General features: G+C 52.2%; 1 protein-coding gene across 1 annotated transcript; it reads left to right on the forward strand.

Moving 5' to 3' along the window:
- The first annotated feature begins 16,046 nt into the window (after positions 1–16,046).
- LOC144933697 (glutathione S-transferase A-like) lies at positions 16,047–45,303 on the forward strand. Its single transcript, XM_078858767.1, has 6 exons — positions 16,047–16,257; positions 23,609–23,674; positions 25,897–26,002; positions 27,968–28,086; positions 44,399–44,487; positions 45,068–45,303. Exons 1-6 carry the CDS (start codon positions 16,090–16,092, stop codon positions 45,198–45,200), a joined length of 681 nt encoding a protein of 226 aa, XP_078714893.1. The 5' UTR covers positions 16,047–16,089; the 3' UTR covers positions 45,201–45,303.
- Positions 45,304–70,679: the final 25,376 nt, after the last annotated feature.

A 70,679-nucleotide genomic window follows, 5' to 3' on the forward strand; every position in this document is an offset into this window, starting at 1 on the left:
GCTCGCTCAGAGGAGGAGGACCACAGCGGAAGTAGGTGACAGGCGTCGAGCCCTGCGGGCGAGGAGGTCCCGCCCACCATCGTTGCTCCGGCCAGCGACCTCCGGCACCCCTCCCACGGTGGTCGGGCATCGCCAGGGCTGCGAGGCTGTCCTCCCCCTGAGAGGCGACCACCCTCAAGGGCGCTGGGACCCCCGCGCACTCCGCCACCCCGGGCGACTAGCACAGAGCGAGGTGTGCTTGTATGTTCTGGGCCACCTTCCAGGATGTTATCTGGCCCTCCTCGGTTATCGATAAGGCGATCCCGAGCTCCCACGCAAGGGAGAGCAGTCGCTCCAGGGCCAGCGAGTCCAAAGCTTTGCCCTCAAGATCGGGATATGCAGCCTGTGCCAGCGCCAGCGCCAGCAAGGAGCAGCGGAACGCAAGCGGTGGCTCCCCCTCCTCTCACTGCTCACAACAACAAGCAGAGCGCCGGGTGGATAAAGCACAGCACGTTGGCACAGTAGGGGGCACAGGTGGTGTATTGGCCATGCATCTCAGTCATTCGAGCTGTGGCACCTGGATCTGCCCGTGACCTCCTGCCAGCGGGCGTTCGACACTTCACGTGGCCTTAAGGTGCACATAGCCTGGCACAAGCGCCGTGGTGACATCACCGTTACTTAGTGGCGAATGGCGGTTGTTCTTCGGCATGTTCCCATGTGTGTGCGTGGGGAGCAGCTGTGTAGCGGTTAGCGCGCTGCGCTACAAACCCGGCGAACCAAGTTTGATTCCCGTTCATGGCCAACACCAGTGAGGATTATCTGAACTGGTCATTAGTCTCAAATGAGTATGTCGCATGTAAACATCACCACTGTTGAGAAAAAGGAGGCCGGGTGTGGTGCTGGCCACCCAGCTCCTCGTGTGCCATGCTTGCTAACAGCGCTTGCCCTTGCAGTCTGCTGAAGGCTAGATGGGGAATCTGCGTCTTTGTGTGTGAAAGTGATTTGTGTGGCTCGGCTGGGGAAGGGGAGGGGATTGAGCAGCGTTGTGTTTTGTGGCATTGTAAGGCTGATGTGGCTGTCTCTTGGTCACTGTTGCACAAAAACACAAAAGTTACCCAAAAGGACATTTAAAAAAATATATAATAAAGTATTGCCATCACATAAATCATCGTGTGCCCACTTCACCAAGTTGTCCAGTCATCTCAACTACCTGTGTGATACCGAAGGAGGCAAGGACACAACGCAACGTACCGACGACAGTCGTCCCCAAATGCCCTTTAAAGCCTCACAGTATGAATCCTTGCAGTCACGAAAGCTTCAAATCTAGAATTAGAGAAAATCTTTAAATGTGGAGTAAGGGTTTGAGACGGCACATGTTACTCGTTCCACTGCTGTTTGCAACCTCAAAACATTCCCATCACAGTGAAGAGGTTTTGTGATAACCAAATATGCCCCACTGCGTCGCCGTCTTCTGCAATTAGAGGTTATGTTAATTATTTTGCAGAGTGAATGCTACCCCACCCACATTCTTAAGTTAAGATGCAGCAATTACACGCTAATGATTCATGGGTACAATAGCGGCGTGCCAGAATTAATCCATGAGGGTGCATACGGATAAAGATTCAAAGGTATGTCCAACAGCTTGACATTTGGTTTAGGTTTGTGACTACAGGAGAATCCCTACAGGTAGGAACAATGTTCCACACTACCCACCAGGGATTTTTTGTCTGTCTGTCTGTGGTGCATAAATAAATATATAATACAAACAGCTCTTTGATTGGTGGAGACCTACTGCCGGGTACGGAGAGGGGAGGGACCTAAGGGAAGGGTGGTCAGGGGAGGGGCCTAAGGGTGGGGGGGGGGGTCAGCGGAGGGGCCTGAGGGAGGGGGGTAAGGGGAGGTGCCTAAGCAAGGGGGAGGGGCCGATAGTTAAGGGGGTTGAGGATCTTCTTGGCTATTTCAGTAAAGTCACCTTCTACGTGACTTTACCGAAAGAACCAAGAAGATGAATCCCTGCAGTCACGAAAGCTTTAAATCGGGGTTGAGGATGTCGGGGAGGGTGGGGGGAAGGTAAACACGCCCACTCATCCAACTGCCCCCCCCCGAACGCTGCGCTGAGTGTGTGTGAGTCTGAGAGTGTGTGCGTGTCTGAAAGTGTGATGGTGAGTGTGTGTGAGAGTGGGTGCATGTGTGTGTGAGTCTGAGAGTGTGAGAGTGAGTGTATGTGTGTGTGAGTCTGAGAGTGTGAGGGTGAGAGGGTGAGAGTGTGTGTGTGAGTCTGAGAGTGTGAGGGTGAGTGTGTGTGTGAGTCTGAGAGTGTGAGATTGAGTGTATGTGTGTGTGAGAGTGAGTGGCCTGGCACAAGCGTTGTGGTGACGTCACCGCCACTTAGTGGCGAATGGCGGTTGTTGTTGTGTGTGTGAGTCTGAGAAAGTGTGAGTCTGAGAGTGTGATATGTGAGTGTGTGTGTGAGTCTGAGAGTGTGAGAGGTGAGTGTGTGTGTGAGTCTGAGAGTGTGAGTATGTGTGTGAGTGAGAGTGTGGGCGTGAGTGTGTGTGTGTCTGAGAGTGTGAGAGTGTGTGTGTGTGAGTGTGAAAGTGAGTGTGTGTGTGAGTCTGAGAGTGTGAGATGTGAGTGTGTGTGTCAGTCTTAGAGAGTGTGAGCGTGAGTGTGTGTGTGTGAGTCTGAGAGCGTGAGAGTGTGTGTGAGTGTGAGTCTGAGGGTGTGAGAGTGTGTGAGTCTGAGAGTGTGAGCGTGAGTGTGTGTGTGTGAGTCTGAGAGCGTGAGAGTGTGTGTGAGTGTGAGTCTGAGAGTGTGAGAGTGTGTGTGAATCTGATAGTGTGAGAGTGAGTGTATGTGTGTGCGTGTCTGAGAGTATGAGTGTGTTTGAGTCTGAACGTGTGTGTGTGAGCGTGAGTGTGTGTGTGCGAGTCTGAGAGTGTGAGGGTGAGTGTGTGTGTGAGTCTGAGAGTGTGAGAATGTGTATGTGTGAGTTTGAGAGTGAGTGTGTGAGTCTGTGAGTTTGAGAGTGAGTGTGTGTGTGAGTCTGAGAGTGTGAGATGTGAGTGTGTGTGTGTCAGTCTTAGAGTGTGAGATGTGAGTCTGTGTGTGAGTCTGAGAGTGAGTGTGTGTGTGAGTCTGAGACTGTGAGCGTGAGTGAGTGTGTGTGAGTCTGAGAGCGTGAGAGTGTGTGTGAGTGTGAGTCTGAGCGTGTGAAAGTGTGTGTGTGAGTCTGAGAGTGTGAGAGTGAGTGTATGTGTGTGCGAGTCTGAGAGTATGAGAGTGTGTGTGTGTGAGTCTGAAAGTGTGTGTGTGAGGGTGTGTGTGTGCGAGTCTGAGAGTGAGTGTGTGTGTGTGAGTCTGAGAGTGTGAGAGTGAGTCTGAGAGTGAATGTGTGTGAGTGTGAGAGTGAGTGTGTGTGAGTCTGAGAGTGAGTGTGTGTGTGTGTGAGTCTGAGAGTGTGTGTGTGTGAATCTGAGAGTGTGAGCGTGATTGTATGTGTGTGTGAGTCTGTGTGTGAGTCTGAGAGTGTGAGAGTGAGTGTGTGGGCGTGAGTGTGTGTGTGTGTCTGAGAGTGTGAGAATGAGTGTGTGAGTCTGAGAGTGTGAGAGTGTGTGTGTGTGAGTCTGAGAGTGTGACAGTGTGTGTGTGTGAGTCTGAGAGTGTGTTTGTGAGTCTGAAAGTGTGAGAGTGTGTGTGTGAGAGAGTGAGTGTGTGTGTGCGAGTCTGAGAGTGTGAGGGTGAGTGTGCGTGTGAGTCTGAGAGTGTGAGAGTGAGTGTGTGTGTGTGAGTCTGAGAGTGTGTTTGTGAGTCTGAAAGTGTGAGAGTGTGTGTGTGTGAGAGTGAGTGTGTGTGAGTCTGAGAGTGTGAGAGTGAGTGTGTGTGAGTCTGAGAGTGTGAGTGTGTGTGAGTCTGAGAGTGTGTGTGTGTGAGTCTGAGAGTGTGAGCGTGAGTGTATGTGTGTGTGAGTCTGTGTGTGAGTCTGAGAGTGTGAGAGGTGAGTGTGTATGAGTCTGAGAGTGTGAGAGTGAGTGTATGTATGAGAGTGAGTGTGTGTGTGTGAGAGTGAGTGTGTGTGTGTGCGAGTCTGAGAGTGTGAGGGTGAGTTTGTGTGTGAGTCTGAGAGTGTGAGAGTGAGTGTGTGAGTGTGAGAGTGAGTGTGTGTGTGAGTCTGAGAGTGTGTGTGTGAGTCTGAGAGTGTGAGATGTGAGTGTGTGTTTCAGTCTGAGAGTGTGAGATGTGAGTGTGTGTGCGAGTCTGAGAGTGTGAGAGTGTGTGTGAGTGTGAGTCTGAGAGTGTGTGTGTGTGTGAGTCTGTGAGTCTATTTTTATTTTTATTTTTGTTTTGTTTTATTTTATTTTCATTACTTTTAATGTTTTACCTACGTGACTTTACCGAAAAAACCTGAGAATATGAGTCTGAGAGTGTAAGAGTGAGTGTATGTGTGTGCGAGTCTGAGAGTATGAGAGTGTGTGTGTGAGTCTGAAAGTGTGTGTGTGAGCGTGAGTGTGTGTGTGCGAGTCTGAGAGTGAGTGTGTGTGTGTGAGTCTGAGAGTGTGAGAGTGAGTGTGTGTGAGTCTGAGAGTGTGAGTGTGTGCGAGTCTGAGAGTGTGAGAGTGTGTGTGTGTGAGTATAAAAGTGTGAGGGTGTGTGCGTGAGTCTGACAGTGAGTGCATGTGTGTGTGAGTCTGAAAGTGTGAGAGTGTGTGTGAGTGTGTGCGATTGAGTGTGTGTGTGAGTCTGAGAGTGTGAGAGTGAGTCTGAGAGTTAATGTGTGTGAGTGTGAGAGTGAGTGTGTGTGAGTCTGGAGTGTGAGAGTGAGTGTGTGGGCGTGAGTGTGTGTGTATGTCTGAGAGTGTGAGAGTGAGTGTGTGGGTGTGAGTCTCAGAGTGTGAGAGTGAGTGTGTGAGTCTGAGAGTGTGTGTGTGTGAGTCTGAGAGTGTGACAGTGTGTGTGTGTGAGTCTGAGAGTGTGTTTGTGAGTCTGAAAGTGTGAGAGTGTGTGTGTGTGTGAGAGAGTGAGTGTGTGTGTGTGCGAGTCTGAGAGTGTGAGGGTGAGTGTGTGTGTGAGTCTGAGAGTGTGAGAGTGAGTGTGTGTGTGTGTGAGTCTGAGAGTGTGTTTGTGAGTCTGAAAGTGTGAGAGTGTGTGTGTGAGAGTGAGTGTGTGTGTGTGAGTCTGAGAGTGTGAGAGTGAGTGTGTGTGAGTCTGAGAGTGTGTGTGTGTGTGTGTGAGTCTGAGAGTGTGTGTGTGTGAGTCTGAGAGTGTGAGCGTGAGTGTATGTGTGTGTGAGTCTGTGTGTGAGTCTGAGAGTGTGAGAGGTGAGTGTGTGTATGAGTCTGAGAGTTTGAGAGTGAGTGTATGTGTAATGTAGTAACTCGGCGGGAGACGACTTCACGGGTAACACACTCTTTATTTTATCAAACTCGTTCACAGGTGACTAACACCTACTTTGTATCTCGGGTGACAAACACCCACTTAGTATCTCGGGTGACAAACACCCACTTAGTATCTCGGGTGACAAACACCCACTTAGCTACTTGGCGACTAACGCCCACTGAGCTACTCGGATGACCAACATCCACTTAGTATCTCGGGTGACAAACACCCACTTAGCTACTCGGCGACTAACGCCACTGAGCTACTCGGATGACCAACATCCACTTAGCTACTCGGCGACTAACGCCCCTGAGCTACTCGGGACACTCCCTGCCCGGGGTATCCGTCTCGACTGTGGGTCCCCAGCCCGACCCACGGGGGCGTCGGACCCCGGGTCCCACAGCCTCGCCTCCGAGCCACACAGGGCCCCGGTCCCCACAAGGACGGCGGGACTAGGGGTCTCGTGGCACTAGGTCTTCAGCTCCGTCTTCGGGTCTTCAACTGGGTAACTCCCCCCGAGTGCTCTCGCGCGTCCCCCTTTATACCCCACCTGCGGACGTCGCTGCGAGCACCCACTTATTCGACCAATCGCCGGGCGCTGGCTACGATCCTCTTTTCCCACATCTCATCGTGCCTCACCACTCACGCCGCGCCGCCCCGTCATCTGTCACTCCCGGCGCGCGCGTCCACACCACGCCCACAACGCGTGCCCAACCCCGCACCCCGCGCCGCCCCGTGATCCATCACTGTCACAGTCGGCGCACGTCAATACCACCACTACATCACCCCCTACCACATAGCTCGCAGCCGCCCCGGCTGCTATAAAAATATACAAACCCCCCTGTGTGCCCCGTAACACAACACAACAACAAGAACAACAACTAACCTAACAACACAACACGACGCGAACACTACCATCCGCAACCCTCAACCAATGCCACCGCGACAATAGAACAATATATACAAACCGGCGAGTGACAATAGCAATGTGTATGCAAAAAGGAAAATAAATGGAAAATTTTTTTTTTCTTTCGACTCGTGCAGTGTCCCCTTTTTCTTCCGAGCGTCCCTACAACGGGACATTACCCCGGCAGAGGGGAACACCGGGCGAGCTCGGTGTAGAGAAAAAACGTCTTCATGAAAATTGTTGAGACCTAGCCCGAGTCCGCCTTGCCGGTCCGTCGTACGGCACCAGACGCGGTTGAACGTCCGGTGGTGCCGGCGGTTCAGGAAGACATCGGCCAGGCATCGAGGACTCGTGCGTGCCCCGGGGTTCAGGCTCTCGACGGTCAGCAGCCGTCAAGCCCGAGGCACCTGGAGGTGGGTCAGGTGGAGACACGTGAGGATCAGCCTGCGACACCTCCCTCCCCGAGTCGACGGTCACATCACACGCCCGGTCGTCACGGCACAGAACGGGGTCACACGGTGCCGCATAGGGCTTCAGTCGGGAGGGGTGCACGTACCAACGGCGTTTCCCCCATTTGATCTGTATACTCTGGGGTCGTGCAACCCGCACAATTTCCACCGGTCCCCTCCAAGGTCTCAACAACTTGGGGGACGTAGCCAACGGTGCATGTGGACAATGCAGCCAGGCCTTATCGCCTGGTTTCCAATCATGCGTATCGATAGGCCGCGAGTACCCCCGGCACCTGTAAGTCCCAATCAACCTGATCGTCGCAGACCTGTTGGCACAACATAGACGTAATCGTCCTGTTCAGACGCTCAACCATCCCGTCAGTCTGCGGGTGGTAGGGGGAAGTACGCACTTTCTTTGTACCCAACAGGTCGCACACCTCGCGCAACAAAACGCTCGAAAAATTCTTCCCTTGATCCGTCAGCAAGCGTTCGGGGGCGCCCTTGTCCAACACATAACCCTGGACAAAGGCGTCCGCCACCGCCGCAGCCGACTGGTTGGCGAGCGGCCATGCCATAGGCCATCGGGTGAAGTATTCCACGCCAACCAGCAGGAACCTATTTCCCCTTGGTGTAGCCGGAAAGGGCCCCAAGATGTCCAACGCTACCAATTCGTTTATACGCGAAACCTGAATGGATTGCAGCGGTGGATTAGCTGCCAATGGTGGCGGTTTCCTTTTGGCGCACCCTACGCATCCCTTAAGAATATTCGCCACGTCGTTACCCATCCCCGGACAATAATAGTCTTGCTGGATTAGGGCGAGCGTTTTGTGAAAACCCAGATGCATGAGCCGTTCATGAGCTGCCAGAACAACCCTACCCCGCATAGCAACAGGCACAACGAGCACGTGACGCCGGGACATGTTGTCCCACCTCATCAAAAGGCCCTGTCTGCACACCCAGGAACCGACCCGCGCCTCCCCTTCTTCGGGAGCGCCAACTTTCCGACGTAGCGTAAGTAGGGAGCTGTCGGACATCTGGAGGCGGCCCCACTCAATGAGGGGCAACGACAACAGCGAATCCCTCCCCGTGGGGGCGTCCTCTCCCGGGGTGTCAGTGGCGGCGAGCGCAACTCCCGGGGTGCCGGCGACCGGGGGTTTGCACCGCGCCGATCCCAACAAACATGTGCAGTCCGTGCACGGCGGCAACCGCGACAAGGCGTCCGCGTTTGAGTGTCGCAACCCCTTGCGGTAAATCGTCGTGAATTGGTAGTCTTGAAGGACCTCCAACCATCGGGACAATTGGCCCGATGGCTGTGCCACGCGCATAGCGTATTGTAGAGCCGCATGGTCCGTCCGGACCGTAAAATGACGGCCGTAAAGATACGGCCTGAATTGCTGTGTAAAAAACACAATGGCTAACAATTCACGACGAGTTACGCAATAGCGTTGTTCTGCGGGGGAAAGAACCCTACTACCGTAGGCGACCACCCGTTCAACCCCCCCGACCACCTGTGAGAGCACCCCCCCGATACCCGTATTGCTGGCGTCCGTGTCAAGCAAAAACGGTTGTGTGAAATCGGGGTAACACAAGGGGGGAGCCTGCACCAAGGCGTCACGGAGGGAGCAGAACGCAGCCTCCTCTTCCGCCCCCCAGTGAAACCTCACACCCTTAGCCGTCAAAGCGTGCAGGGGCTTGGCTATGGTGGCAAATTGCTTGACAAAACGACGGTAATAGGAGGCAAAACCAATGAAACTACGAACCTCCGTGACCGAGGTTGGCGTTGGCCATGAGCTGACGCAATGCGTCTTAGCAGGGTCCGTCGAGATCCCTGAACGACTCACGATATGGCCCAAATACCTGACCGATTCCCGAAGCAGAAAACATTTAGCCGGTTTAAATTTAAGCTTAGCGGAACGCATCCTGAGGAACACCGCTCTCAGTCGCTGGAGGTGCTCCTCGAAAGTCCGACTAAAGACGATGATATCGTCAAGATAAATCAAACAGGTATCCCATTGGAGGCCCGACAAAACCAATTCCATGAGTCTCTGGAACGTGGCGGGAGCGGAATGTAAGCCCATGGGCAAACGGTTGAATTCAAATAGGCCCCCAGGTGTCCGGAAAGCAGTTTTAGGTTTAGACTCGTTATCGAGTGGCAATTGCCAAAATCCAGAAAGCAGATCGAGTGTGGAAAAAAACTGCGCTCCCGCCAAGGCATCCAGCGACTCATCCATCCTGGGGAGCGGATACGCATCCGCCATCGAGATTTTGTTTAAGCGGCGGAAATCGACACAAAACCGCAAGGACCCGTCCTGTTTCTTTACTAGGACAATAGGAGCACCCCACGGACTAGAAGAGGGCGAAATGATATGGCCGCCAACATATCATTAACCGCCGATTGCACATGTTCCTTCTCGGCTGGGCTGAGCCGGAAGGGATTCTGACGAATAGGGGCCGCGTCCCCTGTAGCTATGTGGTGGCGCAACAGGTCAGTGCAGCCGATATCGTACTTATGTTTGCTGAACACGTCAGCAAACTCGATGAGCAAACCCCTCAATGCTCCCAATTGCACCCCGGACAAGTTAGCAGAACCCGCACACAGCGAGTCCAACCACTCAGTCCCCTCATCACTTTGAGGATGCGACTTGACAGTGAAATCTGCTTGAGCCACGAGCCGTTCCTCAACGGGTAGCGGCGCGGCGTGAGCCAGCACCGTTCCCTGCGCAATTACGGCCGGCCGCGACCCCGTATTCAGGACCATTACGAACGGCTCACTGTCCCCTCTCACCATGGTTTGAGCAACCGCTAAGTCGAGGCCCTTACTGGCTCTGTTTGACGGCCCCAACAGCACCCCCTGTGCCTCCGCACCCACCTCGAGTGGCTTCCTGAACCGAAGGGGTACTAACATTTGCGATCCCGGGGGCACCCGTACAGTGTGAGTCGCCAGCGCCTGCACCGTCGCACAAACCGTGCGCACTTTGGTAGGGCTCGACAAGAACGCAACCCGCCGACCTGACGGAAGCTCTATGCAGGCCTGATCTATAAGAATTTTGATGGGCATTTTGGACAAAAAGTCCGTACCTAGCAAACAGGGAACGGCCAGCGATGATGATACAAAAATAGGGCCCGCTAATTTAATGTCACCAATGCAAATAGTCGCCCGAATCTGGCCGATGATCCCCAGGGATCCCCCATTCGCCGCATAAAATGGCACGTCTACTGGCAGAAGGGGTCTACTTTGGACGGGAAGAATGTTATAAATAAGGTCCGAGATGATGGTGGCCGACGCACCCGTGTCAACAAGCACCCGGACCTCAACCCCGTCAATGAACCCCGTTACCACGGACGACCCGGCCGACGCAGCCACGATCCTGTGGGCCAATTCGGACCACTCGACTGCTTGCGGGCCGCGTACGGACCCCCCTCGCCGAATTGAACCCCCGGCACCCAGCCGCGAACCCCCCACCGCGAAGCGGCGACCCGAATTGTGGACCGAACGTGTGAGGTGCCGCGACTTGCCGGGTTTTGTTGGGATGACTTGTGGCCCTGGTCGTCGTCCCGACGTGGTCCTGTGGCGCGCTGACGCGGGGCCCGGCACCCGGCTGCGACGTGACCCCGAAGGCCGCAGTTGTAGCAGACGACGGACGTCGTAGGTTTCGGTTGCTCCAGCTTGCGGGGCGAACGTGTGGGCGAACGACCTCCCGTTCTCCACTCCCCCGGACGCGATGCAGCGAAGGCCTGCTCCTGCACCGCAGCTGGCTGAGGTCCGGCGATCGTGGCGGCCAGTGCCGCGTTCCCCGCCCATTTGCAGACGACCCCCGGCTTGCGTTTGAGGACCTCGTACGCGTGAATGCTCGTGGCGATCGCCAGGGAGCAGATATCCATCTCGTCTGCCACGTTGATGGGGACCCCCAACTCGTGGGCCAACACCAGCAGCTGCTCCGTCACCATGGCGTCCTTCCCCTCCTTATCCATGCGGGGAAAAGCTGCGTCCGCCAAGGCGAGTAGTGCCGTGCGGTAGGCTAGCGTCGTTTCCCCAGCCACCTTCCGCCGATCGTAGAACTGGTGGCGACACGTGGAGGGCGGCCCGAACACCTTCGCCATCAGGTGTAGTGCGGCCTGGAGCGTAGAGCGGGACGACCTTGCAGCAGATGTGAAGGCTGCAAGCGCGTCGTCGTCAAGCATCGCTGGCAACGCACGCAGGGCAGTGGTGTCGGACCACCCCGACATCTCCTGATGAGCGAGGAACCTTCGTTGGAAGGCTCCCCAGTCGCCCCCATCCGCCTTGAACGCCGACAGCGCGGGCAATCTTTGCTGGAGGACCCGATCGTCGTCGACGTCGGAGAGATTTTCCCGCGCTCCGCTGGAGTTGTGTAAAATGTCGGCTCGGTTGTCAGGCGCAAAATGGAGGGCTCCGGCGCGCGCTGATGACGTGGGCTGCGCTGCGCGGAGGTGTCCGGCCACGTGGCGTCCGTCTTTCCCGCCAATCGGTGGCGGCCCCCCAAAAACGGCGGCAACTTCCAGACTTTTGGCGCGAAGCGCCTTTTGGCGGGAATCCTCCAACGTCGCTTCCTCCACGACCCCCGCAGCCGTTTTTCCGCTCGCCGGAACGGAGATGTCGGCCAAGACAGCGGCGGCGGCGAGTAGCAACTCCGCCAACCGGGAGTGCGCGTCCTGGAGGCTGGTGTCGGAGGCAAGCGGAGCGTCGGCCATCACCGCGAAGTGCTGCATCGGCGGCAACTCCTCGTCCTCTACTCCCGAGGTCGGTGTCCCCGGTACGCCGTCGTCATCCCGACCTCGCTCGTGGGTACGGGTAGTCTTCCTTGTGTCCATACTTCTTGAAGACAGGTTTACTTCTGACGCCAGTTGTAATGTAGTAACTCGGCGGGAGACGACTTCACGGGTAACACACTCTTTATTTTATCAAACTCGTTCACAGGTGACTAACACCTACTTTGTATCTCGGGTGACAAACACCCACTTAGTATCTCGGGTGACAAACACCCACTTAGTATCTCGGGTGACAAACACCCACTTAGCTACTTGGCGACTAACGCCCACTGAGCTACTCGGATGACCAACATCCACTTAGTATCTCGGGTGACAAACACCCACTTAGCTACTCGGCGACTAACGCCACTGAGCTACTCGGATGACCAACATCCACTTAGCTACTCGGCGACTAACGCCCCTGAGCTACTCGGGACACTTCCTGCCCGGGGTATCCGTCTCGACTGTGGGTCCCCAGCCCGACCCACGGGGGCGTCGGACCCCGGGTCCCACAGCCTCGCCTCCGACCCACACAGGGCCCCGGTCCCCACAAGGACGGCGGGACTAGGGGTCTCGTGGCACTAGGTCTTCAGCTCCGTCTTCGGGTCTTCAACTGGGTAACTCCCCCCGAGTGCTCTCGCGCGTCCCCCTTTATACCCCACCTGCGGACGTCGCTGCGAGCACCCACTTATTCGACCAATCGCCGGGCGCTGGCTACGATCCTCTTTTCCCACATCTCATCGTGCCTCACCACTCACGCCGCGCCGCCCCGTCATCTGTCACTCCCGGCGCGCGCGTCCACACCACGCCCACAACGCGTGCCCAACCCCGCACCCCGCGCCGCCCCGTGATCCATCACTGTCACAGTCGGCGCACGTCAATACCACCACTACATATGTATGAGAGTGAGTGTGTGTGTGAGAGTGAGTGTGTGTGTGTGCGGGTCTGAGAGTGTGAGGGTGAGTTTGTGTGTGAGTCTGAGAGTGTGAGAGTGAGTGTGTGAGTGTGAGAGTGAGTGTGTGTGTGAGTCTGAGAGTTTGTGTGTGAGTCTGAGAGTGTGAAATGTGAGTGTGTGTGCGAGTCTGAGAGTGTGAGAGTGTGTGTGAGTGTGAGTCTGAGAGTGTGTGTGTGAGTCTGAGAGTGTAAGAGTGAGTGTATGTGTGTGCGAGTCTGAGAGTATGAGAGTGTGTGTGTGAGTCTGAAAGTGTGTGTGTGAGCGTGAGTGTGCGAGTCTGAGAGTGAGTGTGTGTGTGAGAGTCTGAGAGTGTGAGAGTGAGTGTGTGTGAGTCTGAGAGTGTGAGTGTGTGCGAGTCTGAGAGTGTGAGAGTGTGTGTGTGTGAGTATAAAAGTGTGAGGGTGAGTGTGTGTGCGTGAGTCTGACAGTGAGTGCATGTGTGTGTGAGTCTGAAAGTGTGAGAGTGTGTGTGAGTGTGTGCGAGTGAGTGTGTGTTTGAGTCTGAGAGTGTGAGATGTAAGTGTGTGTGTGAGTCTGAGAGTGGGAGATGTGAGTTTGTGTGTGAGTCTGAGAGTGTGAGTGTGTGTCTGAGAGTGTAAGAGTGAGTGTGTTTGTGTGAGTCTCAGAGTGTGAGCGCGAGTGTGTGTGAGTCTGAGAGTGTGAGAGTGTGTGTGAGTGTGAGTCTGAGAGTGTGAGAGTGAGTGTATGTGTGTACGAGTCTGAGAGTGTGTGTGTGTGTGAGTCTGAGAGTGTGAGGGTGAGTGTGAGAGTGAGTGTGTGTGAGTCTGACAGTGAGTGCATGTGTGTGTGAGTCTGAGAGTGTAAGAGGGAGTGTATGTGTGTGTGAGTCTGAGAGTGTGTGTGTGAGTCTGAAAGTGTGAGGGTGTGTGTGTGTGAGAGTGAGTGTATGTGCGAGTCTGAGAGTGTGAGAGTGAGTGTGAGTCTGAGAGTGTGAGAGTGTGTGTGTGTGAGTCTAAAAGTGTGAGGGTGAGTGTATGTGCGTGAGTCTGACAGTGAGTGCATGTGTGTGTGAGTCTGAAAGTGTGAGTGTGTGTAAGTGTGTGCGAGTGAGTGTGTGTGTGAGTCAGAGAGTGTGAGATGTAAGTGTGTGTGTGAGTCTGAGAGTGTGAGTGTGTGTCTGAGAGTGTAAGAGTGAGTGTGTTTGTGTGAGTCTCAGAGTGTGAGCGTGTGTGTGTGTGAGTCTGAGAGTGTGAGGGTGAGTGTGTGTGTGAGTCTGAGAGTGTGAGAGTGAGTGTATGTGTGTGTGAGTCTGAGATGTGAGTGTGTGTGAGTCTGAGAGTGAGTGTGTGAGTCTCAGAGTGTGAGAGAGAGAGTGTATGTGTGTGCGAGTCTTAGTTACCTAGAGTGTTATACAGGTAGGAACAACAGGTTCCACACTGCCCACCAGGGATTATGTGTCTCTCTGTCTGTCGTGCATATCCGGAATTCCGCCCACCCATGCACCTCCCCACCGAACACCAAGCTACGCCGCGATTGGTTGACGATGTCGGGGAGGGTGGGGGGGAAGGGTCAACATGCCCACTCATCCAACTGCCCCCCCCCCTGAACGCCGCGCTGTCCAACCAAGTTCCTACCTGCCCACTCCGAAGAAACGTGTTATTTGCGCCTTGAAGCACATATACATACAGTATGTTATAATTAAGTAATAGTTATAACAATGTCCGCTCCTTTGTCAATCCACTGCTGGATGAAAACCTCTCCGTGCTGTGTGGGGTGAAGGGTCGGTGAAGCAGCAGACCAGCACCCCTTCAGATAATTTCCTCTGACGTTAGCTGTGGCCAGGAATCAAACCTGGGTCGTTGGTTTTCAAGTGCATTGTTGCGAACTGCTGTGCTTCAGATCTACTCCAAACATTATAATTACCGGTGATCATTTATAAAAAAAAACAATACTTTTACTCCAAATGAAAACACGTTTTTTATGCGAACATACTGGATTTCTGGCCCCTGAATTAATACATTTCAATGTTACTTGCCATATTTAGTCAACTATTTACGGTGCTGTCATCATTTAGATCATAATACTTTTCTTTTAATACGTAAAAGTTCCACAACCATCATGTTATCATTTAAATGGATTTTTGTGTTTAGTTTGTTGTCCTTCCCTCGCACCTCTGATTCGTACGGTTGGCTACGTACGGCGCAGAATACGTTAAACATACATACATCAAGTTCCATAAGTTGTATTTTTGTACTAAAATGGGGGAAGGGGTTCGACCTTCAGAACATATCCTGATCGCTGCCGTGGCTTTGCAATAAGAATCTCGCTGTTATCGAATGCCTATCACTGTTCTTTGACTACAACTTTTTTCTGTGGTTGCATAACTTTGAACCCTAACAAATCTTTAAATCAGCAAGCCCTTGTTGAACCTGTTCCATTTCAGCATTCCTTGTTACACTCCATGGCAATTCGTGCATAAAGACTATTCATAATACTAGATAAAGAAAAAATCCCCCTTAAACCTCAACACCATTGTACTTACCCCTGCACTTAAGTATAAACCATTTCGATTTTTCTCGATTATCTTTTTACACACATGTGATATACTGGTTGGTGTGTACAACATTTTCATGGATTTTTTTTCCTCACAGTGAAGTGTGGCCTTAAAAAGTAACATACTATTTTATATACATGGTAAACTTAATGACATAAAACTTTTGTGACTGCAGGAATTCATATTATTTGGGTCTTTCGGTAAAGTCACGTAGACAGAAAAAACAATAAAATCAAAATCACGACGTTTCGCTCGCAACACAAGCAATCGTCTTCAGGTGGAAAAGAGAGGGGGGTGGGGTGGGGGGTGTTGTGATCGAAATGTCGTGATTTTTATTTTATAATTTTTTATATCTACGTGGCTTTACTGAAAGACCCAAAAAATATGGTAAACATAATGTTTTTCTGCATATATGGATGCCAAGTTTGTGGATCTGTTTGCGCAGTATTTTTTTACATATTTGTACCTAATTCAAGTTTGAGCGTTTAGAATTTGTGAAGCGGTCAGGATTTTCTGCAAAGCATCCAAATGCTACTGTCTCTCAAGATGCTATACTGGAGTGATGGGACACGTAGACCTGAAGTAGAAGGGTTCAACTATCAGGTGCTTTTTGTTGAATCGGGTGAGACCTCAAGAGACCAGGATAGTTCTACAAAGATGTGACATGGAGGCCCTGGAATCCGGACTTTGTCACGAAGGTCAATGCTAGAAACATGTTTAGTGAGGTGAATTTAGATTTATCATGGAATTGTAAATAAACCCTCCTTGCAGGTAAAAAGCAATATTAGCTGTATAAACCAAATCGAGAATTTAATTAAAATTATTAAAGTATTTTTTCGCAATCCTAGAAAAGTATTGCCATAATAGCTGTTGCCATTCCTCGCATTCCTTTGGCTCGTTTTAGACACATTCACCGCCTACAACAGGTATAGTGAAGTCACGCATAGCACCGTTTTTAAGCTGAGAAAGCATGAGTTTGCAGATACCTATCTGCCTTTTATTTTATTGGCTAAGCGGATGCCACAGGTGTGGCTTAAGGCTGGCTTGGCTGTGTACATATGTGTAAGGCTGCAAGTGCTGGAGCTCAAACACTCCTGCGCCCCTCCCCTGTGTGGTAGTCACTTTCCCTGGACTCACAAGAATGGCGAGCGACATGATCGTGTACTGGGGCTCGGGCAGCCCGCCGTGCTGGCGCATCTTGCTGTGCCTGGAGGAGAAGGCGCTGCAGGGCTACCAGCAGAAGCTGCTCTCCATGGAGAAGCAGGAGCACAAGAGTGCAGCTGTGATCGAGATCAACCCCAGAGGACAGGTGAGCCGCACGGTGCAGTAAAAACAGCCACGGTGACATGACCGATTGACAATAGATTTTGGGTGTTTTACCGCGAATGAGTCTGGCCAAATTTGGTTCCAAAAACCCTCCACCACCCGTCATATCCAAGTAAATTGTCATGCGGACAGTGCAAGCATTGAATTCTATGTAAGGTCTGCGAAAAACTATGAAGCTCATTTACTAACAACACAAACACTTTGCACGGGAAATAGTACAGCATTGCTCATGCGATGACCATATACTAAATATAACGTGCCACGAAGAAAAGTACTGTAGTTGCTTAAAAGATGTCCTTGAAAGGAAGTGTCACTGATGAATGTGTCGAGGTTATTTTGTTGTATCGTGCACCACTCCCAACAGCAGCAGCACTGTTTAATATTCTAAGTTTCATATTCTAAGTAGAAGGATTATGCTTGGGAACATTTGAATGAACAGAAGAGCAGGTTTAATGTTATTTAAAAATATGTTTGCAGCAATATGACACCACAAGTCTGAAATACTAGCATTGCAAAAAAAATAATTATTATCGTAGTACAGGACTAACGTCCGATTATCACGGTTGGCTACATACGGTGCGAATAAAGGTCAACATACATACAACGTATCATACATACAACGTATCAGTTAAAACCGATACAAATTCTAAGTGCAACATGAATTGCAATACACAACACAGTACAGCAGTGTTCTATATCGCTAACCAAATTGCATTGCTTTGCACACTTAAAGCAAATGATATGCGATCCTGTGTTGTGTTTCCATGATGCAATCTCTGTTCTCCCAAACACGGTTCCCCGGAGGCACTTCTGGATATTTGTGCAAAGTCATTGTTTTGAAGGCCACCAGCGCCATTCTAATTACAGGAGGCAGAGGGAGTGCAGACGCACCTTTGGGCGCCACGGCGGCGAGATGTTATCTTCCCCGCCTGGTATGCAGGAGGTCTATTTTGTACTGTTGCATAAAGGGCGTTTATAAGAAACGATATACATCTTAGCAATGACACTTCTAATAAAAACAACTCCAAAACTTTACAGTTGACCAATTTCGTACTTTTAAATAGTGTAGGGACATATGACGTCACTACTGTGTTGGCTCGGTATGGGTGCTGTAGGCGAGTGTCACGGAGGTCATGTCATGCCGTGACACTCTGCGTGAACCCAACAGGACACATGACCGGACAAAGGGGGGCTCGGGGCCCCAGGGGGGAGCTTGGGGGTCACGTGGTTGGGGGCCCGAACTTTCCCGAAGGATCGAGAAGGGGGCGTGGCCTGGGGCGGAGCTGGCCACGCCACGAAAGTTACAAGCGGGGTATGAACAGAGCTGCGCTTTTTCGATTTAAAGCTTTCGTGACTGCAGGGATTCATCTTCTTGGTTCTTTCGGTAAAGTCACGTAGAATGGAAATAATAAAATAATGAAAATAAAACATAATAAAATAATTATCACCATGTTGTATTATTATTTTATTATTTCCATGCTACGTGACTTTACCGAAAGAACCAAGAAGAGCTGGGCTGTTCAACCCCGGGAAGAAGACGCCATAAACGGTCCTCCAGGCTCCGATCGTCGTTCGTGACCAGGCAGCCCGTCACCTGCCTTGGTCACGCTATGTAGTATTCCCTCCCCGAGTGTTAGTGAGATTAGGAACGGTGGTCACCACCTTATGTACAGTATAGCGTTCACGTCGGTTGTTGTGTTAATAAATAACAAGGCCGTAGACATGGAGTCAACATTGGGGTGGACCAAATCTTCCAGAAATACAATCTTAATTTGAAAACGAATTTCCTGCCTAAAATATTTTTAAAAATCACTAACACATAGGATATACTTTTTCTTCTTTTTTTACAATAAAGTCTAATAGTGTATTGTATTACATTGCTCTGTTTTTTTCTTTTTTACCTTTTCTTGTTTCATTGTATGTAATGGCAGAGATTAGGGATTAATAAAGTACAACCATAACCACAATCATATAAACAGAAATATATTTTAGAGCAACATATTGGGGGGGGACATTTTGAGCATATTTGAATATGAGGGGGGGGTGGGGGGTGGGGATGCCCCCCCCAATATTTATTATAATTACGGCCTTGATAAATAATGTTGCCTCAAAGTTGAGTGTGCGCCTAAATTGAACCCACTTCAATAGTATTAATTTTGCAACTCTTGAGTATTGTAAATAAGATTTAATAAATTAACATTTAGGTATGTGTGGAAGGTTTTATAACGCATATTTGTGCAAGAGGCATTGGTGGAAGAGTTTGGGTGAAGGCTGAGGCTCGTTGCTTTGATGCGGCTACCTTTGCCGAACCGGTTGTCCCAGTTGGTTTAAATACTTTGAATTAAGCAAAGGACACACACACAAACACGTCTTTGGTGGCTGTATCATGATATTGCGATAACATTGAAAATTGGTTTTGGGTGGAGAGGGCGGAGGCAGGAAAGTGGGGGGGAATGGGAGAGAGTGGTACGGGGAGTGGTGTTGACCTATACGTTTTATAGGTTTTTAGAGGCACCAGGTGTACAATAACACGGGAATCAGTTTTGTAGTTTGGGCCAAAGTTGGCATGGGGGGGCCCGTGCAGGAGTTTAGTTGAGGTAACAGCGAACTCGTCGTCTGACACTCAACCTCTCACTCATTCAGCCACTCACTCAGCCAACACTAACTCAACCTCTCACTAACTCAACCACTCACTCTCTCAGCTACTCAAATTAGCCACTCACTCACTCAACTACTTAACCACTCACTAACTCAGTCACTCATTAACTCAAACTCTCACTGATAGAGTGAGGGGTTCCTCACTCTATCAGCCACTCATTCACTCACCCGCTTACTCGGCCACTTACTCATTCACTCAGCCACTCAGCCAATCACTCAGCCACTCAGCCATTCACTAACTCAACCTCTCAACCACTCAATCACTCAACCTCTTACTTAGAGTTGGCTCCATACAGCCACCTTGCACCCAATGTTTGTGTCTCAAGAGTAAGAATGAGAAAAATGTTTTAAATTTACATGCCAGGTGAGAACTTGGGCTCAAGATGGCTATATATATGAGAGTAAAATGGGAGCGTGGAGAGAGAAGCAGACTCGAGTGTTACGTCGGTATTTGTCAGGGGTTATACAACAAAAAAAATACCGGAGAGATAACCCTACACACGTGGAGTTATCATATGTTCGGCATAATGTGGTGATGGATTCCATTACGGTATCGAGAACAAAACAAACACTATGCTATGACGTCAGTCTAGAGGACATTTTAACCTTATGGCGGGACCCCGGGTTCCGAATAAACGCAAGTCAAAATCGTAATAAATTAATTTATTTTTGGCGACTCCGTCCCACCGCGCACACAAACGCCGCAACCCACCTGCCGCGGATAATTTTGCTATGTCGTCCAAGCGCAGCGCAGCGAGGACGACAGGAGCTCACCGATGGGACTTTGTCCAGATATTTCAAGGCTCACACAATCCAGCCTGGTTGAACCCAGATTGGATCGTAGGCAGGCCAGCCTAAATGTTTCCGACCGGCGATGATGTTCCATTAGGGGGGTCCACATTTTGCAAGCGTAGAGAAGGGAGGGAATGACTGTGGCCGAGAAGACCTGAAACTTTGTGCGGAGTGACAGAACAGGTAGCTTCCACACAGCGTTACACAACCTATTAAAATATAATGCCGCTCAGCTGATTCGGAGTGAAACCTCTGCTGTTAAACCAGAGCCGGCCATGAGCACACTGCTCAGGTATGGGGAACTCTCCACTCCCTACACAACTGCCCTATCACCAATTGGGAATTGTGGGGGTGGAGTGTCTGATGGTACAAAATACCCAGGCAGGCGCTTAGTTTTGGTGTTGCTGATGGTAAGTCCCCCACCTCTTAGTAACAAGCTCCAGGTTCAGCAGCAGCACCTCCAATTCCTCCTCTGAGTGAGCAGCAATTACCAGATCATCGGCATACATAACATGGCTGAGCAATAGGGAGCCATCCCTCGACCGCACCCGGGCAATGATCAGCCTCCCTTTGTATCTGTACCAGATGGAAATTCCTCCGGGTACAGCTATTGAGGGCTTCACGAACTACGTGGTCGAAATAGATGTTAAATAATGTGGGAGCCAGAGGACATCCCTGTTGCACTCCAAGGTGTACAGGGAATGGCTCCGACTCCCGGCCGCGTAGTTTTACCTGGGCCCGCTCACCATCATAAAGGTCCTTAATGATCGTGAGCAGAGGATCAGGGACTCCGAAAGTAAGAAGAACAACCCAGAGTCCAGGCCTACTGTTGGTATCGTGGGCCTTGACCAGGTCTATAAAGCAGAGATGCAGGTCTTATTGGGATTCCCTACACCTCTGCTCTATCTTCTTAGGTTTTTTCCTCTGCTCTAGCAGACGGACAGAAAATTTGGCATCTGTGCAGGACGCCCTTTCCTGAAACCGCATTGGGGCTCCGCAAGGATCTTCTCAGCGTGCCTAGCAAGGCAATTTTGAATAACCCTTTCCAGGACCTTTCCCGGCACACTGAGGAGTGAGATGACCCTGTCGTTGATACGGTCTGTGCGGTTCCCCTTCTTAAAGAGGGGGACCACCAGGGCATCCTTCCAATCCTGCAGAACCCATCCAGTGGTCCAGACTCTTGTTGTGATGTCATGTAGGGCAGTCTGTGCACAATTACCACCCTCCCTCGGCTTTTTGCCTGGGAGATCATCTCTGCCCAGTGCCTTTCATGGTCTCAGATTCTGGATCGACTTTAGTACTTCCTCAACAGATGGCACCTCAGCCAGCCACTCACAGGGGGTGACTTCCTCTTCCAATATTTGAGACACCGCAGCCTCAGCAGGGTCATCCCCACTTTGTCCCACGAAGTTATCCAGGCTGAGGGATGTCCCCTCCCCCAGGACCTCATAGAAATGCTCAGCATATCTGAAAACCTATTCCTGGGGGTCGGAGATTGGATCATCGTTCTTTCCCCTAATGATGGTAATAGATGTGGCGCTGCATGTTACTTTTTGGATGGAATTAAAAAGCGATTTGTGATCGCGAGCCATTGAGGCAGACTCCATCTCCTCAGCAACCCGCAACCACCACCCATCCTTGCAGTGCCTCATGGCTCTCCGATCCTCCGAGCGAAGGTTGCGGTAAGCCTCATTCTCCAACGTGGGATGCTGTAGCTGATGAGCGTGGGCCTGTCGCTTTTTCCCAGCTAGCTTGAACACCTCCTCTGTGAGCCAGGGTCTTTGGGGAGGTCTCGACCGTGTACCCAAAGCAGCCATTGCAGCTGCATGAGCCACAGTTCTAAACCTCACCCATTTCCCCTCGACATCAGGAGTGGGGGACGATGTCAACCCCAGCCGCAAGCGATGGTTAAATTCTCGCTTGCAACTTTCATCAGCTAGCTGAGACCATGCCACTAAGGGTTTTAATGGGGTCCTGGGTGTACACCCACTACTGGAGTGGAGGATTGGCAGGCGTATCTTCCAGATGACAATTCGATGGTCAGTGGGCAGATCAGCTCCACGGTAGGTCCTGGTGTCAAGGACATGGGCCTGCATCCACTGTTCCATCACTATGTAGTCCACCAGATGTTCTTGCTTGGACCCAGCATGCAGCCATGATGTTGTGTGGATCCGCTGATGCCGGAACAGCTTGTTGGTAATTACAAGCCCAAGGGCTGCACAACAATCTACCAGCCTCCTGCCGTTGTTATTGAGTTGATCTGGCCCAGGCCTTCCAATTACTCCAGACCAGGTGCCAGCATCATGACCAACGTGGGCATTGAAGTCACCCAACAAAATGACTCTCTCCTGAGGGGCCACTTTAGCTAGCACCTGTGACAGGAAGTCATAGAAGGCATCTGACTCATCGGCCTTTGCTGCATCCCTCCATGGATGTTCATCTTCAGTGGGGGCATAAGTAATCACGACCACTATTCCTCGCCTCTGGTTGATGGGAAGGTGAGCCAAAAGTAGCCTGGGGCTTACAGCTTTCCACACCTCACCGCCACGCTCCCATGCCCCCTTCATTCTTTTGTTCAGAAGAGCCACTCCCTGTTGTTTGGTAGTCTCCTGCCCCGAGTGGAGGACTGTCCACCCCTCATGGTGGCAGGCACCAGAACCGGTCCACCGGACCTCCTGAATGCCACAGAGGTCCAGGCGGTACCAGTCCAGCTCCCAACAAAGGAGTGGCAGCCTCTCCTCCACAGTGAGCATTCTAATATTCCATGTGACCACACGTAGTGGTTTTTTGTTGTTTCTGGAGGAGCCCTGAGTGTAAGGATTCAATCTCCTGGCTCCGCCAATTGGGGTTTGGCCAGGAAACGTCATAGAAGCCTGTCCCCCCGGGGCCTCCGGCACAAGCTTATTTGTTACATTTTTATGTTTATATCGTAGTCTCGTGGTAATTAATTGAAGGTGGAGGGGTTACCAGCCCCTCGCACCCATCCAGAGCCCCCGTTTAGCCATTGTGGTGATCACAGACGCCATGAGGGGAGAGGGGCCAATGGGCATTGGCCCCTCCCCCCACAGCAATGTCCACGACGGGCACACACAGACTCACACACAACTCACACACATCTATGGACTCACACCAAGACCGTAATTATCTGCAGATATTTAACAGATGAGATGCGTTGCACCGTTAATTCCTCCATTTTGATAATACTTCTCTTGTCCATATGCATCTGTGCAGATAGTTTTTTTTGCAGTTAAGCCATAGTCCCCACATACTGCTCGTATTAATGTTGATAAGAGGAGCGGCGACCCACTACTCTGTAGAAAAATATTAGTATAAACGCTTGTTACAATATAAAAGCCCATTGAAGACGTATACTATTTTATGTACTGTTTACAAAGTGTGTTCACAAATCCACACTGAGAAACACAATGATTGACAGAGGGGTGTAAATTATTTTTTAGATAGTGTATTTAAATAGAGGTACTGCAGGTAATTAGTTTTCAGTTTTAAAGGCATAGTTTAACAAGACAACACTTGTCACCATCCTTCAAACCCATTGGTGAAAAAGAGCAAAGTTTTTGTTTACATCATAATATAATGTTTACGCGAGAGCCGAGGGCTTATGGGACGCCGAGGGCTTATGGGACCCCGGGGTCCCGCCATAAGGTTTATTTGTGGAACTTGAACCGTGGAAATTGATTGTTGTCCAATTTGGTAAATCATCAATTGAAGAACATAGCTATGAAATACATGAAACATCAGTATTAAAATATCTATCTACACTCCTCTTTGTCAAGTCCGCATGTGTAATGATGGAGGCACCTTCTTGGTTGGTGTGTAGAAATATAAACAAAATAATGTCGCCATTTTCTTTTCTGTCCCCTCAGTTGCCCGCCTTCCGCCACGGGGAACACGTGATCAACGAGTCTCTGGGGGCAGTGCTCTACCTGGAGGTGAAACTTGAACGCAGTCACCATGCTACGTTATGTTTAACCATTAGTACATTCAAATACTGCCATTGCAATGTGCTAACAATGCTCATTACACATTCTGAAAATGTAACCAAGTGATCAAATAGCTATATTTATGTATATAAGCGGTATCCCATTCACGAAATGGATATTACAAAAAAATACTATTAGCTTTATTTGTTTATTCATCTGCAAGGATCTACAGTTATTACGGAAATTGTGCAGTGGTATCATGGATGACGTGGTGTACTTTCCTGTCAACACCTGATGAGAAAACCAATCTCTCGATCTTCTAATTGTGAATCAAGCAGCCTGCTTTTGCACTAAATAATAATTTGCTCAGTTGTGGATAATATAAGTATAGTGCCGTAGATGGGCCACACTTACCGGCAGTGGTGGACAGGGCCCATCTGCAGGGGTACCTCGGACCCCCAGGGGAGGGGCCACTGTGCCAGCCCAAGAGGGGGGGGGGCTGCTGGGGGCTCAGGATCCTAGGCAACAAAGCCCCTTGGCGTCACCAACGGGGGGCTGCGTGGGATTGTAGATCCCACGCAACCCCACCCATCGATGGGCAAGGGGGATAAAAGGGCCACTTCCCAGCCGACCGGGACCAGTCACAGCTGAAGACCCAAGACCAGCCAGCTTAGGACCCTGGGCCCCCTCACCCCGTTGTCCTTGTAAAGCCCGGTGCGCTGTGCGGGCCAGTGGTGGGACTCTGAGACTCCCGGCCCTTCGTCCTTGTAAGGGCGAGTTCCGAGGAAGCCAGAGTCGAAACCTGCACCTTGGCTGGGTCGGGTCAGGTAGCCTCCCCTAGGGTAATTGTAGCCGGAGGACCCGAGAGCGTAGCCAGTGTCAGGCATGCTAGAAGTAGGCTGTGTTCCTAGGCAGGGTCAGTAATGTTGGAGTGGTGTGCTGTAATAAAGAAGTTACGTATGAAAAGTGTCTCCAGAACCCATTACATAAGTAACACAATACATAAGCAGACAATTTATGTATCTCGGTAATATATCCATTCCCCCACTTAATGTCAACCACAAGGCCTTCTGGGAGTGCATAATTCAGCAATATTGGTTTAATACAAGTGTAGTGTGGTTCAAGGAGGCTTGGACGACGTAGTCGGAGGCACACTTATTTATTCAACACAGTTGTATCTACAGGCCGAGATATACAACACTCGGAGGGGTATCGGCCCCTCCACCCGTCTAACTGGGAGATCGACAACCTATGTTACAGCTAGCCTATTCCTAGGTCCTCCACTATCGGGCTAGGGGAGGCTAGCTAACCCAGCCCTGGTTCAGCTGGGATTACGGCACCCTGAGTTCCCAGACCGGCTCTTACAAGAGCATCGGCTCTGGGCTCTTGGGGCCACGCCACTGGCTGGCCTTGGTCGGTCCTGAGAAGGACAGCGATCCAAGGGAGTCCCAGGGCTTATCTAGCAGGTCTTCTTGCTTCTCTGGTTGAAGCTGAACACTCAACCACGAACCCTCTGGCTCACCGCCTTATATAGCAATTCCCCCCTGAGGGGTGGGGCCGTGGGGGATCTCAGCGCCGTATTAACCCCCCAGTGTGTTTGTTTCCCATCCGTATCAACTCTATAACACCCCCTCCGTAACACCTCTACACAAGCAACACTGTGGACTGGTTTTGACACAGTGTCACATAAAAAATGTGGCCATTAACTAATATAGAAGTATTTTTACGTCACGTTTCATATCGCAGCCGCGCGTTCCCTACATATACGACAGACACCAAGCTACCCATAAAAACAGCATTGTCTTTTTAATGGGAAAATGTGTTTCCATGTAAATCTTGTTGTAAAATAGGTAGAATCATCGACACTGTGAAATAATTACAGAATAATGTATTTACCTGCGTGAGGCAAGCAAGTATGCATATTCTGTTCGCTTTCCTTTGTTCGCACCTCCAATGAGCACGGTTGGCAACGTACGGTGCGAAAGAAGTTCAACATACATACTGTATTAGAAAAACAAGTTTGGTTGACTGGCTTGAGGGAGGGATACATTCAGTGCATGAAAATCTGACCAATGTGGCAATATTTATTCCTCATGGCTCCCATGTTTCAACTACACCACATGACTGAATTGTCACGTGAAGTGGTATAATCATAAATGCCGGTTATGTATGAAGAAGCGTGATGCGTTTTTTTTTTATTGAGTGAACGCCGGGTCGATGTGCGCGTGCAGAACCAATTCAAGGCACAGGGGACGAAGCTGATGCCAGAGGCGGCAGCAGAGCAGGCCGTGGTGCTGCAGCGCATGTTCGAGGTCCCAACCCTCCACCAGAAGAGCGGTATTACATCCAGAATAGAGGTTTTTTTTTGTTGTTGTTGGGTTAGATCGCGTGAATATAAATTTGTCGTTAAACCCTGCCACCACACCCGACGCAGCCAATTGGTAAGGTTTGTCACGTAAATAAAACGTGCCAATTAGTAACTAGTTCAGCACTCACCAGTTGTGTGATGGAGAGTGAACCCGCAACATTTACCATTTCTCCGGAAATTACAACCAGCCTCATCAGGCGACAGCCAGCGTTGTGGATAAATCCTCAGTCTTAAAATAGAGGGATAAATGTGATGTCGTGAAAGCCTACATGTTAAACTGGTATTACGTCCCTTCTCTATAACAAAATACATTTGAGGCTTTAGAAAGGAGATTTAATGTGCAATCAGCGAATCGCTAAAAGCGTTCATATTTATGTAGTGGTGTTATTTCACACGGACAACTTATTTTTCTCTTGTCACTTTATTCATACAGAACTCCTCGCGTTCAACACCACATATCTCCGTCGCAACTCTTCCTCTTGTACTGCTCGTCTGCTACACTCTACTCGCTCTCTCTCGCTCCGCTAGCCTGCTATGTTGCACTCTGCTAGCTTCTCCGCTGCTAGCCTATTACTATATACTCCGCTAGCTTATCTACTGCTAGCCTTATACCACCAACACTTAGGATTCCACTAGCCTCTTACTATACACTCTGCTAGCTTCTCTACTGCTAGCCTTCTCACACTCACACTTAGGATTCCGCTAGCCTCTCTACTGCTAGCCTTCTCACACTCACACTTAGGATTCCGCTAGCCTCTCTACTGCTAGCCTGTCCACCGTCACTCCTCCAACCTCGCCCATGCCTCCAGTGGGGGATTAGCCAACACCGCTGGAGAGGACGAGGTGTGGAGAGCGGGGTCCCGGACTTCTCTTGAATTCTCTCTTGTCTTCACTCCAACCAACTCAACTGCATTTCCCCGCACATCCGCTTATATCCCCTCACTAATTAAGATACCTCAGTTGGCCCTCGTTGAGCCGTAGCTCACGCGGCGTCTCCGCCCCGCTTATCGCCTCTATCTCCCACCTGCGAGGCGCCTACCCCGTGTTTTCATTTGCAGCAAGCCAATTACCGCTATGCATCTCAATTGCCCACCTCTCTCTGGTTGCTCTTTTTCTGTCTCCCTCTCTGCACTTGTTCACCCCGACGTGACCTCACTGTCCGCAGCTCACACATGCGTGCACACTGTTTGCACCCCCCCCCCCCTGCGTTACTCCACTACATCTATATAGAGAGGGGAGTAAGTTGAGTAACAGAGATAAAAATAGATTATGTGAAACGGAAGGCAGTTTGAGTGAGCCAGTGGGGGTTGGGGGGTGACACCTGAATAGTGATGACAGCAGACTACTGCTGACCACTGGACACCTGGCCAAAAGTGCAAAGCCTTCTCACCGCCGACATGAGATCTCACCAATGCCTATGAGGGGTACAGCCTGAAAATTGACACATGACTCATTGGGCATCGTAAAACCAGCATTCTCCAAATGTCTTGAAACCTGTGTGTTGGTCTTATGCGCAACACGGCATACATTATTTTTTGTTTTAGCTACCCTTTGTCAAAGACAACAAGTATTTCCCTCAGTTATATTGAACATGCAGTAAGGTGAGACCACACGTTATTATTTGTGATTAATCATTTGGGTCTGATTGGCACGTTAAGTTGAGTATGATTAAAATGTCCAAATTCTCTTCTGCATTGATCTGATCAGATCTCTTTTTTTGGACATGGTCAGCCATAAAATAATATATTTTACCTATGAAGATTTTTTTTTATTTCCAATGGCTTGTTTTTATGAACAAAATAGCATAAAAATTGTATCTGCTAATGTGTCGATCTTTTTTTACGAGTACATTATAATGACATCGGTAGTTTTGAATGTTGATTTGATTGTACATCCGTGCTAACATGTGATTGACAATTTGTATGTGAATGCAGTGATTGTGATCATGTACACATGGATAGTACCAGAGGCAGAGCGGCACGAGTCTGCTGTAACACGAAACAAGCAGGCTCTGGGTGAGGAGCTAAAGCTTTGGGAAGGATACCTTGCGAAGGTATGGTCCAGAATACCCATTGAGATCCGAGGATGGAATGCACATTATAATTTGTATCTTACCTATAAATGTCATTTTTTGTCTGTGTGTGCGTCCGTCTGTCTGTCCATCTGTCTCTGTGGGGACGCAAATTGCGAAGGATTTGGCTCACAAACCGTGGGGTATATGTGTGAAAAAGTAGTCAGGTACCACGCCAGCGCTATTCCATTTTCCCATCCGTCAAATTTAAAGTAGTTTAATTAACAATTTAGTGGTTTTTTTTCCTTACGCCGCTCAACGTGCAACGCACACCCGCCATCGGTGGGGGGGTGATTATCATTCGCGTAAAAATTGCAATAAAAATACGCAAAACGCTGAGGTAAATTCTTCACAGTGTCATCTCCCCCCCTCACTCCAATGTGTGCACTTACTACTATAGGGTCGGTAGATACTAATATAGCGTTAAGATACTATTATTGTAGAGCAGGCGGGGGGTTGGTGGGGGGTGGTGGGGGTAGCGGCCCAACCTCCAGCCTGCCAAGGTGCCACCTTGGCCGGCTGGGCAATCTAGGCGAAGACGGGGGCTCTGCACGGGACTACGTCTCACGACGGCACTGTCAGGTTAGTAGTTTGTGCTATAGAGTCGATATATACTGCTATAGAGTCAGCATGTACTACTGTAGTGATAGCAGGTACCACCACAGTCAGTATGCAATGCTGTAGTGAAAGCAGGCACCACCAAAGTCGGTATGCTCTGCTATAATCATAGCAGGTACCACCACAGTCGGTATGCACTGCTGTAGTGATAGCAGATACCACCACAGTCGGTATGCACTGCTGTAGTGATAGCAGGTCACCACCAAAGACGGTATGCACTGCTGTAGTGATAGCAGGAACCACCACAGTCAGTATGCGCTGCTGTAGTCATAGCAGATACCACCACAGTCGGTATGCACTGCTGTAGTGAAAGCAGGTACCATCACAGTCGGTATGCACTGCTGTAGTGATAGCAGGTCACCACCACAGTCGGTATGCACTGCTATAGTAATAACAAGTACCTCCAAAGTCGGTATGCACTGCTGTAGTGAAAGCAGGTTTCACCAAAGTCAGTACAGTATGCACTGCTGAAATTATAGCAGGTACCACCACAGTCGGTATGCACTGCTGTAATCATAGCAGGATACCACCACAATCAGTATGCACTGCTGACGTTAAAGCAGGTACCACCACAGTCAGTATGCACTGCTGTAGTCATAGCAGGATATAACCACAATCAGTATGCACTGCTGTAGTGAAAGCAGGTACCACCAGAGTCGGTATGCACTGTTGTAGTGAAAGCAGGTACCACCAGAGTCGGTATGCACTGTTGTAGTGAAAGCAGGTACCACCACAGTCAGTATGCACTGCTGTAGTGAAAGCAGGTACCACCAGAGTCGGTATGCACTGTTGTAGCGAAAGCAGGTACCAACACAGTCGGTATGCACTGCTGTAGTGAAATCAGGTACCACCAAAGTCGGTCTGCACTGCTGTAGTCATAGCAGGTACCATCACAGTCGGTATGCACTGCTGTAGTCATAGCAGGTACCACCACAATCGGTATGCACTGTTGTAGTGAAAGCAGGTACCACCACAGTCGGTATGCACTGCAGTAGTGAAAGCAGGTACCACCACAGTCGGTATGCACTGTTGTGATAGCAGGTACCACCACAGTCAGTATGCACTGCTGTAGTGATAGCAAGTACCACCAGTCGGTATGCACTGCTGTAGTCATAGCAGGATACCACCACAATCAGTATGCACTGCTGTCGTTAAAGTAGGTACCACCACAGTCGATATGCACTGCTGTAGTGATAGCAGGTACCACGGAGTCGGTATGCACTGCTGTTGTGATAGTGGATACTGCTATCGAGTTGGTAGATACTACTATAGAGTTAGTAGATACTATAACAGTCAGTATATACCGCTACGCACAGTAAATACTGCTACAGTCAGTAGATACTACTACGGTCAGTAGCTACTGCTATAGAGTCAGTAGATACTACTCTAGAGTCAGTAGAAACTCCTATAGAGTTAGTAGTGACTACTATAGTCAGAGGATTCTACTATAGAGTCAGCAGATACGACTATACAGTTAGGAGTTACTACTATAGAGTTGGTAGATGTACTGTAGGGCCAGTAGATACTACTGCTGTCAGTAATTACTACAGTCAGTACATACTACTATACAGTCAGTAGCTACTGCTGGCTCAGTAGATACTACTGTACATTCAGTAGATACATCTATAGAGTCAATATATACTACTTACTCTGTTGTATGTATGGTGTATAGGTGTATATACCTACGTGGGGGTAAATATATTTTTAGAGGGGGGTCGACATTTTTCGGAAACCTTTTGTATTACTTTTTGGACTTTTGCAAGCCACTTATAATTTTGTTGGCGGAGAAATGGACAAACGGCCCACCGGGCTTTCACAATAGCTTAGTATCTGTGTATATATATGTAAGGTTTTTAAGAGAAGTTTTGAAACAAAAAAAATTGACCCGGGCAACGCCGGGTACTTCCCGCTAGTCTTATCTATAAACGTCATTTTTTGCCTGTCTGTCTCTCTGTGTGTCTCTCTGTCTGTCTGTGTACGAAACTTGCGAAGGATTTGGCTTACAAACCGTGGGGTTTACATTTTAAAAAAATAGCCAGGTACCACGCCATAAGCCCCATGGTGAGCTCTTCCATTTTCCCATCCGTCAACTTTAAAGTAGTTAAATTAACAATTTAGTGCTATTTATTACTTATTTATTTCCTTATGCCACTCTGCGAGCGCCACAGCACGCATTTGCAAATGCGCGACAATGCCGTGGTTGCACCTAGCAAAGCACACGCGTGATCGGTGGAATTGGGGAAAAATTCTCATTCGCGTAAAAAATGCAATAAAAATACACAAAACGCTGAGGTAAATTCTTCATAGTTTTATGTCCTCCCCCACCACCCCAATGTGTGCATTTACTACTATAGCGTCGGTAGATGTTACTACTATAGGCCGTAGATACTATTGCTGAGCGGGTGGGGGGATCGTGGATAGTGGGGGGGGGGGGGGGGGGGTAGCAGCCCAGCCCCAGCCTGCCAAGGTGCCACCTCGGCTGGCTGGACAATCTAGGCAAGGCCGGGGGCTCTGCACGGGACTAGGCCTTACTACTACACTCTTTGAAGTGAGTACTATTATAGAATTTGACTTAAAACTTTCGTGACTGCAGGAATTCATGTTATTTGGTTCATTTGGTAAAGTCATGTCGATGGTAAAAAAAAATAAAGTAAAAAAACAATATTAAATCAAACCACTAACATAGACTGTTGCCTGGTTCTTCTGGTTCTGATTCGGAGTGAATGTACTGGCAGTCTATAATGTAGACTGTAGCCTGGTTTTTAAGTTTGGTGAGCGTATTGGCAGTCTATAATGTAGACTTATTCTTGGTTCTTAATAACCATTGCTACAGTCTACAATATAGACTGCCAGTACACTCACCAAACTTAATAACCAGGCTACAGTCTACATTATAGACTGCAAGTACACTCATTCCAATTAAAAACCAGGCTACAGTGTACATGAATGTTTTTTTGCATTATTTCTATGTTTTTATCACTTTTTAAAAAGTATTTTTCTATCTACGTTACTTTACAGAAAGAACCAAAGATTACTATTATAGAGTTAGTATAGCTAATACTACAGCCAGTACACACTGCTATATATATAGTATAGCTACTACTACAGCCAGCACACACTGCTATAGAATTAGTATAGATACTACTACGGCCAGTACACACTGCTATAGATATAGTATAGCTACTACTGCAGTCAGCACACACTGCTATAGAGTGAGTATAGCTACTACTACAGCCAGCACACACTGCTATAGAGTTAGTATAGCTCCTACTATGGCCAGTACACACTGCTATAGAGTTAGTATAGCTACTACTATAGCCAGTACACACTGCTATAGAGTTAGTATAGCTACTACTACAGCTAGTACACACTGCTATAGAGTTAGTATAGCTATTATTACAGCCAGTACACACTGCTATAAAGTTAGTATAGACCAAGCTGTGTGTCGTCAGAGTCCTGTATTACACTACTATAAAGGCAGTATATACTACTGTAGTGTTAGTAGTTACTACTATAGTCAGTGTATACTACTATAGTTGGTAGTTACTACTATAGAGTCAGTAGATACTACTATAGAGTCAGTAGATAGTACCGTAGAGTCGGTAGATACTACTATAGAGTCAGTAGGTAATATTACAGTCAATATGTTGAGGTGCAAATGATGACGCGGAGGCAGGTCTTGAGGTAAGGGCTTGCGCCGGTTATTTATTAAGGGTTTAGATAACTTCCCCAGGGGTAGGGATCCTATACTGGGTCCTTCACACGACCCTTCACTCGATCTGTTCTTAGCTTGGCGAGCTCCCTCGAGTTGAATCGGGGGTTCAGCCAACACCGACCTACCGGGGAGAGTAGCACCTTCTATGACTACCGCCGGCTTCTCTCCAGACTCCTTGAGCTCTACCCCTGGCTGGCTCTTCAACCGTTTTCTATCCCGGGCTCCCACAGTGACCCCGCTTTCGTCACGGGGTCCCCGTTAAGTACCTAGAGGAGACATGACGTCATCGCTCTACAAATAGATACCACTATAGTCAGTAGATACTGCTATAGAGTCGATATATCCTATTATAGTCAGTAAATACTGCTATAGAGTCTGCGGATACTACTGTAGTGGGTTCGCATTAGGTGCACACACACGCAGCTTAGAGGCAACACTATTTATTAACGGTAAGTAATATAACACTGTACATGAGGTGGTGACCACCTTCCTCAACTCACTAACACTCTGGAATGTGACACAGACTGGACCAGGCAGGCAACGGCCTGCCTGGCCCAGGACGACGACTCGGGACTTGACGACAGATGATGTCTTCTCTTTGGAGTACAGTACAACAGCCTCGCTCTGCGTTCACACCACGCTTATATCTGCTTTGGCGTGGCTGGCTCCGCCCAGGCGTGGCTGGCTCTGTCCAGGCCACGCCTCCCTTCCCAGGCCACGCCTCCCTTCCCCCACCTCTGGGAAGGTCCGGATCCCTCCACCATGTGACCCCCCAGGCACCTCCTTGGGGCCCCCAGCCCTCGTACGGGCCGACACAGTAGTGACCTTTCTATGTCACTACATCACCCCCCCCTGTATAAACACACAGCCGTCCCCGGCTGTAACACAACTGTGAAACATTGAAAAGGTGTGCCTCCGAACCAGCAACATTAATAAATAACCGGCGACCGATAAGAAATACAATCACGTAATATACACAGAATCGACGAGGGTGAAAGGAAGGAAACCGCATAGAAAATGGGGAAATAACAACAAATATACATGAAAACTGGCTAACCCAGCACAGCCTCCCCGTGAGAATCACTCATGCACCGACATGTGAGTGTGGCCATTGGAACGACGGCGTATGCAATGAGCAAGGAGTCTGAGACTCATGTAAGAGCAGCCAGTCTTCAACGAGTCCATGTGGCCGGACCTGGGGAACCAGAAGCGGCCCAAAGGGCACGGCCCCTCCCCCCAGGAGTCAGAACAGGAGGAGCAGGAGTAGCTGACACATGCTCCACTCCCCCCCCAGTCCATAGCCGGTCGGCATAACCGGCGACTCCAAGGTGCCAGGTAGATACTGCCTCCTGTGACGAGAACCAAACCCTCCTGAGGCATCACTCAACGAACACTCGCCTCTGCTCTTCGGACATGACAGTCACCCGTTAGCACCCCCCCGCCTTTCCGACGTGGCGTCACAACCAGTAGCACGCGTCGGCCATATCGGGGGGGGGGAATTTCCATGTTACCACCCCACCACCTTTCCGACGCGGCGTCACAACCAGTAGCACGCGTCGGCCATATCGGGGGGGGGGGAATTTCCATGTTACCACCCCACCGCCTTTCTGACGCGGCATCACAACCAGTAGCACGCGTCGGCCATATCGGGGGGATTTTAACCCAGTCTCTCTCCAAGACTCGCATCGCAGCATATAGCTGTACCGACCGAGCTGAGACCCAGTCTCTCTCGAAGACTCGCATCACAGCATATAGCTGTACCGACCGAGCTGAGACGACCCAGTCTCTCTCCAAGACTCGCATCGCAGCATATAGCTGTACCGACCGAGCTGAGACGACCCAGTCTCTCTCCAAGACTCGCATCACAGCATATAGCTGTACCGACCGAGCTGAGACGACCCATCGTTCACTCACTGCACAACATGCACCCTAACAACTGAGGGATACAGTCCCAACATAACAGGACAACTCCACCTGAACCTTACAAATCTCCAGCCCACTGTTTCAACGCACCTCGGAGTGTCTCACTCTCCGGGCCGTCAGGTCAAGCCATCAGACACAGCATGATGGGACCACACTCTCTGAGCCATGTGAGCGCACAGCCCACTAGGCTAGACAAGCCACGGAGTGTCTCGATCTCCGGGCTGTCAGGTCAAGCTGTCAGACACAGCATGACGGGACCACATTCTCTGAGCCATGTGAGCGCACAGCCCACTAGGCTAGACAAGCCACGGAGTGTCTCGATCTCCGGGCTGTCAGGTCAAGCCGTCAGACACAGCATGACGGGACCACAATGTTCGTGTTAGACACGCAACTCTCACTGGGCCATCCTGGTCAGGATCTGCGCCCCAAGATGAGTGACAGCCAGCACCACAATTCCAAATCCCTGGCAGCATGTCACCATCGCAATTTAACACCATCACAACACATACAATTTGAATTATGATCCCCCACAGAACTGATCCAATGCCGAACAGGTACGCACAATGTGTGACGATCCCGAATATTCAATGGTCACAACAATACACCTCACATCCCGTATCCGTACACATCATCTCCGAGACTCGCATTGCAGCATGCAGCTGTACCAACCGAGTGGAGAGAGCAACGCAATTTGACGGCAATTAACGGAAACGCACCCCCGATCCATGTAGAACACAAGGGGCATTCCCGCACAAAAGACATCATCTGTGCAACAACGGACAGGAACCAACCAGTGAGTTTGAAACAAACCGAAGCTGTCATTTCAAAATCCCCTTCAACATTAACCATGGGACTCAGGGCATTTGAATTTTGAGAGCAAAAAAACTATACACAAACCCCAAGAATCGCCGAGTTGATTAATACAGTATATGCAGTATACGAAGTTCGTAGAGTCAATCATTTGGCGCAATGCTCCATCCAGTCCCCACATGGCAACACACACAATCAATACTCCAGACAATCCGTACATAGTAAATAATCACAAGCAAGTACCCAACAGTCCATACACTGTTAACAATTCCAAGCAAAGCTCCATACGGTCTGTACCTTGGCAACAATGACGATGAAAGTTTCTTACAGTTACACATGACAATCACGAGCGAAACTCCATACAGTATACACAATAACAATGGCGATTTCGCAACACAACGATGTAACAACACGAGTCATTAACACGGCAACCTACAGGATATCAACGGAGCTCGGGACACCAAACAACGAATTAATCATTAACTACACCCAGAAGATACCGATCTCGACGCCGTACTTAACAACACTGCTACAAGCAGACACCCGCATGGAAGCCGCGTCAATTTATCACGCACACGACCGGACGAACACGCTCCGCAAACCAGCGAGTTAAAAAAAACACACGCGATCGCAACCCGGCACACGCAAGATGGGTGAAGTTATTATTATTTTTCTTGGGGCCGGGTGCTTGTCATGTCACGACTCGCCTGGCGACTTTGAATAGCGGAGGGCGGTAAGGTGGAGCACTGGGACGGCCCGAAGAATCTTTCATGGTGAATACGGCCTGCTCTTGCGAACCCATCCACCTCTCGCGCTCGAGCAGAAGACTGGAACTCCCCCTCTGCAGGCGTTGATGTCGGCGGGAGCAGCATTTTGGCAGCAGGAGCGGCGTTTTGGCGGGAACCGCGCCCCGACCAGCCCTCGAGTTGGCGGGAGCGGCGTTTTGGCGGGAACCGCGCCCCGACCAGCCGCCGAGTTGCCGGGAGCGGCGTTTTGGCGGGAACCGCGCCCCGACCAGCCGCCGAGTTGGCGTGAGCGGCGTTTTGGCGGGAACCGCGTCCCGACCAGCCGCCGAAATGGCGGGCCCACCGCGTGGCCCGCATGCCCGGGCCTCCCCTGCCAGCCCCCGCAGCGACGATGGTGTCCTCTCCCCGCGGGTCCGTCGCTCCGTTCCCGATGGCGGCGAAGCAGCAGTGCGATGCCAGTCCCGCCGCTTCGCGTGCAGCGCCATCTCTCTCTCTCTGTCACCGGGGCTGCCATCCCCGGGGCTGTCCGAAGGATGGTCGTCACACCGTCCCCGTTGTACGAAGGCGTCCAGGTGAGTTTTATATTTGGTTTTCGTGCGCCCATTTTACTTCCCTAGGATAACACCTAGCAATATTTATTTTTCCACAACTTCTGACGCCAAATGTAGTGGGTTCGCATTAGGTGCACACACACGCAGCTTGGAGGCAACACTATTTATCAACGGTAAGTAATATAACACTGTACATGAGGTGGTGACCACCTTCCTCAACTCACTAACACTCTGGAACGCGACACAGACTGGACCAGGCAGGCAACGGCCTGCCTGGCCCAGGACGACGACTCGGGACTTGACGACCGATGATGTCTTCTCTTTGGAGTACAGTACAACAGCCTCGCTCTGCGTTCACACCACGCTTATATCTGCTTTGGCGTGGCTGGCTCCGCCCAGGCGTGGCTGGCTCTGTCCAGGCCACGCCTCCCTTCCCAGGCCACGCCCCCCTTCCCCCACCTCTGGGAAGGTCCGGATCCCTCCACCACGTGACCCCCCAGGCACCCTCTTGGGGCCCCCAGCCCTCGTACGGGCCGACACAGTAGTGACCGTTCTATGTCACTACACTACTATAGAGTCTGCGGATACTACTATAGAGTTAGTAGTTACTGCTATAGAGTTAGTAGTTACTAATGTAGTGAGTGGATACTACTATAGAGTCAATATACAGTATATTATAGATTCAGTAGATACTACTATAGTCATTAGATACTACTGTCGAGTCAGTATTTACTACTATAGAGTAGGTTGATACTACTATAAAGTCGGTAGATACTACTAGAGCAGATACTACGATAGTCAGTAGATACTGCTATAGAGTTAGTAGTTACTACTATAGAGTCAGTAGATACTACTGTAGAGGCAGATACTACTATCGAGTTACGAGACACTACTCTATTGTATGTAGGGTGTGTAGGTATTTATGCCTACGGGGGGGGGTAAATATATTTTTGAGGGGGAGGGTGGAGGTCGACAATTTTCGGAAACCTTTTAAATCAACTATTTTCCTGCCACTTTTTGATTCAGAACTTCTTCAAGCCTCTTATAATTTTGTTGACGGACAAATGGATAGACAAACGGAACGCCGGGCTTTCACAATAGCTTGTTACTTGCAAGTTTTTAAATGTATTTTTCCCCCGGTCAACGCTGGGTACTTCCCGCTAGTAATTAATATTTGTTTTGTTGCCAGCTGTAAAATTGTTAGAATATAAACATCTCCTATTTATTTTCAGTTTTTTTTTACTGGACTCGTTGCTGACTAATACTTAGATTCCTCTTTAGGAGAGGTATCACAGATGTAGAGGTGTATTTGTAAAGGTGTATTGGCACGAATGGGTAACAAACACAGGGGGCGTGGTTATGGCCGTACACAGAGAAGGTTCTCACACCGACGTCCGCACCAGCATCCCCCACGGCCCCCCCCCGGGGGGGGGGGGGGGGGCGATTGCTATAAAAGGTGGTGAGCCGGAGGGCTCGAGGTCGAGTTTTAGCTTTAACCAGCGAAGAGTGAAGACCAGCTAGAGTAGGCCCCGGAACTCCCCTGGCTCGCTGTCCTTGTCAGGACCGACCAGGGAAAGTCGGTGGCGTGGCCCCGAGAGCCCAGACTGATGTTCTTATAAGAGCCGGTCTGGAGACTCAGGGTGCCGGGAATCCCAGCTTGACCAGGGCTGGGATAGATAGCCTCCCTTAGCTCTGTAGTGGAGGACCTGGGAGCAGGCTAGCCGGGGTAGACGTGGGGCCTCCCTGTTAGACGGGTGAAGGGGCCGATACCCCTTCAAGTGTTGTGTATCCCCGGCTCTGTAAATACGTTGGTGTTAATAAATACGTGTGCCTCCAACGACGTCGTCCGAGCCTCCTGCAACTTACTACATCTGGTGTCAGAAGTGATCGTTCAACGATGGACACACGAGGGACGACTCGTACCAGGGAGCTGGAGATGGAGGATACCTCGGCCGACTCGGCACCAGAGATGGCCGAAGTCGGATCCGAGCAGCCGGGGCCGAGTACACTCGCGCCGCAACGACAGGAAGGGTGGGGAGCGTCGGCCGAGGGACTTCGGCTGGCTCACTCCCGCCTGGCGGAGCTGCTCTACGCGGCGGCCGCCACGTTGGAAGAGATCACGCGGCTGGGGGCTGGAGAAGCTGCACGGGGCGACGGCGGCCGACACTCAGCGCCGTTTTCCGCCACCTCGACGCGGCTCGCAGTCAAATTTCCCGCCATCGCTACAGTGGGAGCAGAGGGCGGGGCCGGCCTGTGTCAGGTGACCGCCGAGTGCCAAGCAGAAGCCGCAACGTCATCAACACCGGCCAGCGCATCGCCAACGGAGCGACCGGCGATGCCATACGCTCGGCCCGCCCACACTGTACCGAGTGCCGGGAACGACGGGGCGCGATTCACGACCACGGACGTCGCATTACAGCAGCGACTACCGCCTCTCAAAGAGTTCGTGGGCGAGGACGGGGACTGGGGTGGCTTCAAGAGACGGTTCCTCGTTCATCAGGAGATGGCGAATTGGACGGACAACGAAGCACTACGCGCGCTGCCGGCGATGCTCGACAATGACGCCCTGGCTACCCTCACCTCGGCGCCAAAGGAAAAGCGCGCCACACTGCAGTTGGCGCTACAGCTTCTGTCTGCTGTCTACGGCCCGTCTTCGGACTGCAGGCAGCTGTTCCACGATCGCCATCGGGGCGCCAAGGAATCGCCTCTGGCTTTCCGAACGGCTCTCCTGGCCCTGGCGAAGGCAGCTTTTCCGCGGATGGACGAGGAGGGAGTGGACGCCATGGTGGCGGAATAGCTGTTGCTGCTGGCGGACGAGTTGGACGTTGCCGTCTTGGCACAAGACGACACAGAGATGTCTTCCTTGCTGGTTGCGCGCCACATCCACACGAGCTTGCGGTCCCTGCGTCGCAAGGCCAGCAAGGGGGTGACCGGCCATGCCATGGCGGCTACCACCCTCCCATCGGAGGAGGTCTGCGCGGTGGAGCGGCCGGGGGAGTGGAGATCTGCGGGACCACAGGCTCGGAATGGACCGAGCCGCCAGGAGCAGCCCAGGCCGTCTGTGGCGCTCACACGCTGCTACAACTGTGGCCTTCAGGGCCACGTGGCTTCAGGATGCCAGGCTCCTCGACGGCGCGGAGCGACGCCTCGTCCGGACGCTGCGCCGCCTCTACCCAAGCTCCAGCAGCAGAATACGGCGAGTCGTGGCACCTCACATGTTTGGCCTACGCACACACCTGTCACACACTCACTCACTGAAACAAACAGGGGTCGCAAATCGCCAGGTGTTGCATTGGTGTGTTCCGAAATGCGGCGGCCACTCCAACCGGGGTGGTCGGAGCTCGCCCATCGTGTTGTTGCCGCATCGGCGGGGTCGTCGGTCATGGTCGGTCACATTGATGGGGTTGAGGTGCGGGTTTTGATTGACACGGGAGCATCGGCGACTATTATATCTGATTTGATTTATAACATCCTTCCCGTTCAAAGCCGTCCTTTGCTCCCCATGGTGGTTCCATGCTATGCTGCTAACGGGGGCTCGCTGGGCATAATTCGGCAGATCCGCGCGCAAATTTGTATTGGGGACATCAAATTATCCGGGCCGGTATTGGTCTCCTCCTCGCTGGCGGTTCCGTGCCTGTTGGGGACAGACTTCTTGGCTAAAATGCCTATCCGTATATTGATCGACCAGGGTTGCATCGAACTCCCGTCGGGCCGACGTATAATGTTTTTGTCCTCCCCCGCTACTGAGCGTCGGGCATTCGCGATGGTGCAGGCGCTCGTGGCGAGGACTGTACGCGTACCACCGGGAGCTCAGATGCTTGTGCCTCTTAGGTTGCGTCGGCCGTTTGCTAAGGGAGTTGCGGATCGGGGGGTCCTGTTGGGACCATCTAGAGCCGTGGTCAATGGACCTGATTTAATAGCGGCTCAGACCATGGTGAAAGGGGACGGGGACCCATTCATTGCGGTCCTTAATGTGGGATCGCGAACGGCCATCGTTCCTCAAGGGACCGTGCTTGCGCATGCAACGCCGGCGCCCTGTGAGGAACCGGTCGTGGGTCAGGTGAGCACCGATCCTCCGTCGCGACCGCATTCGGGCTGTGATGAAGGATGGCTGGATGCGCTTTGCGCGGGATCAGTGGACCTGTCCGACTCACAGCGTAAGAGCCTTCGAGTTCTCCTGCGCGAGTTTTCCGACGTTTTTAGTCAACACAAATTTGATATTGGTTGTACTAAATTGCTGCGACACCATATTGACACGGGTGACAGCGCGCCAATCCGCCAACATCCTTTTCGGTTGAGTCCCGCCGAAAGGAGCATGTCAAATCGGCCGTAGACGACATGCTAGCCGCGGATATTATATCCCCTTCCACCAGCCCTTGTGGGGCGCCGATCGTTTTGGTGAAGAAACACGACGGCTCGCTGCAGTTTTGCGTCGATTTTCGTCGCTTGAACAAAATTTCCGTAGCCGACGCATACCCGCTTCCTCGGATGGATGAATCGCTTGATGCCCTAGCGGGGGCACGGTTCTTTTCCACGTTGGATTTGCTTTCTGGATTCTGGCAGCTCCCTCTGGACGAGGAATCTAAACCTAAGACTGCTTTCCGTATGCCGCACGGCCTTTTTCAATTTAACCGCTTGCCGATGGGGCTACATTCTGCGCCGGCAACTTTTCAGCGGTTAATGGAATTGGTCTTGGCGGGGTTGCAATGGGATTCGTGTTTAATTTACTTAGATGATTTCATCGTCTTTAGTAAAACATTCGATGACCACCTCCAGAGGTTGCGTGCTGTTTTCCTCAAAATGCGGGCTGCCAATTTAAAATTCAAACCGCAGAAGTGTCATTTGCTCCGCGAATCGGTGCGGTATTTGGGTCACATTGTCGGACGCTCGGGGATTGCCACGGATCCAGCCAAAACAAAATGTGTCAGCTCCTGGCCGACTCCCACCTCGGTGGGAGAGGTCAGGAGTTTCATTGGGTTCGCGTCATATTACCGACGGTTTGTAGCTGACTTTGCTACAATCGCGAAACCCTTGCATGCCTTGACGTCCAAGGGAGTCAAGTTTCATTGGGGACCGGAGGAGGAGGCTGCTTTTCGCTCCCTCCGGGATGCCCTGGTGGGGGCTCCGCCATTGAGTTACCCAGATTTTTCACAACCCTTCTTGCTCGATACAGACGCAAGCAACACGGGCATTGGGGGCGTGCTTTCGCAGCTCATTGGGGGCGTAGAGCATGTGGTGGCTTACGGGAGTCGGGTGTTGTCTCCGGCGGAACAACGGTACTGCGTTACCCGTCGTGAACTATTGGCGATCGTTTATTTCATTCAGCAGTACCGCCCATATCTGTATGGTCGACGTTTCTCCGTCCGTACTGATCATGCGGCGCTGCAGTATGCCTTGCGGATTCAACAACCATCGGGACAGTTGTCTCGATGGTTGGAGATTCTCCAAGATTTCGATTTTGTCACCACATATCGTAAGGGCATCCGCCACACGAACGGTGACGCTCTGTCGCGGTTGCCGCCCACCTCCGAGTGCGCTTGCCTTTTGGGTTCGGGGCATTGTAGACCTCCGAATGTGATCGCTGATTCGGTCCTTGCGGCCACCGCCGATGCGCCTTCGACTTTAGGTCCTATCGAGCAAGAAGGGAGGGATTCCTTGCTGGGGTTGTCCGTGGCGGAGTGGGGACGCCTCCAAATGGAGGACACCTCCCTCCTCGCTTTGCGTCATCGCATCGGGGGGGCTGGTCAGGGGGCGGAAAGAGTTGACTCGTGGGGGTTGTTCCAGGGGCTTTTAATGCACTGGGACGGGAGATCCCGCCGCCACCGGCTGGTGGTGCCTTCCGCATTGAGGGGTAGAGTGGTGTGGGCTGCGCATGAGCGGCTCCTTCACCTGGGGACTCACAAGACCCTTGCCATGCGCCAACTCGATTTTTCCTTGCCGGGCATGGCAAGGGACGTGGGCGATCTCTTGGGGTCATGCACGCAATGCGCGCAGCGGAATCCACCGGCGAGGGGGTCCAACCCTCCGCTGCAGTCCATAAAGGTTTCCCGGATTAACGAGCTCGTTGCACTGGATATTCTCGGGCCATTTCCCACTACACCTAGGGGAAATAGGTACTTATTGACAGGGGTTGAATATTTCACGAGATGGCCTATGGTCTGACCCCTAGCTAACCAGTCGGCAGCAGCCATCGCGGAGGCCTTTGTCCAGGGCTACGTCCTCGACAAGGGTGCTCCGGAGCGGCTGCTGACTGACCAGGGTAAAAAGATTTCAGGGAAACTCTTCCGCGAAGTGTGCGACCTCCTGGGTACGGAAAAAATTCGAACCTCCCCATATCACCCGCAAACTGACGGGATGGTGGAGCGGCTGCATCGGACTATCACGTCCATGCTGTCCCAACAGGTTTCTGAATCCCAGACCGATTGGGACCTTCACATTGCGGGGGTTTTGGCAGCCTACAGAACGGCTCCTCATGCGGCCACCGGATTTTCGTCTTTCTTCCTCATGTATGGCCGCGAGGCTAACCCGCCTGTTGCAACTCAGCTAAAGCTCTCGACGCTGCATGCAAACTCTAAATTGTCCGACCACGTCAAATTTAACATTGATAAATTGACAGAGGCGCGGGAGGCGGCCATACAGAATTCGGAACTTCGCCAGAGGGCGAATGAGAGGCTTAGGCTGGGTCGGGCGCATGTGCTCCAATGGAAACCGGGGGACAAGGCGTGGTACGGCCGTGGCGGGGGCCAGTGGAGGTCATACAGGTCTTGCGGCTACAATGTGTGCGCGTCCGATGGGGTGCACCGGGATTGACGCGCCCGAGTCCTGCGACCCCACCCGGGGGGGTCGGGGGTCGCTCATTGGACATACCGGATGCTCCCGCACCCGAACTGTTGACACCCACCGCTGGTCCGACCGGGGCTGCACTTTGTGACGGCCCCGCTGCAAGAACGCGCGCCAAAACGCGCAGACTTTTGTGAGACCGGCCGCTGGTGGGGACCTTGCGGGGGGACGTCCTGGGCGCTTGTACATATGTTGTGTGTTTGTGGGATGGGGTATTTATTCGGGGGGGGGTGCGTCGGGACGGGGGTTTTTTTATTTTTTTTCCTCTGTTGGTTGCTGGTTCCTGTTGTTGTTGTTGTTACTGTTATGCGAGGCACACGTGAATTCGGGGGGGGAGGCGTTTTGTTGGGACTTTGTTGCAGCCGGGGACGGCTGCGGGCTGTACAAGGGGGGTGATGTAGAGGTGTATTTGTAAAGGTGTATTGGCACGAATGGGTAACAAACACAAGGGGCGTGGTTATGGCCGTACACAGAGAAGGTGCTCACACCGACGTCCGCACCTGCATCCCCCATGGCCCCCCCCGGGGGGGGGGCCGATTGCTATAAAAGGTGGTGAGCCGGAGGGCTCGAGGTCGAGTGTTAGCTTTAACCAGCGAAGAGTGAAGACCAGCTAGAGTAGGCCCCGGAACTCCCCTGGCTCGCTGTCCTTGTCAGGACCGACCAGGGAAAGCCGGTGGCGTGGCCCCGAGAGCCCAGACTGATGTTCTTATAAGAGCCGGTCTGGAGACTCAGGGTGCCGGGAATCCCAGCTTGACCAGGGCTGGGATAGATAGCCTCCCTTAGCTCTGTAGTGGAGGACCTGGGAGCAGGCTAGCCGGGGTAGACGTGGGGCCTCCCTGTTAGACGGGTGAAGGGGCCGATACCCCTTCAAGTGTTGTGTATCCCCGGCTCTGTAAATACGTTGGTGTTAATAAATACGTGTGCCTCCAACGACGTCGTCCGAGCCTCCTGCAACTTACTAGACAGACACTGATAACAAAGTTAAGGTTAAAAAAACCAAAATATGAATGACCACAGATTCCTTAAATCCTTATTTGGGAATTATTGGAGCAGCCCTTTTCGATAAACCTCATTGCTGATGTAACTTACAGTTGGGCTCCGGATCCTACATCGCTGGGAAGAACTTCACCTTGGCTGATGTCGTCTTCTTCCCTAACCTGGCATTCTGCTTCAGATTTGGGTGAGTCTGTGTGAGTGGTTACACTAGATACACATCATGGGTATTTACACTACAAATAACACAATGAGAAAATACGTCAAGTTGCAATTACAATCCTAATCCATGTTTACCAGAACCAAGAAAAATTGAAGCATTGCATATTTTGATGACTGAAGAGTTGATGAGCCAGTTTATAAGGCTTTAACTTTTACATTTCTGGGCCATGGTTTTTGTAAAATTGTGAAAAGAATATTGCGATGTAATGGTTAGCAAACTGTATTTGAAATCCAGAGATCACTGGTTCCATCTCTCGATGCAACAAGTGCAACAATGAGCACGTTTCTTAAATCTCTGTCCAGCCAGTAGTAGAATGGGGTTCATCACAGTTGATCGACAGTCATGTTTGGTGGGATAAAGTGTGGGTACTCCCACCTCTTCCGAAGACATCTGACTCGTGTGGAATAGTTAGGTCTCCCTGTAGTGGAGGCCCTACCGCCAGCTGTGCTGTGCGCAAGCAAGGCTACCGGCATATTGAATATCGGTGATGCACTCTTACCATTATCACACACACTAACGTGTATCTGTGTGTACGCACGTTTAGGTTGTCTGTTGACAAGTACCCTCACCTGAGTGCCTACTACAGCCTGGTGAAGGAGCGTCCCAGCGTGCAGGCCTCCTGGCCACCCCACTGGAAGGAGAGTGACGGGGCACAGGAAGTGCTCAAGGACATCTAGATGTGATCTGTGTCACTCGCTTAAGCCAGCACTAATATGGTCAATACTTTTTCCCCAAATGTTATTTTGACCTGTCCACATGACACATGTAAACCAATAAACTCTTTTCTGAATGCATCCAAAAGTTTTGACTTGATTGGTTATTATTACTCCGTTTATCAGACACTGTGGGAGTATTTTATCTCTATTTTGCTTAAACCTAGAAAGGGGGAGGGATTTAGGTATTAGGAGATAATATTTTTTTTATGTACATCAGAGTGGTGCTTTTTCCTTTATTTAGAATGTTTACACTGCTGGATGAAGGCAAACAAACACGTGGAACAAATGAGACAGAAACCCAGGGAAAGAAACTGTGAGAGATAGACACAGGGACAGAGTGAGACAGAGGACAGTGAGACACAGAAACACAAAGTGAGGCAGAGACAATATGAGATACACCGAAACAGAGACAGAAGAAAAGTGAGTGAGACACGGAGACACACAGGGAGACCCATATAGACACAGGGAGACACACAGAGACACAGGGAAATAGCGTTTTGTGTATTATAGATACAGGTGTAACAGAGGACTGATCATTGAGCCTTAGAATGCCCAGTCTAAAACACATTCTTGCGGAGGGAGCTGGTAGGAACGTTGGGTTGCTCAATCAATGGCCAGGTTCAACGGCAGCGTGGTGTATTCCGCAAATATGCCCGACTGTGAGGGCGGGCACAAGCCGGCGTGAGTAGGTTAAACGTTGAGTTTTATAAGGGCACCACGGGGTTACAAGCCCCTCCCCACCCAGCCCCACCCTCCACTCCCCACCCAGCCCCTCCCTCCGCACCCAGCCCCTCCCTGCACGACGGACAGACACAATAATCTCCTGTGGGCTGGTGTAACCAGGAGGTTCCTACCAGTATCAACTTTCCAGTGTGACAGTCATCCAGAGTATCAGTGACCAGTGAGCCCTAGGATAACAGCAATCCAGAGTTCCAGGATAATAATAAACCACAGTAAGTGTGTAGTGAATCTTAGGGTCATCAATCTAACTCTGCTTACCTTCTAAGCACGATCCAGTGCGACACGGATCAGGGAATCGCAGGAATATAAATACCAAGCAACCTGATAAAAAAAATAAAAGCTTTTACCCTTTCTGCTAATTTTACAGGTGTTAAGATGTTCAAAGACAGAAGCTGGATGGACTTGCATCACGAGACCATGAAAGATGACCGGCTTATAGGGAGGTTTTTAACCAAAAGTGGATAGATCAAGGTGTGCATCTTCGATCTGTGTGTATGTGTGTGCATTCACACGTATTTGCCTGTGTATTTCCGCTTCTCCATTTGGGCATCTCATTTGATATTAAAATTACTCGTAACAAGTAACTTCAAGAAAAAGGAAAACATTATAGCATAATACTGAGGTTACCCAAAAAAGTTATTTTTTCCAGGTTATGCATTATTTAAAAAATAATCCCCAACAATGACTACAGTATACATGCGTTATATCAATGCAACTGACGCTAGTCATAAGGTGTTTTATACACACGTGGACTTCTGGCAATGCAGAAGAAACCTGAAATAATAAACATGTTTGAATTGTTCTTCAAATTACCAGTGAGCTGAATCAATAATAGATGGCGCATTAAATGCTTGTGAAAATTTAATTTGGTTGTGTCGACAAATTTGGTTAAATCGTTATATGTGTAGTGTCATAGATAATGGCACTATAGTATAGCGACAGTGTGAGTGGTACTGTATGTGCGGAGCATCTCACTGGCACCTGAGTGAGCATACCAGGGAAGAGGTCGGGTGAGTTCATGACAGCCTGGGTGAACCCAAGGGGGGGCACGTGACCGGATGAGGTGGTAACAAGGACCAGGGAGGAAGTCAGAGGAACACGTGATGTGGGTCCTGAACCACCGGGAAGGATCTGGAAAAGGGGCGTGGCCAAGGGCGGGGACTGACCACCCCGCAGTGGATAAAAGACGAGTTCCTGGTGGGGATTGTGGTTGTTCATCTCTGGGAAGAAACCTCCGTCTTCGTGGGTCTTCGGTCTCCGGTCTTCGCGCACGTGGACCAGGCAGCGTGTTGGCTCTCCTAGTCCGATTTAGTAGTTGTCCCATCCAGCGTGTAATAGTCACCTTTCCCCCAAGTGTATATAGTTAGTATAGGAGCGGTGGTTACCACCCTAGGTCGTTATTCTGCTCACGTTAAGAGTTACCGTGATATTAGTTAATGAAACGTGTTGCCTCCAAGTTCAAGTGTGCACCTCAATTGAACCCATTACACATGCCCTAACAAAATAAAACTCTTATGAATCACAATATTGCCTGCAAAACCTACGTGTTATTTTCACATGTGATAAGTATTGTAGTAATGTGTTGCGATGTTATCACTTTTCTATTGACCACATCACTCCATAGTCACAGGGGTGACGTGGTTTAGCAATAGTGCATTCACCGATAGTTGCAAGTGATTCAATGTTCAAATCTAGCGGCCATCCTGGTAATTACAGCGGGTGTATTAACTGTAAAAATGCACCACCTGCTTTACAATGAATATTCCAGATCCTGTGATGTCATTCGCAAGAGTAGGCCATGGTGTCAAGGTCAAAATTTACCAAATGTGAAAATTACCAAATATATAATTTGGAATATACATAGCAATCGTCTATGAATGATGCAGTACGCTCTTGAACAGGAGTCATGAGACTCACATTTTCAGGGTAAACAAGTAAAAACATGATAAAAATGTTAGACACAGTTAGATAATATCCTTCACCAGTTTGTCAATAACAGTGCATTGTATATTAAATGTGCCATGGCCGCGAAGCAACTCCGCAAGCGCCGCGACTCCCCCCTGCCCCCCACCCTGAGCACACACACACACCACGCACACACACACGCAGCACACACACACACGCAGCACGCACACACGCAGCACGCACACACGCAGCACGCACACACGCAGCACGCACACACGCAGCACACACACCACGCAGCACACACACCACGCACACACGCAGCACACACACGTACTGTCCCGGCGGGGGATCACCTGGCACAACAGGTTTTCATCCGAAGGGCCCCTAGGTGGGAAGTCCCACGGTTTCCTGGTGCCAGGAGATTGGGCCGACGCTCACAGGGAAAGCCACATTGCGGTGCCACTAAATTGGCTTAAAATTGTATGGGTTCACAAAGGTTCATCGGGCCAGCCGCAATGAGTCATGCACGACATCGGAGAGGGGGCTAGGGTGAAATATTAAGCAAGCAGTGCAGACGATGAGGTCAGGGGATCCCAGCGCCACAGACTAAGTACACACTAGCCAGGTGTGTATTCGCCAGCCAGACGCCCTTCCAGATTAAACAGGCTGAGTCAGGAATTAATGAGTATGGGTGCACAGATAATAGATCGAAACGTAACTGTCGCAACACTCCATGTAAGGCAAGAAAAACGCTTGAAAATCACAGGTAGGCGCACGATTGGCTGAGCAGGATGACGTAACCCTCGATTTTCAAAGTCAAGGGGCATAAAAAGGGGAGCCAAAAACGGTTCAAGAGAGATCTCATGTTCAACAGCTTGGTCGCCAAGACCGCCCCCACTGCCGTCCTGCCTCCTCGAGCTGCTCGCAGCATCCGTGTGATGCCAGCCAGTGCTGCTACAAGGCAGTGATAGGAAAGGTTTATTCGTCATCCTCCCTCTGACTCTCACAGCGTCCATGCGACGCCGTGAGTACAGCTGCGAGGTACGTGATAGGGCGTGTGTGTGTTTGGGGACTCGGATAGCAGTAGATGAGGCTCTACTCGCAGAATATTCCCTCCGGGCAGTGCAGGGTTTGTGCCGTGAATAAACGTTAGCACAGAGCATCGGTGCAGTGTCTGTGATTTGTGTGTGGAGCGGCTGCGTGGGCGAACGCGTGGCGAGAGTGAGGGCAGAGCCGCAGCACGAGCGCTCGTTGATATAATCGCCTGCAGGCGCGCACGTGTTCGCGCCGCTGCGCGAGCCTTAGCTGTGTGTGCGCGTGTTATGTGTGTACGCGGGTTAGAATATAACCGCCCACAGGCGCGCGCGTGTTCGCGCAGCCGCTTAGCGTCAGCTGTAGTGTGGGCGCGGTTTAGAATATAACTGCCCGCACGCGTGCGCACGTTCGCGCAGCCGCTTTAGCGTTAGCGGTGGTGTGGATGCGTGGTAGGGTGTAATCGCCTGCAGGGGCGCACGCGCATGCTCGCTGCTGCGTTAGCCTTAGGGGGTGGTGTGTACGAGTGAGTGAGGGCTAACTCTGTATGGCGGTAAGCCAGTAGTTCAGCCATGTCTCTCCGAGAGGACGCTAGCGCGGGAGGGCCGATCACTCGATCGGCTGGGGCCCGGCGGGAGATGATCGATGCAGTGGAGGGAGTGGAGGGGGCGAACGTTGTGCCCCACCTGCCCAGCGAGGGTGGTGGGGCGGACGTCGGCCCCCACAGAATCATGATTCCCAGCTTCAGTTTTAGTTGGGAGAGACGAGAACGGTATGCATTTAAAGGGGACACATACTGGGCTTTGTCACCTCTTGAGTGATATTACAGCACATCCGTAAAGATATTCCCAAGTAGCATCCTTTCAATATCTGCATTCTTCTTGCGTATGGCACGGTCGAAGTGATGGTATTAGTTGTGTGATAAGGCACTTAAATAGGCGGGCTGCATGAAGGCTACCTTCGTTTACCCAACATCTGCACGATACATCTCATCACTGCATACGTCATTTCCGCAGCATTAGCTGCTGTCACTTGACAACATTCGTATTACAGAGCATCATTTACATAAAGAAGTTTGGGACAAGTCAAAACGCTTCAATAAAATATATGGTTTAGCATGTTATTAAAATTGATGTGGCTTGGTTGTGTGCATGTTTGTGACGTACACACTTGTAGGTCACGATTATTTTGAGAGTTTTAGAATGATTGCATATGTTTACACGATACATTCAAATTATGGGCATGCTATATAAAATATTGTCCATAATAGAGGTTATTGGGGTTAGATCGTGTAAATATGTCGTTAAAAACCCGCCACCAAATGTTTAAAATCATATGTTTTAACAGAAGGCTTCGGAAAGGACGCTGTGTAAATCCGAAATAGAATAGAATGTAACAAATTCGTTTCTGACCGCCCTTTCTTTAATGATAAAATGGATACGTTGGCGAAGCCTAATGTATAATGCGTCTTAAAGAAATATCTAAGAATCATGGTTTCAATGCACTCAAAAGGTATTTTTTCTTTTAGTATTTTGCAAACTTTATAACAGTCCGGTACAAATGATGCTTTTGTAATGTTGACCCAGGGTGATGATGTATTGGTCAGGTGACAAGAGATGCTAACCGCTCATAAACTCGTGACTGAAGAAGAGTCATTTGACTCGCTCACGTGGAACACGTTAGCTTGTTTATGAAGAAGAATTTTACATTTCAAATTACATTTAGCAGCCTAAACTAGCGGATTAATAACTGTCTATAGCTTTAACTATGTACATCACATGTACATGTAAACACTTACGTTGGCCATGGAACACTCTGAGCTGACTTGTACACGGTCTTTATCGCCGGTGAGTAACCCATCTCTGTGCACCACACAACCTTCCCCAGAGCTGTCAGCCAGCTTCCTCGCTGTTTGCCTCCCCATCTCCCATCCTCTGTCTGAACGCCCCGAACAATCCTCAGCCTTCCCCTTACATACTTCATTGCCTCCTTTGTAGGCTGTCTCTCTCCCTATCCCCATCCACAGGAAGTTGAGCGGGGTTGATCGTAGACGACGAATTGGATGGCCAACTGCCGTGCATAAAAGGTGTTGTTATAGGCTGTGTGGAGATGTGGTGGGTAGCACAGAGAGCCTCACTGCCGGCATCTCAAGGGTGCTTTTTGCCACACTCCACCAATTGTAATACACGCGCACATTTCACTATCTCACGCAAATATTTGCATGATACAGACAAAGGGTTTTTACATCTCATTTATCACAATACTGCATGGAGCATTTGGTTAGTGTTCGACTGTAATGAAGTATGGTATTTTAAACACATTTGCCTATAGTTTTGTATGTTTTCGCTCATGAGATTTAGATATTTTTACCATACAGTATGGAATTTTGGAGGACATGGTTTAAAAATACTGTATGTAAAATTGTGCGAGTCACAGTAATTAAGTTTCAATTTTATTCAATCTTCTAACACCATATAACATCGATACCAGTTGTTTCTAAACTCGCTGGACTTGCAGGCCACAATCATAACACGATCGCAAATCACCATCCAATAAGAGTGCTTCGTGAAAAATACCTGACACAGTTGTGGGAACCACTTCCCACAACCTTACGGGCCACACGTTCAGAACCATGGTTCTATATAACATAAGCATCCTTTAAATTCAAAACAAAACCCCATCTCTGTCCCCGAATTTGGCTCTGCACCGATGACCCACGATGGAATTTACCTTACATTCGATTACCCTGTTGCTATTTTTGAATATCTTCCAATGTGGAAGATACCTTGCAGCAACTGTAATTGGTGCTCAACATATTTTTAGATGCAAGAGTATATTTGGTCACCCATTCTCACTGTCGATAAACTTTCTGCTGTAATGAGAATTTTTTTCAAAAGATCGTAAACAAGATGTTTTCGCTCTCTTGCCAATTTGAAATAATACACGCGCATATAAAAAAAATGTGAAATTGTTCACGATAAAAAAATGTCATTGTAATTTAACAAAAATGTACGTGAATTGTATGGCTGCAGATGCTGAGTCTCATACAGACAGATGAAGAACATGGGGAGGACCATAAAGGCCTGCCCTTCGACCTGACTGAGAGCACTACCAGCCCAGACCTTCCACAATCCCACCACCTGCTTTACTGCCTGCACCATGATATACACAAATTTACGAGCTTTCTTCGTGTTCTTCAGTGCAGGATGGACACTTTTCAAGGTTGTTCGCTGACTTAAGAGCTAATGTGCCAAATTAAATTAACATTTAACCGCATGCAAATGTACGTAATGGTTTATGAAAACTAAAGCCTTGACAATCAAGTACAGTATAAGGATGCTTCTGCGATGACTGACGTTGATACATTTTTACGGCCTAATTTCGATTGAAATAAATGGAATGTGATACTATCGAGGACTATTGTGACACTATTGGCACATTCATTATCAACAGCCATTTTCAATTCAGTTGGATGAAGGCCTCACTACATCACCATTCTTAATGGCCTTGTGATGCCAGAATATCCATCGGCCTGCACATGGACTGATCTCACCACCTCCATGGTGCTCGCACTCTTGGGCATTCCCTCTTTGGGCTGTCATTCCGTCACCAGTCGTGTTCATTATCCCATATCACAATATGTCCTGCCTAAGCTCACTTTTCTTAGCAGTCAATTTGATTTCTATCATTTTAGTTTGTTCTCAGATTCATATTTCCCTTTCTGTCTCGGTGTAATATTTAAATTGCATCTCTCTTTACATATTTTGTACTTTAAGTTTTTATTGATTCTGTGGGGGTCGCTAGCCCCCGAGATCCCTCCCTCGATAATGCTAACGGCCGGGCTAGCATCATCAATCGCCCCCCCGCTGCTAGGTTCCTCACCCGTGGTGTGGGAGCCATCGCCCGAGGATTCCCCTCCACCGCGGGTCCGCGTAGCCGGCATGGTTAATTTACGTACGCGCACACCCACACACAGCTCTGCGCGGCACTCACTCAACACTGACCACTCACGTTAGGATCGCGCACCTGTATCACACGGCGTGAGCACACGCGACACCCACTCTCGCACCGCTCTGCGCAGCGCTCCCCCGAAGCGAGCCGCAGCACTACAGAATCACTGCGTACACACGCGCACCCACACGCTCACACTGCACGACAAGATCACGCGAGACCACGCTTCGCTATTAATGATTTATTACCTGGTAACTAATATTGAATCAGTGAGTCGACGAGGCTGGCCTATTCCACTAAACCGGTACCTATTCCCTATTTATCGGCTATTATCCTACTTCACCTCCCCACTCACTGTTTGGCGCCCGCGGAGGTACCTCGATACGTCGCACGGACGTCCGGGTCGCTGGCTGGAGCTGCTGCTGGTCCGCTGGCCTGGAGAGAGAAGAGCGCCCCTTCCCCCTTGCGCCCCCCTATTTATTCTCCCTACCTCAAAGGGATGCTGCGCTGAACAATGGGCTCGTGCACCTCGAGCCCGCGCACAGCGGTTCTGGGCGCTTTTGATCTGCTAAACAGTGAGCGCGTAAATCCTAATTAATCCCTTTCTCACGCAGGCCCCCATCATCGAGGTTCATGCGGCGGCGTCCATTACAAAGGTGCGCCGTGGGAATTTGTGCACGGCTGCCCGCGTGACCCCGCTCTCCAGGTTATTTCTACTAATAGCCTTATCCTTTAACTCCCCTAATAATGGTGCCTGCGTGTTTTCTAATGATGCTCCTCCATCACAATACTTATTCCCTCTGCCTGCCCCGTCGATACTCGCGTGTGTGGGGGGAAATGCGCCTCAACCGCGGTGGCCGAATGCCCCACGCCGCGACCACACCATATTAAGGCCGGCCGCAGCGCCGCGGTGCCACGTAGCACGGGGGAGGTCATCCAATTCCCTGATCGCCGGAAACCGTGAGAGTTATTCCCGATAAGGGTTTCTCGGATAAAAACCGGTCGATCAGGTGACCTTCCCTTCCAGCTCTATGGGGGGGGGGGGAATGCGTGCGGGTGTGTGCTTATGTGGGGGGGGGGGGTGATGGGGGGCAGTGCGGTGGGGGAAGCCGGGCGGCTCCCTGGCTCGGCAGAGCGGCCCCGTCGCTGTGGCACCACAATTCCTTCGTCAGTATATCCGTTTTCGTTCCACGTGTTCTAGTAAGCACAAACTCTGCTCCCTGAATTGTAGTTGAGTTATTATGACCACAAGTACAGCTGCCATATAAAATATTACAATAATTACGTAACAAAAAATTGCAAAAGCAATAAACAATTACAGATTGCCACCTGAGGCGCGTGCTCCCGGGGCGCGCTCCCAGCAGCGGCTGGCGGGGGCCGTTTGTGAGGGGGAGTCGACGGAGGGAGCAGATGGAGCCGACGGGGCCGGGTGGGCCGGCAGAGCCGGGTGGGCCGACGGAGCCGATGGAGCCGGGTGAGCCGACGGGGCCGACGGAGCCGATGGAGCCGAAGGAGCCGGGGGGAGAGGCCGTGATGAAAAAAAGATGGCCGCCTGAGGCGCGCGCTCCCAGCGGCTGGCGGGGCCGTTTGTGGTCGGCGAGAGGCGCGAGCAGAGGGGGCTGACACTGAACTCACTCGAACTCACTCACTCATCATACACTGACGCACTCATCTTACACTGACTTATGCACACATCATACACTCACTCACACTACCACTGACTCACTCACACATCACACACTGAGTGTCATGCTGCCAGCTATGGCTGCAAGTTTGGTCGTACGTGTTATGTATATTGTTGATTGTTAAAATTGAATCACACTTCCTATGATTACTGTTATTACATTGTTTTTATAGCTTTATTTTGGTGATTCGAAAACATATGGTTAATCTAAATTGCACCACATTGGGATTTTTTCACAAAGCGTTTTTAATACTTATTTTTATTTGCTGGTTTATTCCAGTATGTTTCTGTTACGCGTCGTCGCTTTAAGATTTTCTGTCTTCATTTTTTGTTTGTTGCGGTTGCACCCGACTTAAGAGCCGCATGGCTCACAGGGCTATCTTACCTAATAAACGTCACTTTTTGTCTGTCTGTCCGTCTGTCTGTCCGTCCCTCTGTGTACGCTCGCTTGCGAGGGATTTGGCGCTCGGGCCGTGGGGTATAGGACGAAAAAAATTGGCCGGGATGCACGTCCCGTGCCCCGCGGTGAACATAGGCATTTCCGATTTTTCGTCCGTCGCCTTTAAATCGGTCCGATTATCGATTTAGTCCGATTTCTCTTTATTTACTTATTTACTACTGGCAGAAGTACCCGGCGTTGCCCGGGTGAAAAATATATTTCTTAATAACCTTACATATATACACAGATACTAAGGTATTGTCAAAGCCCGGTGGGCTTTGACAATACTCACCACTCACGCTCACCACTCACCCTCTCCACTCACCCTCACCACTCACCCTCACTAATCACCCTCACCACTCACCCTCACCACTCACCATCACCACTCACCCTCACCACTCAACCTCACCCTCACTACTCACCACTCATCCTCACCAATCACTCCTGACCAATCACCACTCACCCTCACCACTCTCCACTAACTCTCACTACTCACCCTCACCACTCACCCTCAACCTCACCAATCACCACTCACCCTCACTGCTCACCCTCACCACTCCCCTCACCACTCACGATCACCACTCACGCTCACCCTCACCACTCACCCCTCACTAATCACCACTCACAACCGAGGGAGAGTGGTGAGGGTGAGTAGTGAGAGTGAGTAGTGAGGAAGAGTGGTGAGGAAGAGTGGTGAGGAAAAGTGGTGAGGGTGAGTGGTGAGGGTGAGTGGTGAGCGGTGAGGGTGAGCAGTGAGGGTGAGTGGTGATTGGTGAGGGTGAGTGGTGAGGGAGAGGGGTGAGTGGTGAGGGTGAGTGGTGAGGCAGAGTGGTGAGTAGTGAGGATGATTGGTGAGGGTGAGTAGTGAGGGTGAGTAGTGAGGGAGAGTGGTGAGTAGTGAGGATGATTGGTGAGAGTGAGTGGTGAGGGTGAGTGGTGAGCGAGAGTGGTGAGAGGTAAGGGTGAATGGTGAGGGTGAGTTGTGAGGAAGAGTGGTGAAGAAGAGTGGTGAGGGTGAGTGGTGAGGGTGAGTGGTGAGCGGTGAGGGTGAGCAGTGAGGGTGAGTGGTGATTGGTGAGGGTGAGTGGTGACGGAGAGGGGTGAGTGGTGAGAGTGAGTGGTGAGGCAGAGTGGTGAGTAGTGAGGATGATTGTTGAGGGTGAGTAGTGAGGGTGAGGGTGAGTGGTGAAGGAGAGTGGTGAGTAGTGAGGATGATTGGTGAGGGTGAGTGGTGAGGGTGAGTGGTGAGGGTCAGTGGTGAGCGTGAGTGGTGAGGGATAGGGGTGAGTGGTGAGGGAGAGGGGTGAGCGTGAGTGATGAGGGTGAGCGTGAGTGGGGAGTGATGAGGGTGAGTGGTGAGGGTGAGTGGTGAGGGAGAGGGGTGAGTGGTGAGGGTGAGTGGTGAAGGAGAGGGGTGAGTGGTGAGGGTGAGTGGTGAGGATGAGTGGTGAGTAGTGAGGATGATTGGTGAGGGTGAGTAGTGGGGTCAGTGGTGAGCGTGAGTGGTGAGGGAGAGGGGTGAGTGGTGAGGGAGAGGGGTGAGTGGTGAGGGAGAGGGGTGAGCGTGAGTGGTGAGAGTGAGTGGGGAGTGGTGAGGGTGAGTGGTGAGGGTGAGGGTCAGTGGTGAGCGTGAGTGGTAAGGGAGAGGGGTCAGTGGTGAGGGAACGGGGTGAGCGTGAGTGGTGAGAGTGAGTGGTGAGTCGTGAGTAGTGAAGATGATTGGTGAGGGTGAGTGAGGGTGAGTGGTGAATGGTGAGGGCGAGTGGCGGTTGTGAATGGTGTTTAGTGAGGGGTGAGTGGTGAGGGTGAGCGTGAGTGGTGAGGGTGAGTGGTGAGGGCGAGTGGTGATGGTGAGTGGTGAGCGGTGAGGGTGAGCAGTGAGGGTGAATGGTGATTGGTGAGGGTGAGTGGTGAGGGCGAGTGGCGGTTGTGAGTGGTGATTAGTGAGGGATGAGTGGTGAGGGTGAGCGTGAGTGGTCAGGGTGAGTGGTGAGTGGTGAGGGTGATTGGTGAGGGTGAGTGGTGAGGAAGAGTGGTGGTAGTGAGTAGTGAGGGAGAGGGGTGAGGGTGAGTGGTGACGGAGAGGGGTGAGTGGTGAGGGTGAGTGGTGAGGCAGAGTGGTGAGTAGTGAGGATGATTGGTGAGGGTGAGTAGTGAGGGTGAGCAGTGAGGGAGAGTGGTGAGTAGTGAGGATGATTGGTGAGAGTGAGTGGTGAGGGTGAGTGGTGAGCGAGAGTGGTGAGTGGTAAGGGTGAATGGTGAGGGTGAGTTGTGAGGAAGAGTGGTGAAGAAGAGTGGTGAGGGTGAGTGGTGAGGGTGAGTGGTGAGCGGTGAGGGTGAGCAGTGAGCGTGAGTGGTGATTGGTGAGGGTGAGTGGTGAGGGAGAGGGGTGAGTGGTGAGAGTGAGTGGTGAGGCAGAGTGGTGAGTAGTGAGGATGATTGTTGAGGGTGAGTAGTGAGGGTGAAGGTGAGTGGTGAAGGAGAGTGGTGAGTAGTGAGGATGATTGGTGAGGGTGAGTGGTGAGGGTGAGTGGTGAGGGTCAGTGGTGAGCGTGAGTGGTGAGGGATAGGGGTGAGTGGTGAGGGAGATGGGTGAGCGTGAGTGATGAGGGTGAGCGTGAGTGGGGAGTGGTGAGTGGTGAGGTTGAGTGGTGAGGGGGATTGGTGAGGGTGAGTGGTGAGGGTGAGTGGTTAGGGAGAGGGGTGAGTGGTGAGGGTGAGTGGTGAGGATGAGTGGTGAGTAGTGAGGATGATTGGTGAGGGTGAGTAGTGAGGGTCAGTGGTGAGCATGAGTGGTGAGGGAGAGGGGTGAGTGGTGAGGGAGAGGGGTGAGTGGTGAGGGAGAGGGGTGAGCGTGAGTGGTGAGAGTGAGTGGGGAGTGGTGAGGGTGAGTGGTGAGGGTGAGGGTCAGTGGTGAGCGTGAGTGGTAAGGGAGAGGGGTGAGTGGTGAGGGAACGGGGTGAGCGTGAGTGGTGAGAGTGAGTGGTGAGTCGTGAGTAGTGAAGATGATTGGTGAGGGTGAGTGAGGGTGAGTGGTGAATGGTGAGGGCGAGTGGCGGTTGTGAATGGTGTTTAGTGAGGGGTGAGTGGTGAGGGTGAGCGTGAGTGGTGAGGGTGAGTGGTGAGGGCGAGTGGTGAGGGTGAGTGGTGAGCGGTGAGGGTGAGCAGTGAGGGTGAATGGTGATTGGTGAGGGTGAGTGGTGAGGGCGAGTGGCGGTTGTGAGTGGTGATTAGTGAGGGATGAGTGGTGAGGGTGAGCGTGAGTGTTCAGGGTGAGTGGTGAGTGGTGAGGGTGATTGGTGAGGGTGAGTGGTGAGGAAGAGTGGTGGTAGTGAGTAGTGAGGGAGAGGGGTGAGGGTGAGTGGTGACGGAGAGGGGTGAGTGGTGAGGGTGAGTGGTGAGGGAGAGGGGTGAGCGTGAGTGGTGAGAGTGAGTGGGGAGTGGTTAGGGTGAGTGGTGAGGGTGAGTGGTGAGGGTGAGGGTCAGTGGTGAGCGTGAGTGGTAAGGGAGAGGGGTGAGTGGTGAGGGAAAGGGGTGAGCGTGAGTGGTGAGAGTGAGTGGTGAGTCGTGAGTAGTGAAGATGATTGGTGAAGGTGAGTGAGGGTGAGTGGTGAATGGTGAGGGCGAGTGGCGGTTGTGAGTGGTGTTTAGTGAGGGGTGAGTGGTGAGGGTGAGCGTGAGTGGTGAGTGGTGAGGGTGAGTGGTGAGTGCGAGTGGTGATGGTGAGTGGTGAGCGGTGAGGGTGAGCAGTGAGGGTGAATGGTGATTGGTGAGGGTGAGTGGTGAGGGCGAGTGGCAGTTGTGAGTGGTGATTAGTGAGGGATGAGTGGTGAGGGTGAGCGTGAGTGGTAAGTGGTGAGGGTGAGTGGTGAGTGGTGAGTGGTGAGGGTGATTGGTGAGGGTGAGTGGTGAGGAAGAGTGGTGGTAGTGAGTAGTGAGGGAGAGGGGTGAGGGTGAGTGATGACGGAGAGGTGTGAGTGCTGAGGGTGAGTGATGAGCGTGAGTGGTGAGAGTGAGTGGTGAGAGTGAGTGGTGAGGGTGAGTGGTGAGGGTGAGTGGTGAGAAGTGAGGATGATTGGTGAGGGTGAGTGGTGAGCGTGAGTGGTGAGGGAGGGGGGTGAGTGGTTAGGGTGATTGGTGAGGGAGAGGAGTGAGTGGTTAGGGTGAGTGGTGAGGGAGAAGGGTGAGTGGTGAGTGGTGAGGGTGAGTGGTAAGGGTGAGTGGTGAGGGTGAATGATGAGCGGTGAGGGTGAGTGGTGAGGGTGAGTGGTGAGGGTGAGTGGTGAAGGAGAGGGATGAGTGGTGAGGGTGAGTGGTGACGGAAAGGGGTGAGTGGTGAGTGGTGAGCGTGAGTGGTGAGAGTGAGTGGTGAGGGTGAGTGGTGAGGGTGAGTAGTGAAGTGAGGATGATTGGTTAGGGTGAGTGGTGAGCGTGAGTGGTGAGGGAGAGGGGTGAGTGGTTAGGGTGATTGGTGAGGGAGAGGGGTGAGTGGTTAGGGTGAGTGGAGAGTGGTGAGGGGTGAGTGGTGAGGGTGAGTGGTGAGCGTGAGTGCTGAGGGTGAGTGGTGAGGATGATTGGTGAGGGTGATTGGTGAGGGAGAGTGGTGAGGGTGATTGGTGAGGGAGAGTGGTGAGGGTGAGTGGTGAGGGTGAGTGGTGACGGAGAGGGGTGAATGGTGAGGTTGAGTGGTGAGAGAGAGTTGTGAGTGGTGAGGGTGAGTGGTGAGGGTGAGTGGTGAGTAGTGAGGATGATTGGTGAGTGTGAGTGGTGAGGGTGAGTGGTGAGGGTGAGTGGTGAGCGTGAGTGGTGAGGGTGAGTGGTGAGTAGTGAGGGTGAGTGGTGAGGGAGAGGGGTGAGTGGTGAGGTGGTGAGTGGTGAGTGGTGAGGGTGAGTGGTGAGCATGAGTGGTGAGAGTGAGTGGTGAGGGTGAGTGGTGAGGGTGAGTGGTGAGCGTGAGTGGTTCGGGAGAGGGGTGAGTGGTGATGGTGAGTGGTGAGGGACAGGGGTGAGCGTGAGTGGTGAGGGAGAGGGGTGAGTGTTGAGGGAGAGGGGTGAGTGGTGAGGGTGAGTGGTGAGCATGAGTGGTGAGGGGTGAGTGGTGAGGGTGAGTGGTGAGGGGTGAGTGGTGAGGGTGAGTGGTGAGGGAGAGGGGTGAGTGGTGAGGGTGAATGGTGAGCGTGAGTGATGAGGGTGAGCGTGAGTGGGGAGTGGTGAGTGGTGAGGTTGAGTGGTGAGGGTGAGTGGTGAGGGTGAGTGGTGAGGGTGAGTGGTGAGGGTGATTGGTGAGGGCGAGTGGCGGTTGTGAGTGGTGATTAGTGAGGGATGAGTGGTGAGGGTGAGCGTGAGTGGTAAGTGGTGAGGGTGAGTGGTGAGTGGTGAGTGGTAAGGGTGATTGGTGAGGGTGAGTGGTGAGGAAGAGTGGTGGTAGTGAGTAGTGAGGGAGAGGGGTGAGGGTGAGTGGTGACGGAGAGGGGTGAGTGGTGAGTGCTGAGGGTGAGTGATGAGAGTGAGTGGTGAGAGTGAGTGGTGAGGGTGAGTGGTGAGGGTGAGTGGTGAGAAGTGAGGATGATTGGTGAGGGTGAGTGGTGAGCGTGAGTGGTGAGGGAGGGGGGTGAGTGGTTAGGGTGATTGGTGAGGGAGAGGAGTGAGTGGTTAGGGTGAGTGATGAGGGAGAAGGGTGAGTGGTGAGTGGTGAGGGTGAGTGGTAAGGGTGAGTGGTGAGGGTGAATGATGAGCGGTGAGGGTGAGTTATGAGGGTGAGTGGTGAGGGTGAGTGGTGAAGGAGAGGGATGAGTGGTGAGGGTGAGTGGTGACGGAAAGGGGTGAGTGGTGAGTGGTGAGTGGTGAGCGTGAGAGGTGAGAGTGAGTGGTGAGGGTGAGTGGTGAGGGTGAGTAGTGAAGTGAGGATGATTGGTTAGGGTGAGTGGTGAGCGTGAGTGGTGAGGGAGAGGGGTGAGTGGTTAGGGTGATTGGTGAGGGAGAGGGGTGAGTGGTTAGGGTGAGTGGAGAGTGGTGAGGGGTGAGTGGTGACGGACAGGGGTGAATGGTGAGGTTGAGTGGTGAGAGAGAGTTGTGAGTGGTGAGGGTGAGTGGTGAGGGTGAGTGGTGAGCGTGAGTGCTGAGGGTGAGTGGTGAGGATGATTGGTGAGGGTGATTGGTGAGGGAGAGTGGTGAGGGTGATTGGTGAGGGAGAGTGGTGAGGGTGAGTGGTGAGGGTGAGTGGTGACGGAGAGGGGTGAATGGTGAGGGTGAGTGGTGAAGGAGAGGGGTGAGTGGTGAGGGTGAGTGGTGAGGATGAGTGGTGAGTAGTGAGGATGATTGGTGAGGGTGAGTAGTGGGGTCAGTGGTGAGCGTGAGTGGTGAGGGAGAGGGGTGAGTGGTGAGGGAGAGGGGTGAGTGGTGAGGGAGAGGGGTGAGCGTGAGTGGTGAGAGTGAGTGGGGAGTGGTGAGGGTGAGTGGTGAGGGTGAGGGTCAGTGGTGAGCGTGAGTGGTAAGGGAGAGGGGTCAGTGGTGAGGGAACGGGGTGAGCGTGAGTGGTGAGAGTGAGTGGTGAGTCGTGAGTAGTGAAGATGATTGGTGAGGGTGAGTGAGGGTGAGTGGTGAATGGTGAGGGCGAGTGGCGGTTGTGAATGGTGTTTAGTGAGGGGTGAGTGGTGAGGGTGAGCGTGAGTGGTGAGGGTGAGTGGTGAGGGCGAGTGGTGATGGTGAGTGGTGAGCGGTGAGGGTGAGCAGTGAGGGTGAATGGTGATTGGTGAGGGTGAGTGGTGAGGGCGAGTGGCGGTTGTGAGTGGTGATTAGTGAGGGATGAGTGGTGAGGGTGAGCGTGAGTGGTCAGGGTGAGTGGTGAGTGGTGAGGGTGATTGGTGAGGGTGAGTGGTGAGGAAGAGTGGTGGTAGTGAGTAGTGAGGGAGAGGGGTGAGGGTGAGTGGTGACGGAGAGGGGTGAGTGGTGAGGGTGAGTGGTGAGGCAGAGTGGTGAGTAGTGAGGATGATTGGTGAGGGTGAGTAGTGAGGGTGAGCAGTGAGGGAGAGTGGTGAGTAGTGAGGATGATTGGTGAGAGTGAGTGGTGAGGGTGAGTGGTGAGCGAGAGTGGTGAGTGGTAAGGGTGAATGGTGAGGGTGAGTTGTGAGGAAGAGTGGTGAAGAAGAGTGGTGAGGGTGAGTGGTGAGGGTGAGTGGTGAGCGGTGAGGGTGAGCAGTGAGGGTGAGTGGTGATTGGTGAGGGTGAGTGGTGAGGGAGAGGGGTGAGTGGTGAGAGTGAGTGGTGAGGCAGAGTGGTGAGTAGTGAGGATGATTGTTGAGGGTGAGTAGTGAGGGTGAAGGTGAGTGGTGAAGGAGAGTGGTGAGTAGTGAGGATGATTGGTGAGGGTGAGTGGTGAGGGTGAGTGGTGAGGGTCAGTGGTGAGCGTGAGTGGTGAGGGATAGGGGTGAGTGGTGAGGGAGATGGGTGAGCGTGAGTGATGAGGGTGAGCGTGAGTGGGGAGTGGTGAGTGGTGAGGTTGAGTGGTGAGGGGGATTGGTGAGGGTGAGTGGTGAGGGTGAGTGGTTAGGGAGAGGGGTGAGTGGTGAGGGTGAGTGGTGAGGATGAGTGGTGAGTAGTGAGGATGATTGGTGAGGGTGAGTAGTGAGGGTCAGTGGTGAGCATGAGTGGTGAGGGAGAGGGGTGAGTGGTGAGGGAGAGGGGTGAGTGGTGAGGGAGAGGGGTGAGCGTGAGTGGTGAGAGTGAGTGGGGAGTGGTGAGGGTGAGTGGTGAGGGTGAGGGTCAGTGGTGAGCGTGAGTGGTAAGGGAGAGGGGTGAGTGGTGAGGGAACGGGGTGAGCGTGAGTGGTGAGAGTGAGTGGTGAGTCGTGAGTAGTGAAGATGATTGGTGAGGGTGAGTGAGGGTGAGTGGTGAATGGTGAGGGCGAGTGGCGGTTGTGAATGGTGTTTAGTGAGGGGTGAGTGGTGAGGGTGAGCGTGAGTGGTGAGGGTGAGTGGTGAGGGCGAGTGGTGAGGGTGAGTGGTGAGCGGTGAGGGTGAGCAGTGAGGGTGAATGGTGATTGGTGAGGGTGAGTGGTGAGGGCGAGTGGCGGTTGTGAGTGGTGATTAGTGAGGGATGAGTGGTGAGGGTGAGCGTGAGTGGTCAGGGTGAGTGGTGAGTGGTGAGGGTGATTGGTGAGGGTGAGTGGTGAGGAAGAGTGGTGGTAGTGAGTAGTGAGGGAGAGGGGTGAGGGTGAGTGGTGACGGAGAGGGGTGAGTGGTGAGGGTGAGTGGTGAGGGAGAGGGGTGAGCGTGAGTGGTGAGAGTGAGTGGGGAGTGGTTAGGGTGAGTGGTGAGGGTGAGTGGTGAGGGTGAGGGTCAGTGGTGAGCGTGAGTGGTAAGGGAGAGGGGTGAGTGGTGAGGGAAAGGGGTGAGTGGTGAGAGTGAGTGGTGAGTCGTGAGTAGTGAAGATGATTGGTGAAGGTGAGTGAGGGTGAGTGGTGAATGGTGAGGGCGAGTGGCGGTTGTGAGTGGTGTTTAGTGAGGGGTGAGTGGTGAGGGTGAGCGTGAGTGGTGAGTGGTGAGGGTGAGTGGTGAGTGCGAGTGGTGATGGTGAGTGGTGAGCGGTGAGGGTGAGCAGTGAGGGTGAATGGTGATTGGTGAGGGTGAGTGGTGAGGGCGAGTGGCAGTTGTGAGTGGTGATTAGTGAGGGATGAGTGGTGAGGGTGAGCGTGAGTGGTAAGTGGTGAGGGTGAGTGGTGAGTGGTGAGTGGTGAGGGTGATTGGTGAGGGTGAGTGGTGAGGAAGAGTGGTGGTAGTGAGTAGTGAGGGAGAGGGGTGAGGGTGAGTGGTGACGGAGAGGTGTGAGTGCTGAGGGTGAGTGATGAGCGTGAGTGGTGAGAGTGAGTGGTGAGAGTGAGTGGTGAGGGTGAGTGGTGAGGGTGAGTGGTGAGAAGTGAGGATGATTGGTGAGGGTGAGTGGTGAGCGTGAGTGGTGAGGGAGGGGGGTGAGTGGTTAGGGTGATTGGTGAGGGAGAGGAGTGAGTGGTTAGGGTGAGTGGTGAGGGAGAAGGGTGAGTGGTGAGTGGTGAGGGTGAGTGGTAAGGGTGAGTGGTGAGGGTGAATGATGAGCGGTGAGGGTGAGTGGTGAGGGTGAGTGGTGAGGGTGAGTGGTGAAGGAGAGGGATGAGTGGTGAGGGTGAGTGGTGACGGAAAGGGGTGAGTGGTGAGTGGTGAGCGTGAGTGGTGAGAGTGAGTGGTGAGGGTGAGTGGTGAGGGTGAGTAGTGAAGTGAGGATGATTGGTTAGGGTGAGTGGTGAGCGTGAGTGGTGAGGGAGAGGGGTGAGTGGTTAGGGTGATTGGTGAGGGAGAGGGGTGAGTGGTTAGGGTGAGTGGAGAGTGGTGAGGGGTGAGTGGTGAGGGTGAGTGGTGAGCGTGAGTGCTGAGGGTGAGTGGTGAGGATGATTGGTGAGGGTGATTGGTGAGGGAGAGTGGTGAGGGTGATTGGTGAGGGAGAGTGGTGAGGGTGAGTGGTGAGGGTGAGTGGTGACGGAGAGGGGTGAATGGTGAGGTTGAGTGGTGAGAGAGAGTTGTGAGTGGTGAGGGTGAGTGGTGAGGGTGAGTGGTGAGTAGTGAGGATGATTGGTGAGTGTGAGTGGTGAGGGTGAGTGGTGAGGGTGAGTGGTGAGCGTGAGTGGTGAGGGTGAGTGGTGAGTAGTGAGGGTGAGTGGTGAGGGAGAGGGGTGAGTGGTGAGGTGGTGAGTGGTGAGTGGTGAGGGTGAGTGGTGAGCATGAGTGGTGAGAGTGAGTGGTGAGGGTGAGTGGTGAGGGTGAGTGGTGAGCGTGAGTGGTTCGGGAGAGGGGTGAGTGGTGATGGTGAGTGGTGAGGGACAGGGGTGAGCGTGAGTGGTGAGGGAGAGGGGTGAGTGTTGAGGGAGAGGGGTGAGTGGTGAGGGTGAGTGGTGAGCATGAGTGGTGAGGGGTGAGTGGTGAGGGTGAGTGGTGAGGGGTGAGTGGTGAGGGTGAGTGGTGAGGGAGAGGGGTGAGTGGTGAGGGTGAATGGTGAGCGTGAGTGATGAGGGTGAGCGTGAGTGGGGAGTGGTGAGTGGTGAGGTTGAGTGGTGAGGGTGAGTGGTGAGGGTGAGTGGTGAGGGTGAGTGGTGAGGGTGATTGGTGAGGGCGAGTGGCGGTTGTGAGTGGTGATTAGTGAGGGATGAGTGGTGAGGGTGAGCGTGAGTGGTAAGTGGTGAGGGTGAGTGGTGAGTGGTGAGTGGTAAGGGTGATTGGTGAGGGTGAGTGGTGAGGAAGAGTGGTGGTAGTGAGTAGTGAGGGAGAGGGGTGAGGGTGAGTGGTGACGGAGAGGGGTGAGTGGTGAGTGCTGAGGGTGAGTGATGAGAGTGAGTGGTGAGAGTGAGTGGTGAGGGTGAGTGGTGAGGGTGAGTGGTGAGAAGTGAGGATGATTGGTGAGGGTGAGTGGTGAGCGTGAGTGGTGAGGGAGGGGGGTGAGTGGTTAGGGTGATTGGTGAGGGAGAGGAGTGAGTGGTTAGGGTGAGTGATGAGGGAGAAGGGTGAGTGGTGAGTGGTGAGGGTGAGTGGTAAGGGTGAGTGGTGAGGGTGAATGATGAGCGGTGAGGGTGAGTTATGAGGGTGAGTGGTGAGGGTGAGTGGTGAAGGAGAGGGATGAGTGGTGAGGGTGAGTGGTGACGGAAAGGGGTGAGTGGTGAGTGGTGAGCGTGAGAGGTGAGAGTGAGTGGTGAGGGTGAGTGGTGAGGGTGAGTAGTGAAGTGAGGATGATTGGTTAGGGTGAGTGGTGAGCGTGAGTGGTGAGGGAGAGGGGTGAGTGGTTAGGGTGATTGGTGAGGGAGAGGGGTGAGTGGTTAGGGTGAGTGGAGAGTGGTGAGGGGTGAGTGGTGACGGACAGGGGTGAATGGTGAGGTTGAGTGGTGAGAGAGAGTTGTGAGTGGTGAGGGTGAGTGGTGAGGGTGAGTGGTGAGCGTGAGTGCTGAGGGTGAGTGGTGAGGATGATTGGTGAGGGTGATTGGTGAGGGAGAGTGGTGAGGGTGATTGGTGAGGGAGAGTGGTGAGGGTGAGTGGTGAGGGTGAGTGGTGACGGAGAGGGGTGAATGGTGAGGTTGAGTGGTGAGAGAGAGTTGTGAGTGGTGAGGGTGAGTGGTGAGGGTGAGTGGTGAGTAGTGAGGATGATTGGTGAGGGTGAGTGGTGAGGGTGAGTGGTGAGGGTGAGTGGTGAGCGTGAGTGGTGAGGGTGAGTGGTGAGTAGTGAGGGTGAGTGGTGAGGGAGAGGGGTGAGTGGTGAGTGGTGAGTGGTGAGGGTGAGTGGTGAGCGTGAGTGGTGAGTGGTGAGGGTGAGTGGTGAGGGTGAGTGGTGAGCGTGAGTGGTTAGGGTGAGTGGTGAGTGGTGATGGTGAGTGGTGAGGGACAGGGGTGAGCGTGAGTGGTGAGGGAGAGGGGTGAGTGGTGAGGGAGAGGGGTGAGTGGTGAGGGTGAGGGAGAGGGGTGAGTGGTGAGGGTGAGTGGTGAGCATGAGTGGTGAGGGAGAGGGGTGAGTGGTGAGGGTGAGTGGTGAGGGGTGAGTGGTGAGGGTGAGTGGTGAGGGAGAGGGGTGAGTGGTGAGGGTGAATGGTGAGCGTGAGTGATGAGGGTGAGCGTGAGTGGGGAATGGTGAGTAGTGAGGTTGAGTGGTGAGGGTGAGTGGTGAGGGTGAGTGGTGAGGGTGAGTGGTGAGCGGTGAGGGTGATTGGTGAGGGTGAGTGGTGAGGGTGAGTGGTGAGGGTGAGTGGTGAGGGAGAGGGGTGAGTGGTGAGGGTGAGGTAGAGGGGTGAGTGGTGAGGGTGAGTGGTGAGGATGAGTGGTGGTAGTGAGTAGTGAGGGAGAGGGGTGAGGGTGAGTGGTGACGGAGAGGGGTGAGTGGTGAGTGCTGAGGGTGAGTGATGAGCGTGAGTGGTGAGAGTGAGTGGTGAGAGTGAGTGGTGAGGGTGAGTGGTGAGGGTGAGTGGTGAGAAGTGAGGATGATTGGTGAGGGTGAGTGGTGAGCGTGAGTGGTGAGGGAGGGGGGTGAGTGGTTAGGGTGATTGGTGAGGGAGAGGAGTGAGTGGTTAGGGTGAGTGGTGAGGGAGAAGGGTGAGTGGTGAGTGGTGAGGGTGAGTGGTAAGGGTGAGTGGTGAGGGTGAATGATGAGCGGTGAGGGTGAGTTATGAGGGTGAGTGGTGAGGGTGAGTGGTGAAGGAGAGGGATGAGTGGTGAGGGTGAGTGGTGACGGAAAGGGGTGAGTGGTGAGTGGTGAGCGTGAGAGGTGAGAGTGAGTGGTGAGAGTGAGTGGTGAGGGTGAGTAGTGAAGTGAGGATGATTGGTTAGGGTGAGTGGTGAGCGTGAGTGGTGAGGGAGAGGGGTGAGTGGTTAGGGTGATTGGTGAGGGAGAGGGGTGAGTGGTTAGGGTGAGTGGAGAGTGGTGAGGGGTGAGTGGTGACGGAGAGGGGTGAATGGTGAGGTTGAGTGGTGAGAGAGAGTTGTGAGTGGTGAAGGTGAGTGGTGAGGGTGAGTGGTGAGCGTGAGTGCTGAGGGTGAGTGGTGAGGATGATTGGTGAGGGTGATTGGTGAGGGAGAGTGGTGAGGGTGATTGGTGAGGGAGAGTGGTGAGGGTGAGTGGTGAGGGTGAGTGGTGACGGAGAGGGGTGAATGGTGAGGTTGAGTGGTGAAAGAGAGTTGTGAGTGGTGAGGGTGAGTGGTGAGGGTGAGTGGTGAGTAGTGAGGATGATTGGTGAGGGTGAGTGGTGAGGGTGAGTGGTGAGGGTGAGTGGTGAGCGTGAGTGGTGAGGGTGAGTGGTGAGTAGTGAGGGTGAGTGGTGAGGGAGAGGGGTGAGTGGTGAGGTGGTGAGTGGTGAGTGGTGAGGGTGAGTGGTGAGCGTGAGTGGTGAGAGTGAGTGGTGAGGGTGAGTGGTGAGGGTGAGTGGTGAGCGTGAGTGGTTAGGGTGAGTGGTGAGTGGTGAGTGGTGAGGGACAGGGGTGAGCGTGAGTGGTGAGGGAGAGGGGTGAGTGGTGAGGGAGAGGGGTGAGTGGTGAGGGTGAGGGAGAGGGGTGAGTGGTGAGGGTGAGTGGTGAGCATGAGTGGTGAGGGAGAGGGGGTGAGTGGTGAGGGTGAGTGGTGAGGGGTGAGTGGTGAGGGTGAGTGGTGAGGGAGAGGGGTGAGTGGTGAGGGTGAATGGTGAGCGTGAGTGATGAGGGTGAGCGTGAGTGGGGAGTGGTGAGTAGTGAGGTTGAGTGGTGAGGGTGAGTGGTGAGGGTGAGTGGTGAGGGTGAGTGGTGAGCGGTGAGGGTGATTGGTGAGGGTGAGTGGTGAGGGTGAGTGGTGAGTGGTGAGGGAGAGGGGTGAGTGGTGAGGGTGAGGTAGAGGGGTGAGTGGTGAAGGTGAGTGGTGAGGATGAGTGGTGAGGAGAGAGGGGTGAGTGGTGAGGGAGAGGGGTGAGTGGTGAGGGAGAGGGGTGAGCGTGAGTGGTGAGAGTGAGTGGTGAGGAAGAGTGGTGAGTAGTGAGGATGATTGGTGAGGGTGAGTGGTGAGGGTGAGTGGTGAGGGTGAGGGTTAGTGATGAGCGTGAGTGGTGAGGGAAAGGAGTGAGTGGTGAGGGAGAGGGGTGAATGGTGAGGTTGAGTGGTGAGAGAGAGTTGTGAGTGGTGAGGGTGAGTGGTGAGTAGTGAGGATGATTGGTGAGGGTGTGTGGTGAGGGTGAGTGGTGAGGGTGAGTGGTGAGCGTGAGTCGTGAGGGTGAGTGGTGAGTAGTGAGGGTGAGTGGTGAGGGAGAGGGGTGAGTGGTGAGGTGGTGAGTGGTGAGTGGTGAGGGTGAGCGGTGAGCGTGAGTGGTGAGAGTGAGTGGTGAGGGTGAGTGGTGAGGGTGAGTGGTGAGCGTGAGTGGTTAGGGAGAGTGGTGAGTGGTGATGGTGAGTGGTGAGGGACAGGGGTGAGCGTGAGTGGTGAGGGAGAGGGGAGAGTGGTGAGGGAGAGGGGTGAGTGGTGAGGGTGAGGGAGAGGGGTGAGTGGTGAGGGTGAGTGGTGAGCATGAGTGGTGAGGGAGAGGGCTGAGTGGTGAGGGTGAGTGGTGAGGGGTGAGTGGTGAGGGAGAGGGGTGAGTGGTGAGGGTGAATGGTGAGCGTGAGTGATGAGGGTGAGCGTGAGTGGGGAGTGGTGAGTGGTGAGGTTGAGTGGTGAGGGTGAGTGGTGAGGGTGAGTGGTGAGGGTGAGTGGTGAGCGGTGAGGGTGATTGGTGAGGGTGAGTGGTGAGGGTGAGTGGTGAGGGTGAGTGGTGAGGAAGAGTGGTGAGTAGTGAGGATGATTGGTGAGGGTGAGTGGTGAGGGTGAGTGGTGAGGGTCAGTGATGAGCGTGAGTGGTGAGGGAGAGGGGTGAGTGGTGAGGGAGAGGGGTGAGCGTGAGTGGTGAGAGTGAGTGGTGAGTCGTGAGTAGTGAAGATGATTGGTGAGGGTGAGTGAGGGTGAGTAGTGAGTGGTGAGGGCGAGTGGCGGTTGTGAGTGGTGTTTAGTGAGGGGTGAGTGGTGAGGGTGAGCGTGAGTGGTGAGTGGTGAGTGGTGAGGGCGACTGGTGATGGTGAGTGGTGAGCGGTGAGGGTGAGCAGTGAGAGTGAGTGGTGATTGGTGAGGGCGAGTGGCGGTTGTGAGTGGCGATTAGTGAGGGATGAGTGGTGAGGGTGAGCGTGAGTGGTGAGGGTTAGTGATGAGGGTGATTGGTGAGGGTGAGTGGTGAGGGTGAGGGTCAGTAGTGAGCTTGAGTGGTAAGAGAGAGGGGTGAGTGGTGAGGGAAAGGGGTGAGCGTGAGTGGTGAGAGTGAGTGGTGAGTCGTGAGTAGTGAAGATGATTGGTGAGGGTGAGTGAGGGTGAGTGGTGAATGGTGAGGGCGAGTGGCGGTTGTGAGTGGTGTTTAGTGAGGGGTGAGTGGTGAGGGTGAGCGTGAGTGGTGAGTGGTGAGGGTGAGTGGTGAGTGCGAGTGGTGATGGTGAGTGGTGAGCGGTGAGGGTGAGCAGTGAGGGTGAATGGTGATTGGTGAGGGTGAGTGGTGAGGGCGAGTGGCGGTTGTGAGTGGTGATTAGTGAGGAATGAGTGGTGAGGGTGAGCGTGAGTGGTAAGTGGTGAGGGTGAGTGGTGAGTGGTGAGTGGTGAGGGTGATTGGTGAGGGTGAGTGGTGAGGAAAAGTGGTGGTAGTGAGTAGTGAGGGAGAGGGGTGAGGGTGAGTGGTGACGGAGAGGGGTGAGTGGTGAGTGCTGAGGGTGAGTGATGAGCGTGAGTGGTGAGAGTGAGTGGTGAGAGTGAGTGGTGAGGGTGAGTGGTGAGGGTGAGTGGTGAGAAGTGAGGATGATTGGTGAGGGTGAGTAGTGAGCGTGAGTGGTGAGGGAGGGGGGTGAGTGGTTACGGTGATTGGTGAGGGAGAGGAGTGAGTGGTTAGGGTGAGTGGTGAGGGAGAAGGGTGAGTGGTGAGTGGTGAGGGTGAGTGGTAAGGGTGAGTGGTGAGGGTGAATGATGAGCGGTGAGGGTGAGTGGTGAGGGTGAGTGGTGAGGGTGAGTGGTGAAGGAGAGGGATGAGTGGTGAGGGTGAGTGGTGACGGAAAGGGGTGAGTGGTGAGTGGTGAGTGGTGAGCGTGAGTGGTGAGAGTGAGTGGTGAGGGTGAGTGGTGAGGGTGAGTAGTGAAGTGAGGATGATTGGTTAGGGTGA

The sequence above is a fragment of the Lampetra fluviatilis genome, chromosome 8, assembly GCF_964198595.1.
Source record: "Lampetra fluviatilis chromosome 8, kcLamFluv1.1, whole genome shotgun sequence".
NCBI classification, from domain to species: domain Eukaryota; kingdom Metazoa; phylum Chordata; class Hyperoartia; order Petromyzontiformes; family Petromyzontidae; genus Lampetra; species Lampetra fluviatilis.

Bases quoted from the DNA above. Each gene is read 5' to 3' on its own strand.
- LOC144933697 (XM_078858767.1), top strand. From the start codon at position 16,090: ATGGCGAGCGACATGATCGTGTACTGGGGCTCGGGCAGCCCGCCGTGC. The intron at 26,003-27,967 runs GTATTACATCCA...ATGTGAATGCAG, and splicing joins AACCCTCCACCAGAAGAGCG to TGATTGTGATCATGTACACA. The intron at 44,488-45,067 runs GTGAGTCTGTGT...ACGCACGTTTAG, and splicing joins GCATTCTGCTTCAGATTTGG to GTTGTCTGTTGACAAGTACC.